The sequence below is a fragment of the Anopheles coluzzii genome, chromosome 3, assembly GCF_943734685.1.
Source record: "Anopheles coluzzii chromosome 3, AcolN3, whole genome shotgun sequence".
Taxonomy (NCBI): Eukaryota; Metazoa; Arthropoda; class Insecta; order Diptera; family Culicidae; genus Anopheles; species Anopheles coluzzii.
The window spans coordinates 60,412,627-60,484,405 of record NC_064671.1 but is presented as its reverse complement, the minus strand read 5'-3'; the positions used below and the strand labels follow the sequence as shown (position 1 = coordinate 60,484,405).

General features: G+C 38.3%; 2 protein-coding genes across 2 annotated transcripts; one reads left to right on the top strand and one right to left on the bottom strand.

Annotated features, from left to right (window-relative positions):
- Positions 1-20,631: 20,631 nt before the first annotated feature.
- On the bottom strand, positions 20,632-22,884 carry LOC120961360 (uncharacterized). The gene has a single exon (XM_049608489.1). It carries the CDS (start codon positions 22,293-22,295, stop codon positions 20,832-20,834), a length of 1,464 nt encoding a protein of 487 aa, XP_049464446.1. The 5' UTR covers positions 22,296-22,884; the 3' UTR covers positions 20,632-20,831.
- A 16,784-nt stretch (positions 22,885-39,668) lies between these two features.
- LOC120959110 (basement membrane-specific heparan sulfate proteoglycan core protein-like) lies at positions 39,669-41,163 on the top strand. The gene is made up of 3 exons (XM_040382278.2): positions 39,669-39,810; positions 39,876-40,324; positions 40,404-41,163. The coding sequence occupies exons 1-3, from the start codon at positions 39,735-39,737 to the stop codon at positions 41,034-41,036; spliced, it is 1,158 nt and encodes a 385-aa protein (XP_040238212.1). The 5' UTR covers positions 39,669-39,734; the 3' UTR covers positions 41,037-41,163.
- The last annotated feature ends 30,616 nt before the right edge of the window (positions 41,164-71,779 follow it).

The window sequence follows — 71,779 nt, the reverse complement described above, 5'->3', positions numbered from 1 at the left end:
GAAAAGGAAAAGGAAAAGGAAAAGGAAAAGGAAAAGTTTTATGCAATTGCTTTGAACAACTATAAACTACTATAAACTGACACACACAAGAGTTTTTCGTGTCACACGTTCAATATCAACCAAAAATATACAATATTGCTCTATCTAACTATCTTGTCAACTCATTTCCTGTGTCTTTGGACTGATTTGAGTGATGTACGAAAACTGCTGCCATTTAAACAAGGGCTTTTGCCACATAATGTTCCATAAGCCGAAAACTATGGCCACATGTTCCGTTGGAAGGGAAACAGAGTCTAATGCAGAACTAAACGATTTGCGATGTCAATGGACTTGAAGAAATTATATCAATTAAAAGGCTAACTAACAAGCTTCGTTAGCTTGTTATTATATTATTTACGTTAAAGGTACGTTTTAACAACGCATATGTTGTTGCAAACCAGGCATCGTTACAACCACACTGACTGCAACAGCTAGCAACTGTTATTGATTGCTAAATGGAAGGATTGTGTTTTAATTTGTCTCCATTGTGTGACCATGTCAATTTCACGGAAACATAAAGCAATTTTGACTTGTCGGTCGGTTGTTTGAGACATGTTCATTGTAATGTAATTCTTTGGTAATTAAATAAATTGCCATTTCGTTTACAACGGGGCAAAAAGTTTAGACAGCAGTATGGATTGTCAAAACCGACACAAAGCATTCATCTTGACAACGTACAGCATTGTGAGCAAACATCTACCCATAAACAAGGGTCGACTAGCTCGTCACATGTAACAAGCTGTCTTTACCGGTAACGTCGAATGCGGCTACATTCGTTGAATGGATGAGGGTCTAATTGGCGAACAAGCAAAGGGTTTGCCTTTTGATTTATGTTGTTAAAAGTAAAACGATGCCCTTATACAGACCAATTTAAAATGTCAAATGATGGGTTTGTCAATTTAAAATGTCCATACTGGCAGTGATTGGAACCAGATGATAAAGATCATTTATCACTGTTAATATTTCATAAATATGTTCAATGAGATATCTTCAATACAATCTGTATGATTGAACACTAGTGTACTAGTTGTATAATTTGTGGTGCGGTAGAAGTGCTTCAATCAACTCCACAAACACACTCATGCATTCATTCCCCCAAGTCATTGTAACTGATTTGATTACACCATCACCCATTTGGCACATCTAATGTGCTAATGTAGGCGTGAAATTGTACACTCCACCCTCACGTTTATCACACTCCCACAACATAAACGCAGCCTGAATTCCAGTGCTCCAGTGTGACCCAAATCAGCATTCGAGGCCAACAACGAGGGCCGATGTGTGAGCAATCAAATGCGTGAATTTTGCGTCAATCTTAAGAACGTACTGCAGCCGGGTCTCCAGTCTCTGTCCGATCCTGTGCTAGGGAAATCTCGAGAAAGAAGTGAGTGTAAAATTTCGTATTCCACACTCATGGAATGTTAGAATGCTAATGGCCGAATAGAGGCGGCCTTGAGCAAATCGACCATCGAATGCAAACGGAATGCAATCCTAACGCGCGAACCAAAGCCCTTTCTCTGTGCTTCCATTTGGGTGCCATTGCAAATTTGAATATTCTCATTCCTGGATTACTACAGCGATGGCCACCCATGAAAGCTATGGGCACAAGTTGAACAGGGCGAAAAGATGGCTCTATTTCACTAGTTCTAACAATGGGGGTTTGCCCATTTCCCAGTGGAGCTAGCAATCATGATTTCGGCTTGATTCTAGCTCACTAAGCTTCCTTATCGGTTTAGCTCGGAGAACTTATCCCATCCTCCTATGGCGCACCCCTCTTTTTAGGTTGATAATTCCAGAAACCTCCTACCAGGTTACGGAGTTGATTCATTTCGGTCCGTATCAATTGCAGAGCGCAAATACCAATGTGTGTGGTTGATGATCACTCTCAATCGTTCTAGTGCAAGTGAATGCATCGAATAAACAGTATACAAGCGTACGTGTGTGTATGAGTATGTGACATTGTAAGGATGGAAAACATTCAGATTAATCTTTACAATAGGAAAAAGATCCTATTGTATGGGAAAATAATCAAAGCATTGTAAGGGATTTATTGTTTATCGATTTAAAATTGGCTTTATTCATACTGGTGGGTAAATAGAGAAACGGAATACATATTTGCTGCTTTTAAATTGTAATGAGCCTTCTGAACAACATGATTTGATCTGCCAATTATTTGTTTGTACAAATGATTATTAACAAAGTTTTATCGTATGCATTGGTACGTTTTTTAGATAAAAAAAAGTTTTATTACAAGGTTTACCATGTGACGTTTTTTATTATTACACGTTTTTATTACACGTTTGTACACGTTTTTTTATTGAGGGCAGTTATTTTTGGTTATGAAAATTTCCGAGCATATTCTCATCAACTCTCTTACATGTATTTTACGCTCTAGATTGTACTCTCCCCTGTCTCTATTCGTTGCTAAGGTAAATTTTACTTTTTATTCTCGATTGCTGTTTATCTTTAACTTTCTACGTTGAATTGAAATGATTTACTTTCATGTACTTGAAATGATCGAAATAATCATGATTAGAAAACTATAAGTGTAAAGTTATAAACGATCCAATGTCTGATTAATGAAATATCTATCAAAGGAAACTAGATAAGAAAAACTGAAAAAAAAATTCAATGTACTGAAATAAAAAAACCTTTATAACGACAAGTTTGTTTCATTACTTACGTGTTTACCGTTAGCATTAAAATTTGAATGAAACGAGTAATAAAATAAACCTCATGTTTTAAGGTATTTTTTTTTGTTTTTGTGCATTAAAAACGTGTTTTTATTTTTTTCTTTTTTTTCTTTTGAAATTGGCTTTTCGTTATGTGATTTTTTATAGCAGGGTAACTATCAAACAAACCAAAAGCAAAATAACTAGAATGCGAAAAAATAAAATGCCTACTGAATTGAATTCGAACTTTTAATTGGCATGTTATTCGAAAAAAAAACACTTTTTCCTAAATGCTTTTGTAAACTTGTCGACTTCCCTAACTACCACATATGCTTCGTGTAAAATTTAAAACAAAAATGAATGAATAAAAAAAGTAAAAAAATCAATGTGTAAAATAAGCTTTTATAAATTGTGATGTCAATCAACTTTCTAAAGTTCAAATATAGGGCATGTTAGCGAGCAAGCTTGCTACCTACAATTTGTCGTGTGAATGTGTTGAAAGATATTGATTTTAGCTAAATATTTATTCTTCTTATAGTAAAATGCAAATTTTTATCAAATGTGTGTTACGTTTCATAACGTATCAAATAACCTGTCATCACTGTAGTCACAAAAAACCTTACTAGACGAGTTATTCAGCCATACCGGCGAACTCGTTCGTCGAGAAACATTCGTCGCTCATGAGTGGTCAGGGTTGTACCACTAAGTTGGGCAGTACAAATACCAGACGGTTTTCTAATTTTTAATCTAGAGGCCTATGGAATGAGTGAAAATGAGCGTCGCGGCGAACGTTCCCGGGAACGAACGTGTTCACCGGTACCGTTGATTAAGTTTTGTTGTAATCCGCACTGCATACATCTTGGCAAATCGAAACGATTTCTGAATATTAAGTCACAATTCGCTTTGTCTGTTGGAATAATTGAAACGATTTATTACAAAAATTTTTAAACCTATAAAAAAGGATGCAAAATAGAAAAAAAGAAGAAAAAATGCAAAATATCTTACGTAAATACCCTGTAAAATTTTGATGAAAATTAAATAAAGAAAAATAAAAATGAGTATAATGTAATATAATATATTAATAATTAATATACGTGATATACTAGTACAAATGGTTTTACTTGTTCGTTTTTAGTCTGATTAGGCCTTGCTAAAAAAACAAAATAAATGCAATTTTTTCGATGTTTATACCAAAAAGAAGTTCCTAGAAAACAGTTTTTCCGTTACGAATCGTTTGGCAGTGAACGTTTTCCTACCAGTTTGCACCGATTTTATCCCCACCTAAGAACGCTCAATGTCGCCTCGTCCGACTGTTTTAGGCTCATGAATGTCGGTCACGTCCAAGGAAGATTCGCGCGAAATCTGGTCGTTTGCAAAGGTCCCGAAAACGAGAGCTTTGGTAAGAAAACAACTCGGGATCATTGGTTGATGCGGGTTGGATAGCGTTCTTTTTTTTCCTTCTGCTTTTCGTATCAGAAGTCTACGCCGTGGCAATGCTTGGTGCAATGCTAGAAATGCAAACGAGCTGGAGGATGTGAAATTGGTTAAAGTTTTGGTGTCCTTTTTGTTGTTGATTTGGCACGAGAGAGCATCTTTTCCTTATGGGCCTTCCTTCGCAGAGCAGCTTTGATTGAGACTCAATGATGCTTCACTGTGAAGACCCATCGCGCAACCGTCAGCTTGCGTCACCGGTTGTCCTCTAACGAACCTAACGAAACGGATTTGTGCTTGTAAACTAGCGCTCAAAGAAATAGTCTACTGCCACCATAAACCAGCCACTATAAACGTTAACCCGGCAGTCCATCTTTCGCCTTCGTCGTCTTCGTCGTCTGTTCAACTGCAAATGGAATTCTGCCTCCAAATGGTCCAGTTGCGATCAGCAAATCTGTGACATTTTCCTCCAGAGCCATCCTTTCCGGTCGGTGGGGGTGAAGGGAAGGGAATGACGAAGACAAAACAATGGCACTCACATACACACAAAAACACGTGGCGTTCTCCGCTCGCGCTAAGACAGCCTTGCCGCTGCATCTCATTTCCATGCAAGATTCCATTTGCGTTTTCGCAATCATTCGGTACACCCGCTGGAAGAAATGTCCCTAGAGCCGTGGACTACACGGCATGGCGAAGATTGAATATCTGTTTATTATAGTTTATGGTGGCTGTGCTTAGGGACAGCGAACGATACAATCATGCTCACGGGATTTGGGCTAGCGAAAGAACTTGCGCGCCAGCACTTGCCCATTGGCGCGCGGGTTCGATTGCAACGGCTGGTTGGCCCTTTGGGCAATGAATAACAAACAGCTGCGAGTGATGCCGTGCTACTATTGTTGCATTCTGTGGAAGAATTTTGGAATGCATTATCATTGCCCCTGCCGGGGGATGCGGAAGTGGGCCGATAAAATACCAAACATGTATATTGAATCCATTTGCCATTGACATAGACAGTGTGTGTTTTACTTTGCTGCATGATTTACATTCTGTTGGAAATTTCACGTTTCGATACAATGAAGAAATGTTAACTTTGTTTTCCCATTATGTAAAAAACAACGCTGATATTTTTCGTTTTATTTATTAAATTTTGAATTGTACCAATGAAACTACATTAAATAACATTCATGATATGAGAAACACGATGGCGACGTATTGCATTCGAAATGAGTCAGTTGTAACACCTTAGTCAACTCTACAAGCATCGCTGAAACCTTCAAAATTGATCTCTGAAGTTTGCTGTACGTTCTGCTACATGTTTTCAAAACATCGTTGAAATTGAACGTTTGCATTCCTCCCGGTCCAGGGGGAGCGGTGGGGTTCGTTCAGCGATCAGGCACGCTGGCATGGAAGCGCGAACCGATTCGCGTACCGATGATGGCAATTGCTGTTTCGCGTTGATTTATTTGATTGCAATCTAGCTACTTTGGGAGTGCGAGTGTGCGGGCATAGGCGAGGTGTTAGAAGAAGCAGGCTAGAAGGTGTACACGAAGGAAGTGTCATACGTACAGGCTTTCGATTTCACGAACCGTCGCGTTCCATTTCTCGGCGACGGCGATGGGACGTGAACGAATGCAAATCGTTTCGGTGCATTTCTCATTCAATGCATTCTAGAGTGTTTGGTTTAGGGGTAACCGATGCGACACTAGGCGGGGAAGTGTGGTGTAAGATTCAACCCACAAAGGCATGTTGTGCATTATTACCAAAGATTGGTATTGCTCTAATGCTTTCAAATCTTTTGGACAAGTAGGTCAATTTCTATGTATAAAACAATGATTGCAACTGTTTTGTAAACAAACGAAACGCATTAGAAACTGTACACAAGCAAGAAAATAAACAGCTCAAATGATCGATAACGGGACAAAAATACAAAGTCGGTGAGGGTCTCTCTATCGTTGTACCATTCCCTTCAATCATATTCAAATGAGAATGCAAAGTGGTTGATAGCAAAAAGGGGCATCGGATCACTTAGTATCAAACAGATTGAATAAATTTTCATCTCACCCAGATCAACACCGTGCGTTCAGAAAGTAGAATTCATCATTTTTCGGGACTGGCTGGAAAGATCAATGTTATTTCAGGAGAGTCTGTTTCGTCTATTGTTGAATGCTTGATGAGTTATTCATCAAAAGATCAATCCACTAGACATTATTTTTAGAAGCGTTAGGAAAACATATCTTGTCTATAATGCATTTTGAAGGTATTCATTTTAGCAACACTGGGAAAATTATAAATCAAATGAAGTATGTTACAGAATTTATAACTGGAGGCAACATAACTTTCTTATCGAGAACCGAGTCGTTTTTCTTTGATCAAACAACTTCATTCAAGTGTGATTGATTGGCGTTTTATATTAGGATAAATGTCACCAGAGCAAGAGAGTTTGTGTACATTATAAGAATGTCACATCCTTCCGATGTCAATCGATACCTGCAGGGTATTCATTAAACACCATCCAGCCGAGCGTACCAAATTGAAACCTTGCATTCTTATTGAAGGGAACGCTAAAATAGACATGCAAATACCATGCTCGCTGTGCCATCGTCACAAGGCAATCAAATGAAACCCGATTAAAGTCATGCTAATTTGTTTCATCTTTCAGTTCGGCCTAAATAAATATGCTATTACTGGATCTATTGAAGCATATTTTAGCTACAAAAAACAAATTCACAAAGTAATTTAATAAATTTTGTGTTACTTGTACTGAAATGGTTTTATGTACAGGGTTTCCCACGATTTATTGGTCAGTTCCCATGACTTTTTGGTGCGTTCCCACGATTTTTTTATCCTATTCCATAGATTTTGGGAAAACTCTGTAATAACTTTTGCAAATAAGAAATATTCCTGCAGTTATTTGATTCGGTAGATAGGAAGTAATTAATGATTATCAATTAGAATTTCATATGATTGAATTGCTACAACCCAAAATAAAGAAAATAATATTTCACCCACGTGTGTTTAAAATATTAAAAAAAACGAATTATAATTATGGATTAGCTTCCAACAAAATTTATTTCTACCATTTCGAAAATAAGCTTTAAATAATGTTGCACGAAGACGTGGAAAATTACATGCAATATTTTAAAACATATCGTATTTATTTAAGACTTTTCTAAAGCAAGCCATTTGTCCATCTGTCCACATAATAAAGCTAACAGGCACAGTTTCACAAATATCCAAATTTGTTAACAATACAAAGTGGATTAATTTGTTTATTTGTTTATTCGTTTATTTGTATATGTGTATTAATATTGAAAGGATATTTTTGGAACAAAAATGCATAGCTAGTTTTACATTTCCTCTCGTCAAATTGAAGAAGAAGAAATTGTCTATTTTGGTAAAGAGTAAAAATTAAAAAATAAGTTTGAAATTACGAGTTATAAGTTCACTTTATCATCACAGGACTGAGTTCGAAACGCGTCTACACACAATAACATAAAATCTGGAATAAACACGAAAAAAGTTCTTCACAACAAACATATTCGCCAAACTCTACAAATGTGATGCCGTAGAACGCTACTTTTTTCTCCTGGTGGTTTTGATTTTTATTGTCTGATAAATACTTCCATTCGTGAACCTAATAGATGCCTTATAGACAAGCAGTCTTTGTATATTGGTCTGTCTAATAGACATCTATTAACAATTTTGGCTAATAGGGATGCCCATTTTGCCGCGCGTGGCACGTGAAACATCATCTTTTATGTTACAGTTTTTTTTAAATGTTATTGCGTTATTTTCAGGCCTTGTGGTAGTTTGAATCCATAGATAAATAGTAGAAGCATATAATGATCTTATGAATAATTATGTACCGTGGTAAATTCAAACAAATGTCCATCAAACTGCTTAATCTACCCATTTTGTTCCGGTTACCCCTCCCCCCCCATCACTACAGACGTCACGTAAATTTTACTTTTACTACTACTACTACTACTACTACTAATTTTATCACCTTTTATTGAAAATTTATTTAACAAAATATAAAAATAAAGTAATGTGAAAAAGAAGTAAATAAAATAGTTTCACTCTTAAATAATAAAATAATAATAAATAATTAATAAAAAAAATAGTTATTAAAATTATTAAAATTAAAAATTAAAATTAAAATTGCAACCGCTACATAAAACTAAAAACTGTTTTAATTGTGTTTTAAAGAAAGATGTACTTTCGTTAAAAAAGAAGAGGTGCAGAAAGGTTAGTATTATAGGAAAAAATCTAGGAATAAATCGGCCGAAGAATTTCTTCTTGGTTTGATGTGCGAAGAAATTCTATTTCAATTTTGTTTTACTTTGCTGTGGTCATCTACCAAACATGGCTTAGGAAAGCAAATGGAAAAGGGGGTGATACAACGAAAAGTGAGGGGAAGATTAAATCGAAGGGTTAAACACATTTTATGAATATAAACAATATCACATTTCTTCGTCGTTTGCATTTCCACTACTGAGCGGAATCCTTTCTTGCGGTTGCTTACGGTAGAAGCGAAAAGTTATGCTATTCAGTATGTATCGCTTTCATGGCTTAGCTCGCAGCTTTGCCTCGAGGGACAGAATTAGCTTTCCTCTTCACCGGAAGTTCGCTAGTGGTGTGCGTCGATAACTAGTATCTATTATTCATCAATTAGTTCCTAACCCCAATCCTAACGAAGCCATTGGTCGTTCGATAAGTTAGCAAAGGCCTTTGTCGTTAACTGTTTTTGTCGTGTGATCTTGGAGTGGAAGGAATTTCAGCTTCTTAACCATATTTTCTGCCTTTTTTCTTCAAGCTTGGCGTAGATTCTTTGAAGGTTTAGCGTCAGTAGAATATGTATCGTTACGTGCTTGCGTACGCAACGGTTTGTCAGCTCGGGCAAGCCCGTTGGTGGATTGTTATGCAAATTAAGAAGCTTTCCACTCCCTTCTTCACCTTTCTAGGGCAGTGGCCGAAGGTTACGGGTGTTCGGAAAGCCAAAAAACACACATGAAGGAAAATACTCTAAGGTCAACTCACCCGTAACCCAAATCGAAATCGCTCGGGCAGAAGCAAAAATCGGCGAGACGTAACGAAATGGAAACTCCGCACGAACAAACATGTTGACCTTCAGCGCGGGAGCACGACACACACTCACACACACCAAGCAAGGGGGTCAGAAAATAAATATCCCATCGTACCCGGCGTTCTGATCCGTGTCTGGGATGATCCATAGCGGAAATGCCTGACCACGAAACAAGCCCTTAGCAAAGGCGAAACATGACTCGGGGGAAGGTGAGTGAGGAGTGCTTAAAGCGTATCGAAGATGGAAGAAAAGCGAGTTTTCATTTCGTTTTTTACCCTTGCATTTCACCTTTTCCGGAGGGCGTGTGGCAGATGTGAACGAATGCCACATACCGAAGCCCGCACATGCCTCGATGCTTATGGGTAATGTAAATTGCATTCCAGCCGGAGCGAAAACAGTATGTTCGTGCAGCGTTTAGGTTGCTTTGGAGTGCTGGAATAAAACATTGTATGATTCATTTAATATTTTATTCAAAAATTTACATTCATAAGAGGTGTAGGGTATTAGTAACACCTTCTATGCATATGCTTCTTTTTTTGTCGACCTCGTTACGATGGAAAATTTATTATCTATGCAGGATGCAGAATCAGGTGTATTCCATTATAAATATAGATCTAATTTTGCTATTGTTATAAGTAAGAATAATTTTTATTGCACATTTACATAATTTTTGTGTAATTTGAATTTTGCTATTAAACTATTCCAAGTTTTGTACTAAGGTAAGGAATTTTTTTCATACTTTTTTATGAGGCTTTGAAACAGGTTTACTGGTTGAATAATCAACTGATGATCAAATTTTACAATGAACGATTTGTTATTCGATTAATACATTGAGTTAGAACTTACAGCAAGTGTTACAATAAAATACATATTTTAGTGCTAATTATTAGTAACAAAGAAAATAATAATGAAAAAAGTTAGGAATAACGGCTTGGGTCATCTGTTTATATGCGTACAATATAGCCAGCCCACCGGAGCCTGTATAGCTCGTTGTTGTAACGTTGTCCTACTGAGCATCTTCCTGTCAAACGTGGCCCAGAGGGTTTCGGCATAATTGGACAGTGTCCGTGTCTCAGAACTTATGCCGCGACAGATTCTTTGAACTACTTTCTCAGGCTATAGAATGACGGGTTGGCAGTCAGTATCCTTGCCAGCATCTCAGCTACCATGCCATTGTCGTTGCTGACCTTTGACCCGAGTTTACCAGTTTGGCCGGGATTCCAAAAGAGCTCTTAGCGTCATACTCTGGCTATGTTATCATATACGGCTTGGAAGTCAATGAAAGGATGGTACGTGTTTTGTTCGTAGCCCTGTAGCGCGACGAGTCGAGTATTCAACCATTTCGCAACAGTTTAAAATGTGAATAATGCGATACCTCTCGATATGGATCTCTCGATGTATCTGAAGGTCTAAAGTCATACATACTGAAAACACTATTTACCGTTGAAATGATATAAAAAATCTTACCAGCAAGAACAGACACCTTCGTTGAGCAAGTCCTTGAACGGATATGTAATGTGAAAAAAGGAAATGGAATAGTTTCGCTTTTGTTATAATGATATCTGTTTACACGAAATAGTTGTCGGGTTGAGGTTTTACTTTTGTACAACAGTACCCAGAACCGAGCACCGCTCACCGTATATAAATTTGAATATAAAAAAGGATAAATTAATTTATGATGTAACAGTCCGAAAACGACAACGGTGCGCTCTTAGGCAAGCAAGCAAGGAATAAAAGGTAACCAGCTATGTCCGTATTTTCTGATATTTTTACAAGGAAGAACAACATTTCAGATGGTTAAAATACACTTGGAACGGTTACGAATGGAAAAAGCGTACCTGTGGACCGGGAGTTTTTTCTTCTCATCACTGCATAATGGAATGTTTTGCGAGTAGAAGGAGTAGAAGCAACAAAGTCACGTCTATTGCATCTCGTTTTATGCTTAAATTCACTTACGGTGCGAACTTTAAACCCAGCAAGCAGCGAGTAATGCCTTGCACAACATCCGGCACAACCGGGCATGATTTATTCAATTTGAAGCAAAATTCATTCGTCCAATGAAACGTTCTTTAAGTGGTATTATTCCTCAACTGAAGTACCATCTTGTGTGTCATTGTGTGAATCTTTTTCTCACGCTTACTAGCCCGGACGGTGTAAGGCGCGGTGTACCGACCGTAGGGAAATAAACAAGCCCCAGTAGGTGATGAAACCGTGGTAAGCAAAATATATAAATATATGCTCGAGCTACTCTAGCAGGTGCAGCAGGCAGTAAAGCTTTCGGTAGCATTCGTTGAATCAATTATGCCAATGATTTGGAACCATGTGTTCTACTTTTCCTAGCGTGGAGCACAACGCACATACACACTAACACAAACACGTTCAAATACACATTCCTTCGGAAAACTCTTCTGGTGGCAGCAGGAGGTTAAAGAAATATGTAGCCACCCTGCCGAAGTGGTCTGAAACCACGAGCACGAGAAGCCAAAGAATGGTGTGTGTGTGCGTGTGTGGGTTCGAGTGCCGGTACTTCCCAGGTGTGCAGTTATTTTATGAAATCTCAAGCTTCATCCCTTTAAACCACACTGAAAGCACCCGAGGGTAGGCTCGTCTCGGTTACCTTTGTTGGTGTTTGGTTCTTAGTAAGCCTTACACTCACACACATACACACATTCATACACACGCACCCAGTGCCAACTCAAATGCAATATCATCCACCCTGACAAGCCTACGTTTTAGCATTTCGTGAATTTTCACCTTCTTTCCATAATCGCATAATAAAGTAATCCCGAGGAACTAATTATTTGCGCACCGTTGTGCGTACTACCGTGGTACGTACATTTCGTTGACATTTGGCTGTGGCCGGCTTTGGAGGGAGGTTAGCGGGCCTGTGTTTATTTTGCCTACATAGGCATCTACACACCTTGATCTCGGTGTGTACTTTGATCTTGGACCGGTTTCGTTTTTATGCAAAGTTTTATAGGAAAGTGTGGTTGATTGAAAAGTTGTTTGAGGGGTCATATTTTTTTCTGTTTTATAGATTGTGGTTATTTCACTTACATGGCCAAGAGATAGGGGACAGAAAAAAAAGGTTTTATAGAATAAATGTGTCGAATAATCATAAATTAAAAAGCTTAGCAGATATCGCAAGATAAAATTGTGATTTTGAACCGTCATTGGAATTGTGACACTCGAACCAGTTTCAAATATTACAATTACAGTCTTAACTCATCGGTTGAACTTCGATCACCGACAAACCGACTTGACACTTGCGTTACAAAGCTATCCCACACGAAAGTACTGTCATTTGCAATGAAGGCGATCACTTTTGTCAAAATAAGCTCTGTTCGCATCTACTTAGATGGAAACAACTTTTTCAATTACAAATGACGGAGGAAGTGTTAGGCAAGATTTTATGAAAATAATTGGACAAAATACCCAAACAAATCACAAATTTGTGATGGGTTTCCAAATCAATACAAATGATGTGAGAAGTGGAGAAAATATTCTTCGTTGGAAGTTGGAGAGAAAAACAAAAAAGGGTTTTAGCAGTTTCTCTTCTGTGTCAGTGTAGTAAACGAATCATTATAGAGATGGCGCTAGTGTTTAACGTATTTTCATTTGAAATAAAGAGACAACTTTTGAAGCTCATTTTGTTCGAAGTGTCACGACGGTTTGTCTTTGCATCGATTCCCTGGCAACTATTTGATATATGCTTTTTAGTTGGCACGTTTTTCCATACAAAAAAGCAAAGTCTATATAATACAGAGGTCGAGTCGTCCAGAACATTTGATCAAAAAGCGTGGGAAAGTTTGACAGCTGGATGAAAAAGCTTCAATAGTTTCATCGTAGCATACATTGAGGTTTTAGTTGTTGTGCATGCAGTGGTCTGAAAGCATTTTCGGCCATTTTTACATCGTTTGTTTGTAATATTGTACTTTAAAAAGTTGACCAATATCAAGAAAAGATAGAATTATAGTGAAATTATCAATAACAACAAGATCAGTGCCCGAAATTACGACGAAATCTTGTGCAGCTCAAGAGGGTCAAAGCTAAGAGGCCAGATTTCTGATTGTGGTAATTTTTAGGTGATGAATTACTGAAAAAACTACTCCATGCCACGTTCATGAGAAAGAAATGTATAGTTAAACTAAGTTTTGAGCACAAAATGCACAATTAGCCCTAAAAAGTGTATGGTTGTTTGGAATCGTTTGTGAAGCTTTTTCATCTAACTGTCAAAAATAAGCTTTCAAAATGGTGGACCAAAATCGAGCTATGCATCGACCTCTGTATTATATGGACTTTGCAAAAAAGTCTGAAATTTTTCTCGGTAAGCCATGAGATTTTTGTTGAATCTTCAAAAACAGTTTTCCATCCTAGCGCATGCTTTTTAATTGAGCTGTCAGCCAACTATCAAGTATTCAATTAAAAATCATGTCAACCAAAAAGCGTTCAACTATTGAATTCTAACTGTATATGAGTGTCTGGATGTATGTTAATTTTAAACCATCAACCGAATTCGAACGATATAACTAACTATCTTTTAGGGTGATAATGAATGAGGATCATCTTCAAAGGTGTCAGAAGTATCACTTAACTTGAATTAAAAGTGTGTTTGGATAGGGTTGAGGTTAAATTGATGAGAGGTTAAATTGATTTAAGTTGTTTGAATTTAATAAATATTAATTTATGAATTGTTTTAAATCAATAATTTATATTCCTGCTAAACTTATTAAAGTATAAATTTATTAACACTCATTTTCCAGTTTATAGTAAAAACGTTTTAACAATTTGTAGTAATAAATTAATTTATTCTAGATCCTTATCGACAAATAGCATTCAAAGGCACAAACGGTTTCAGCAGGAAGGCATATTTGTAACCCAAACAGTGCGAACACTAACCTCCCGCCAACCTTACCAATCTAAAGACCGTACCATTTGTGGGGACTGATCTTTTGCAGGGGATCGGAGAAACAATGGGACCAAGAACGACGGGTATCTTTCCTTTATGAGTTCCCGTGCTGCACCCGGTGCCGCTTCAGATACACACGTATATCAGGCGGTTTCCGCCCTTTGGTGAGGCGGTGCATTGTAAAATGAGCTGAGTGGTGTAAAGCACTGTTTCTACCGGGCAAATGTCTGCAACTGGCAGCACTGACATCTGACGCCGGCCCGGAGGAATGCCGTTTGCCGTTGCCGCAACCTTGGCCTCGAAATAAAAGCTTCATTTTCTTTCCGCCTTCAACCCTGTCCGCACAGGTTTGCTGGTAAGGTTTGAAGTGGGATTTTTTTTGTGTGTTATATTTGCCTTAAGAAGCGTTCCTATTTCCTTGTAGGATGAGCGGCATGTAAAGTCCTCGGTCGGTTTTGTAGCACAATAGTAACACAGTAAGTGGTCGTCCGTCTCGAAAAAAAGAGGCGGACGAACCGGTATTGTGGGTGCAAATGAATGGAAAATCAGGAGCAAAAAAAAAATGGTAAAAAGGTTGGAGAAATTTTAATTCGTTTTCTACGATTTGCTTATCGTGCTGGGCGTTGCTTGGGGAAGGTGCGTTGCGTCGCCGGTTGTTGTCACCGTTTTGGGGCTTTAAGGGAGATGCCTCAGTCGTGGTGCAAAGAGCCGGTGCCACATTTCCCGAGTGGTATGGTTCGGTGTTAGGTTGCCTGGCGCGTGGAAGAGGAATTTATATTTTCGAAAGCAATTTATTTCGGAATAGCATTATCTTGTTTTGTTCGTTTTGTTTTCTCGAGAGAGAGAGTTTTTTGCGATCTTGAGCGCGTTTGCTTTTGGTCATACTGTTCGTTACTTTAAATTCGATACATTGAGTTATTTTAGTGATAATCACAATCTACAAACGAACTGTAACGCTTGGTTTTTTGCATATTTACAGTAGTAATAATATGTTTATTTGTTTATTGGTACGTTTACTGACATGCATATGTTTTCTATTTCACTGCCAGGTAGAGATATGCGTCCACAAATAAACTTCCGGACAAAGGTAGCCTGTAAGGCGTCATCCATTAAATGCGTAACGCAAAAACTGCAGATTGTCGAACCCCCCCCCCCCTAGTGTAACAAACTGTAACGTGGGAAGAATTCTCCCCTAAAAAATACGTAACAGGTTGACCTCTCGCTCTAATGGCTTATTTTACTGAACGAAATCAGATTTTTTTAATGAATTTATCTACTTTTTTACTTTATTGTAGTTCATTCAGACAATTTTAAATGAAAAAAAGAAAAAAAAAAATAAGAAAAGTTGTCCCATACAGCAATCAAATCCAAAACGTACTATTTGTAAAGTTCTTGCATCACCATCATCAGAAGCGTATTTTATCCAGCCATCCCCCTGGTTCTCCATAAGTATGTCCATCTCTTTAGACATGTTTGTTTGGCTTTAGATATTGTACCATCATCAAATTTATTGTTTTATTTCACATAATATGTGATGTCTAATATGTTACGCATGTTTTACAAACGAAATCGGTAATGTTTGCAAGAGTTCCAGCTGCATTTTCGATGTATTTATAAAATTACGACCAATGATCAACTCCGGCGAAAAAGGGTCCAACTGCATTAATTCCATCTCCAGTTTGTTTGAACTATTCGGCTGCGTGGTACATAAAAAGTAGCGAAATCCGCCGGCATAACCACAAGGGTTGTTAGGTCACGAAGTAGAATCTTCGTTTATTACTCATTTGTTATTCGAAAAAACCATATTTTGCGTTTTTAAGTAACAAAAGTTTAACTCCCCCTCTTCCCCTTGTAACCTTACGATTGGGTCGTTCGACGACACCCTCTCCATCCCCCCCCCCTCTTTATCAGCGTTACATAATTGATGGATGACGCCTAATGCCTGACGTCTATGATCTTAGGTTTGTGGACCAAGAAGCATGCACCGAGACAAATAATCTAATTGTTCCGAAGATGGCCACTGAAGTCGGTATATTACTATTCTGAAGAATATTTTTTGAATGCTTTCTAGAAATCTGGACGTGAACGCATAATATAATATTTTCAGACCGATACGGTATTTTATCTCGATACTTTGACATATCTCAAGAGTTTGAGTAGTGAAATAGGTATTTAAAAAAAAAAAACAAACTGCTTTAATATTAATTTATTTTTATGTTTAACTCAAATCTATTTTTTCGGCGTATCGATGCGCTAGAATTAATTGTTTTCCACCGATTTCAATTGTGTACATCGAAAACGCTTGAAGCAACTCTGCTCGGTTTTTCATTTTGCAGTTTCTTTAATTAACCCAACCCCATGAGGCTTATTTCTTATCCGGAAAACCTTAATTAAACTATGTCATGCGTTTGTTGGATTTCATGAAAACATCCTTTGTTAGTTCATTGGAATTAGCATGGAAATGTGTGCAAGTACCATCATTTGACTTATTATTAGGTTATGAGCTCCCTATGTCGTTTGATGTACGCTCATTTGAGGGTATAACTCCCTCCTGCTAATTCAATGTAAAAAACACGTAATGTAAAGGAAATTTAATTTGTTCATGGTATGATGATAAGGAATTAGTGCTAAATCTTAAACAAAAGGACAAATGCATGCTTATTCGCCTAGTAGATCTGCAGTTTTTGTTTTACTAAATATGTAATAGAGTGTATAGATTTGGAACATAATTTCACTTCTTAAATATTTCGTTTTGAGTGTCCTTCGATTGATTAACTATAAGGTTATTGTTGGTTAGCAGCAAATGAACATTGCATAAGCACTTTCTAAGACTAATATCTTTTGAGGGTGAAGTCATTTTGTGAAAAAATGAGCATTGCTGCTGCTGTGTTCTCATGTTGTAGCATTATTGCCATGACTTTCCTTTCGTTCGTTAAACCTTCTTTCCATGGTGCGTATGTACTCATTTTCCCAACGACGTGTAATAACTTTCATCGTTATCGACTAGGTCCATCCGCCCCGCTGAGCGGATGTCATGGACATGATTCGGTGTCACATCATTTTCGGCTATACAATTCCCTGCTGCTGAAACTGTTTTTGATTGTAGCTAAACGATCATTTCACACGAAAACCCAGTTTAACCTTTTTCTCTCTGTACTGTTTCAGGGTGGGTAACAAAAACTTAACCAGCTAACTGGTGGGCCGCGCAAAACGAATGTCGCACATGTTCCTGAAACGATGGCAAACTCCATAAAGGCCAAGTATGGCAATAAATTTGGGATCAAAATGAAAAACACATAATGCTTAATTTATACCTTTGTTTTGATCAGATTCGTTTGGTGTTTTTCGCTCCCTCTTTTGGTTCATTTCTTTGGTTCCTGTCTCTGGTCTGCTGAAGTGCAGAAGTGGTGGCCAGGCCCGTTTATCGTGTATCTGGAACAAGATGGCACAAAGGACAAGAGTACCAAGAAGTGGAAAACATTTTCCACTTCGAAGGAAGACATATTCATCCTAATGATGGAATATAGCACACCCTCGATGAAGAGCTGCTGGCTACGCTGAGGTCGTTCTCAGTTTTTCGTTTGTTTGCTTGCGTTTCAGCAGGCGTTTTTGTTTTCGTCGTGCTGTTTTTTGTGCTCCCCCAAGAATAGTATGAGATTTTGTAGATTTTGAGAGAGGAGGTTAAGTAAATTATTGTTATGATCATGATGGAAAAGCATGAGAGACGAGTGAAAGATTGTACGCAGCACCTTCAGTTCAGTCAGCACAACCCAGATTCGTCCAGATGAAGTGCGATTGACGTGCGTGTATATCGCGCCTGTATGTTTTAGCTCCTGTTTGAACTTTCTGTAGGGTGGGAAATGTGTTAAGATGCTGGTAGTTATGGCTGTGTGTGTATGGATATTTTTTTACACACTTCACAGATTCGAGAAAGATGGGCGAAATGACGAAGAAAACATTTTGAGAAAGATAATAAAATAATCTTTAAGCAGCTCAACGAGTAAAAAATCGTTTCTCTCAGACTTAACGAGTTTGTTGAGTAAACTTTGTTTGTGACCATAGATGAGAAAACCCTGGTCTGCGTGACAACATAATAAACAAGAGTTATGTAAGAAAACGATAAATAAAAAATAATTCATGACATGTTTAGACTGCCTGACTGATGGTTGCATATTAATATTTTACTTTTTTATATTGGTGCTTTCATTGCACTTTCTTTTAGTAAGATTCATATTTCCCATCCTCTTATTTTGCTTTTTAGGGCTGCCTTTATCACTGATGGGTTTGGGTATCAGTGTCTCAGCGACTATTATATGTATGGGAACGAGATCCTCACGGGGCTTGAACCCATGGCAGGTATGTTAATAAACCTTCGGAGTTGACTTCATGGGACAATTAAATTCATATTTATAATGTTAAAAATTATGTTCAAGTATTAATCATTGCTCTTTATATTTTTTGTATTATTTATTTCAATTTTAAGCAAATCCTAAATTTCTTGTGGGTATTTTGATGCATTGTTGTTTTTTTTTTAAATTATGTTTGTATGAGTTTGGTTACATTCTTCTTCTTCTTCTTTGGCTCAACAACCGATGTCGGTCAAGGCCTGCCTGTACCCACTTGTGGGCTTGGCTTTCAGTGACTGATTGATTCCCCCCCATAGCAGGATAGTCAGTCCTACGTATGGCGGCACGGTCTATTTGGGGATTGAACCCATGACGGGCATGTTGTTAAGTCGTACGAGTTGACGACTGTACTACGAGACCGGCAAAGTTTACATAATTGGTTACATTATTTTGTCCAAATAGTCCTTACTGCTGAAATGATGCTGATAATGTTAAACAAAATAATATCATGTACATTACAGGGTTTTCGAGGATTATATAGACATGTTCAGCGAGTTGTAGATTCGTTAAGCGAGATATAGAATTGTTCGGAAGTAGGCGTAGACATGTTCAGCGATTCTGTAGAGCTGTAATTTGTTTTGTTTACACACTGTGCTGCAGGGTTCAATTTTTCATTTTTAAAAGTCCTAAAAGTAGCTCATAATCATTCCCCAAGCTGTTTAATACATAAATTAGTTGAAAAAAGCTTATTTTTTCGAAAACCGTTTGTTTACCACCTGATGAGAATGATCCAAGCTGCAGTCCAAGGGGTACGAAAGTGACAGCTCTACAGTATAACCGAACATGTCTACGCCTACTTCCGAACAATTCTATATCTCGCTAAAAGAGTTTATTATATGCCTGAACGAATCTACAACTCGCTGAACATGTCTATATAATCCTCGAAAACCCTGTATATTCTACTTTGACATACTGTACGTATAATTATATTTCTTTATTTCATTATCATTGCCATTAAACAACAACTTTTATATGAAAATAGTAATTTCACATTTTTTATTGAGTTATGACGACCAGACTGTATTTTTGGGTTATTCTATTAATCTATCCTGCCATAATCAAGTCTATTTGTTAAAAAATAATATTTATCATTTACAATGCACTTCGTATAACTTTTAGTAATAATATTTGTATCTACTTTTAGTACAGTTTGTTATGATTTTTAAAGAACATCCTTGGCAGTTTTAATCGGAAAGTAAATATTGCAAACAATAAACCACAAAGCAGGGCATATCTGCTGACCGTATCAATTAGTGTGGTAATGGCTGAAAATGTCATCGGAAAAGGCATAAAAATTAAAAGCAGTCCTAATATTATCGCCAAACGACATTGACACCGTTTGTTCAGCGGTCGTCTGGTCGGCAGATTTCAGTCAGGTCCTATACCACACAAAAAAGAAACAACCCAAAAAGGTCGAGGTATGATTCTCACCAGTATTCACATATCCAACGAGTGTGGTTTGGTCCTCTTTTTTTCTATTCAATCTTCTCCATATGAACAAGCGTGAACGAACGAAAAAGCAGCGATACTTCAGGTAAGGAAAGATAAAGAGGTAAGGAGCGAGCCTGAGGCAAGGTGGCAGGAGTCTGGCTACGGTTTGTCTCGTTCTGTTGCCACTGTCAATTATCGTAAAAATGGCTTGCTTGATCCTTGTTGCACTGAAACACTCAATCGTTAAGCAGTGCATGGTTTCTATGGAGAAACCGATAAGGATATCTGGAAAGGTTCCTGAAACGCAGACATCATGCGATACGGCCAGTGTGGCCAGATTATTTTTGCGGATTTCGGTAGGAACTCTATATTTTTATCGGTAGTTTTCGGTAGGACCTTGCAAAAATTCGGTATTTTTCGGTATGTTTTGACATTTGAAGACCAGCTAGAAAGTGTTGATGAGCGGGGGGGAGGGGGGGAGTTAATATTGCACATCATTGAACACATTTTTTGCTTACTCATTTCTCTTCATAAAATTCATTTATTTGAATTCATTTATTACATAGCTTGAATGTAAACCATAGTTCTCAGTTTCCCAGATTAATAGCAGAAACGTTTATGACCTGTTTGAGACCTGTGGAATAGATTAGAATTGTTTTTCTCAATTATCTAACTTTCTGATTTAGTTTTTCTCTTTGCTTTCGTCTATCAAAATCAGAACAGCAACAAAACTTACTTTTCAAACTCTAAGGATTAGCATTTTGGCTAATTTTGCTCGCGGATTTCTGCAATTTTTTTAAGAGAGCTCAGTTTAGTTAATGGAATGACAATCCATAATATATATTCTTTTAAACATCTTACCAATTTTTCATGTTATACATGTTACTGTTTAACTTCTTCTTCATGTCGCTGGTGATTTCGATGTCTCCATTTGATGTTTTATGTAACTTTACATACTCTTTGGAAGCCAATAATCCTTCCAATACCTCGGGTGACAAACGATTCCTTAGTTTGTTTTTGTTAAGATTATACTGGGAAAAAAGTCTTTCCACGCAAGCCGAAGAATGTGGAAGAGATAACAAAGCAGGTACGACTCTTCGCAGTACAGGAAATGCAAAATTTCCATCAGAGCGCCGTACGATTAAGCATTTATTCCAAAAAGCTACACTAGAAGTCAACTCCTCTGGTTGGAAATCCTTTAACCCTATGTTCCTTATTTCCCGATACTCCATATCGGCGACTTGTAGCTCTGCTTCTGATATCAAGTTAGGGAACATTTTTAGCAATGGGTAGATTGCCTCAAATTTCCTGTTTGCTACATGATTTGGATCCAATATCGCAAAATGAATAAGAATAGGATCACTTAAATCGATACGGCTTGTGATTTGGTTACATAATGTTACATAAAAATTTATCATATTTGTTGTGACCTCCCTTGCTGTTTGTTGACTTATGATGTGGTTGTGTAGGAGTTGTTCCATTAGCTGCATACTTTCTGTGCCGATGTACAACTTATCTATTGGTTTGTAATTTTGCTGGCAGAACACAACTTTGCTTACATCTTTAAGACCGTCCATATATTGAGCAGTTAAAAAGTTGTCCAGAATTGTTCGATATAATCTTGTAATGTCGCCGTGGAGCCGGCAGAGTTCAGGTGATTCTGATTGAAAGAGTCTATTTATCTGGTTGATTATTGGTAGAATATACTTCAAGAAGGTTAGATATAACTTGACTGTTGGATCTTCCAGACCTATGCGGATCGCGTTCATTTTTTCTTTTGTTGATTTGTCGGCGCGAACATCCACAAAATTGAAGTACATCAAAAGTACATCATACCTCTCCAACATGCGTATTACTACTGATTCCAACGATAACCATCGTGTGGCAGAGGGATGCAGCATTTTAAGAGGCTTCAGTGCGACGATTGTTTGTAGTTCCTTAAAATAACTCCCACGCTGTCCTCCAGAGCTTAGAAAATTATACACATCTCGACATAGCTGCTCAACCGTGCATGGGATATGTTTGCAAGCATATGAAGAGCAAAGAGCTAAGGAATGGCATATGCATTTTATAATGAAGACATTCGGGCAATCTTGCTTAATCATGCTAGCCACTGAGTGATATGCGCCCATCATTACATTTGCACCATCGGAACCGAATCCGATCAATTTAGATTTGTATGGAACACCATCCAACTCGAACTTATTTTTGATCATCTCATATAAGTTAACCGCGCTCGCATCCACTACCGTTTCGATATGATAGAAAAAGTCGTGTACAATAAGTTGATCGCTCTGCCACATGCTCGCTCTTAAGATCATGGCCAAGGATTTCACTCCCGAAAGGTCTGTTGACTCATCTACTAGTAAACTGAAACAGTTAGTTTTTACAATATGTAGAAGCTCCTCGAGTCCAGCTTTACCGATAACATTGGTTTGAATAGCTTGAATTTTTGTTCTACCTAATTTTAAACTTTGAGCAATATCGGAGTCTTTAAAAATGCGTTTAGAAAGATCAACAAAACTTTCTAAATCTCTAGCAGAGACATTGTGTTCCGCACCCCAAGCTGAAATCTGCAATTCTGCATTTATAGTATTATCCTTTTGAGTGGTCAATGCTTTCAACACAGACACACTACCTGGTAGTTTTAATTTTCCACTATTATTAATATGTTTTGTGGATTTTCCATGTTTTTTTAAGTCGGCTAATCCACCGGTGCTTCTCACATCCAGGTCACATATTTTGCAATATGCAAACGTCTTTCCTTTCTTACTTTTTGTTACCCATGGTAATTTTTGCTCCCAATGACTTGTGTATTTTTGGATCCATTTCTTTTTTGCGTTTGTCTTTTTATTTTTAGAATCTAACGAAGTAAAGATCAGAATGCAAAATAATAAATATGTTATTGATACTTAATGGTTATTATATAAGTAGATCTGCTAATATTTTGGCACTATTCTAATATAGTACTATGTATAGCAATACGGCCTTCTCGGACCGTTCCTCCTGAATAAAAAAAATAACCCTACAGGGCCGGTCTGGTGGTACAGTTGTCAACTCGAACGACTTAACAACATGCCCGTCATGGGTTCAAGTCCTGAATAGACCGTGTGTCCCCATACGTAGGACTGACTTTCCTGATATGGTAACAAAAAGTCACTGAAAGCCAAGCCCACTTCACTAGTGGGTACAGGCAGGCCTTGACCGGCAGCGGTAGTTGTGCCAAAAGAAGAAGAAGAATAGTACTACATTGTATGAGTAACTTTACCTAATTGACCACTTGCGAGAGATCGATTTTGACCGTCATTTACAGTCAGAATTTTATTCCTTCTGTATAACATATTGAAATAATGGAATTAAATACATTTCCTTGCGATTCCCCGCTTTGTTTGCGGTGGTCAGCGGAGAATCATAAGAAAATGTATTTGATTCATTATTTCAATATGTTTTACATACTGAATACTAGGGAAATTGAATATCCTTTCTTTTGGTGTACAATAAGCTATATTTTGATAAATATTCAATAAAACATAGCAAAAAAACAAAATTTCACGTTCACTTTCAGGATCTAAAGCAAACCTCAAATAAACTATGCTGCCAAATTGCACATGCTGCTTAGAGAATATTCGTTTTACACTGCTTCTAGACAACCAACTTCTATACCGCAACAAATTTTCTGCGACCGCATTGTTCTAAAAAACGTAAAAGTTTTACAACAAATTCAAAGGCAACCGTGATTGTCGTGGGTTGGTAAGTTTTTCACAGAAATGCAACGCCCGCGACATTACAATCGAAGTAGGCCATACATTGATGCTAAAACAAGGATGGTTTGACACATAGAAAGAATCACCAAAAATTGTTGGATTTTTTGGGTCGTCTAGAAGCAGTGTTACAGTTGACACCCAGTCATATCCGAACCAGCAATCCGGTTCCTAGAATAATAGAAACTTAAGACATGGAACGATAGGAATAATGGGATGGAATCAAATTGTTAAGACCCTATGTTTTTTTAGAAAACATACTTTGACAAATATCCTAAAAACCTAATAATAGTGTTAATAATACATTTAGATTCGAATGCTCTTTTTACTTATGAATTTCGGTTGCAAGACCTCTCTCTTAAGGCCGAAAATACACGGACCGGAATTTCGCGGACGCGTGCTGTCAAACCCATACACAAACTGTCAACAGAATCTTTTCAAAACTGACATATTCATACATTTTTCAGTATGCGAATTTCCGCAGCCGCGAAGTTGAGGTCCGTGTATTTTCGGCCTAATACTCTTAAAACAAAAATATCACAATTTGGTGAGAAATATGATCCAAAAGTTAAAATATATCTTAAAGCGTTTATAAATATGTAATGTATCCCTATTTAATATCTGAACTTCCAGAAGCATTCGGTTGCATCGAATCGTAATTTGAGCAAGCTAACTAATCAGTTGTCTTAATCTACTTAATAACACAATAAAAATTTTAAAAGTGTTTAACCATCCATTCTTTCAAATTTAGCGTGAACCATATATGATATGTTTTTCATAGTTTTAAACTCAACGTATTAAAGTAATTTTTATTGTTTCGATAATCATTTAATTTAAACGCACGTAGAACTGTTGAGCATTTTAAATGATAATAACAAGTTAAGACAAACCTGTGTCATCAGAACAATCCATCTCCTCATCTGAAACATTAACAACTGATTCGTTCGCATCGTCGTTCGAAGAAATATTGTCTTCATCTGAAAAGCAGAACAAAATTAGATGTGGGAGCAGAATAAATTAACTGGGATTAGGACGAGAACAAATGCTATGGGCATGGCGCATGATAAATCTCACTTACTTCCGTGATAATTACCACAATATACCACAATATACCACAATGTTACAATACATGTAGCCATACATTATATTCAAGTTACATTGCAGAGCAACAGAACATCAGATATTATTGTTGAGAGGGATCGAAAAATGTTGGTTAATGTAAAACATATAACTTAAATCAAAGAGTTTTGAGAAAGCATAGGGCGTATGATACAGACTTCCAAGCAGAGCCTCCCATCGATGAAGACACCTGATCTCCTACAGATCTTGCTTCACCTGATGTGCTGTGTGTCCTGCGCTTCCTGCCGAGCTGTTGAACTCCTTCTTGATAAGACATGAGTCCGATATCCTCATAACATGCCCCAGCCATTGTATCCTGACGGTCTTCGTTACCGTCAGGATGCTCGATTCGCCGTACAACCATGGTCATGTTGAAGCTGCGCCAGAAACCCACCGTGGTTAATAACCAACGGAGCCAGCCTACCCCAAGACTCAACGTGCACCGGTTGAAGTGTGCAGATGTGGCGGAGGGGTACGCGACAGCACTCGGGGAAACGCTCCCAGCCAACTAAAACATCGCCGCGATGCCCATTGCAGACCGCTGGCGTATGGTGAAATGTAGTAAAAAACGTAAACGTAGAGAGAAAAAGGAATGGTTCGACAAAGAGTGCAGACGAGCACTATCCGAGAAGAATGCAGCATGCAACTTGCGCCTGAAACGTGGAGATCTACAGACGACTAAGGAAACAGCAAACCCTGCTCCTGCAGGCCAAGCAGCGCAGTTTTGAAGAGTCTAACGAACAGGTGCCGGAGCAGTTATCCCAGTCCGGGGCACCTGCCTTTTTTACAGGATATTGGATGTGGTAGGTGATCGAAAGGTGGAAGTGCTATTTCGAAGGAATCCTGAATAGAGAAAAGGCAGGAGGGGCAACTACTAATGATACATGAACCCTGTCCAAAACTGACGAAACTTCCTTAGTTGCGAAACCTAATAGGACATGGTTAACCTTAATCCACGTTCAGCCGTGTGGAAAAATATAGGAAGAACATAGGAGGACTGTAAAATCGATAAATAAGAAGATCTCGGTTCCTAAATCATACAAATCAGAATCCGAAGTGCTGGTAGTATTTAGCTCATGCCATTGGCCACAAAATACCCCGTAAAGTTATTTCAGGTCTTGAGGACAAGCTAGGACGGTGAAGCGGATATAGCACCTGATTAGTTAGTAAACATTTCATACAAATTATTTACTAGGTTCGATATAAATGCACTTACGTTCTGATATTTCTACGGTCTTAGCTTTAGATATGGAAGGCAATGTTTTTGAACTCGTTGGTCCTTCACCATCGGATCCTGGAATGGATATAATATGAGGTTGAATTGAAATAAGGAGCGCGGTTTTTGTTTAATATTTGCTTATATCAATTATAATTGCAAGAAGCTACCTTTTTTCAAAAAATTCAACATAATCCGATTCATTTTCGCGGCTTCTTTGGACATCAAACACACGACGATATGGGCAGAATAAGGAAAATTATTAGTTTGCACTCAAATAAACTTATTCAGACTCACACAGGGAACTGAACAAGACGAATTCTAGAATAAAACGTGCAGAGTTACGCGTAACTGATAAACGAAAACATTCAGCTACCCTCATTCTATCTTACAGGTTCATTGCCGCGTAAAACTCCATGCATGCGATAAAGATGCATTCACACGACATTGAATATGGATTAAATATGTCTCTTGTATTAGATTGACACAAGGAAATTTGCTTTTCGATACGAAATTTGACATAACGTATGCATATGTGTTGCCGTGTTGGGGCAGCTGAACAATATAACATGGGCTGACAGACGGAGAACAAAGGTCTATGGTTGTCAGTTGGCGGACATGTAGAAAATGAAAAGGAAAAGGTCAAAGTTAAGGTCTCCCACATCAAATTTCGACAAAATCTGTGATTTTCGGTAGGAAAAATGAAAAATCGGTAGTTTTAGGGGATTTATCTGTGAATCGGTAGGCTAATCAAAAATCGGTAGGAATACAGATAAATCGGTATTTCTGGTCACTCTGGATACGGCTTCAGTAGTAGAATGCGGTTAATTTTATTGTTGTTTTTGTTTTTGGTTTTATTAGCACAGGCTTCTTGTGTCAACAGATCGGAATGTGTGCTAGTGCTGGTTGTATTATTTCCGTTGTTTGAATGAGTTTCTCCCCAGGCTTTAGGTAATGGAGGCGCCTGGTTCAAACATGAAATAGGCAGACAAACATGAAATATCATACGTAGAATTGGTGAAACATTATAGTTAATTGTTTGCACTTTGAGCTAAATTTAATTGACTCATCTTTTAGTATTTGCACAAAAACAGCTACCCATATTAGCTGTATTCAATCACCCAAATCAACTATAGTGCAGCTAAACATTTCTAAAATTTATAGATGATATTCGTCAACGAAAATGTTAAAATAAATTATGCCAGCTCAATTCATCAGACAGAAACAGGAAATAATGTTTATGCAAGCTTTTTCATTGGATAGTATCAACACACCCACTTCAAGACGGGCCGCATTTATTTGTCCTTTTTTTATAATATCCACAGTCACGATAGTGAATCTTTAGCGATGAAAGGAAACAGTTGTCATGAAATGGAATAAAGGAAAATTTGCATAAAATGCGAGCAAAACCTATTCGCTTTAGCGACCCAGTGCTTCCAAGTCCGGTGGCTGCCACCATGACGTGACTGCGGTTCACTATTGCTGTCTTTGGTAGACAGCAAGGGCTTTCTCTTCATGTCGTGCCGCTACACGTTTCAGGATGGGACGCAGTATCGGCTTGGACACGCAGTTAAAATCCTGCTTTTCCTCCGTTTCGTAGTCCGTTCGGCCTCTCGTTCGATAGATAGAAGGAAAAAGAATAAAGAAAACGCAGCGAGTGGACTGATAACTCGATGGCAATGGTATGAAATAAATAAAAGCGAGAAATTATATGCCTAACAGAAAGAGTGGAAAAGGAGGAATGGGGGGAAAATTGTTAACCAAGGGCGACAGAGATCCCTACAAGAACTAAACCACGGTCGGTGGTTGGAAAGATGAATCAAGATTTTTATCTTATATGCTCTCCGTCCGATTGCGTACGGAGGGATGGACTTCTTTTGCAAAGCATCTTTTTCTATTCTTGTGTACGGCGTCCTATGAGGGTTTGATTCGGTTTATACGTCAGATAGGCTTTTTCCAATCTGTTCCGCAGACCAGTGGCACACTTTTCTCAAGGAGAATCGTTCGCGACCGCCCGTTGATAGTGTCACGTTTTGCAAAATGATTATGTGCTGGAGGGGTTGGGGTAGAGGGTTGCGTAAGCTGGCGAGCAGTGATAAACGTTTCCGATGAAAACTTCAAGCTGCTTTCAAATCGTCACAGCAGGATACCATATTGATTACAAGTAGCTTGGAGGGTACGTAAATGTTGCCTGCAGTTGAAATGTGCTAAATGTTTACAATCGTTAGAAATCAGTATTAAATGAAGATTTATTAGTACACTGAACTAGATTAATTTAGCCCGATCTGGTGGTACAGCCGTCAACTCGTCAACGACTTGACAACATGCCCGTCATGGGGTCAAGCCCCGAATGGAACGTGTTCCCATACGTAGGACTGACTATCCTGCTATGGGTAAATCAATAAGTCACCTAAAGCCGAGCATATTTAGTTGTTCAGGCAGGCCTTGACCTTAAGAAGGTACGCACATACTCTTCTCTCGCAATGGGAGGAAGAGGAAGAAGGGGCAGAAAGCCCAAAGCACCACCAAGACAACTACACATAGACAAAACCGATACGCGCAGTCGTTCGGATCTATCCGAAAACAGTTTCGCTCTGCTTAGCGACAACGAAGAAGAGCCACCTAATCAGCAGAGTAAGAGATCTCAGCCAGTGACCAACACTAATACGTCAAATACACCAAGCAGTGATACCGGTAAACTACCACCAATAGTGGTTAAAAGTTCATCAGTGGGTTTTGTACACAAAGCCGTAATAGCAGCAGGAGTAGTACGTTACAACACGAAAGCAACGTATAACGGCACGATCGTTCAGGTCACCAATACAAGTGATTTTAGATCAGTAGTAAATCACTTCAAAAAACAAATATCCCTTTTCACACGTACCAACTGGAAGAGGACAAAACGACTAAAATCGTTCTTTATGGTTTACATGAACTACCAGATGAAGAAGTAGAAAACCTGTTAAAAGAGGAAAACCTAGTTCCTAAAAGTGTAAAAAAGCTTGCACTAAGACAAAAACGCTATGACGAACACGCAGTATACCTAATCCACTTTAGTGTGGGTAGCGTGTCTATGCAACTACTACGAACTATCACCGCTCTAGACCACTGTGTGGTAAAGTGGGGATATTATTCCAAAAAAGCCGGTCCCATGCAATGCAAAAGGTGTCAACTATACGGTCACGGAGCAATGAACTGCAACCGCGTAGAAAGATGTAATAAATGCGCCGATGAACACGCATCATCGGTATGTCCTCTTACCGCTGGGACATCGTCGAGTGACGGTAAAGTACCAGAACATAAACTGACATGTGCCAATTGCGAAGGAAACCACACAGCGGGTTATATGGACTGCCCAAAACGTCCCGTCGTAGCAAAACGCATTACAAACACTACGAAAGGCTATCGACCGAACTTAGGAGACTTTCCTACACTTCCTCAACCTAAACCGATACCGGGTTGGAAAGTAAATTCACGAGTAGACAAACCTACGCAACACACATCTAATTCGATACCAACGCGCATAGGTCAGGGTGAAAGATTTAAGGCTCATGAGGAGCTGTTTAGCGCAGAACAATTAATTCCCATTGTTCAGGAAGTATTCATAAAGCTGGAGCAATGCAGAAGCAAACAAGACCAGATAACAGCAATCTTCCAAGTGGTTGCCAAGTTTTGTTTTCCGTGATGGATTTCCAAGGTAATGTACGAGTTTCATACTGGAATGCCAACGGCATTGCCAATAAAAAAATAGAGTTGTCCCATTTTTTAAATGAAAACAACATCAGCATCATGATGTTAGTGGAAACGTTCCTAAAACCGGTGCACGTGTTTAACATGCCAGGAAACAATAGCTATAGACTAGATAGATTATCGGGCCCCAAAGGAGGAGTGATGGTTCTTGTTAGTAAAACAATTAAACACCAGTTGATAAAACACTTAAACCTTTCAATAATTGAAACAATAGTAGTTAAAATTTTCACGGAGCAAAATAGTTTAACATTTATCACTGCATATCATCCCGGCTCGAATATTAATATGCAGGCATTCAAAAATGACATTATAAAACTAACGTCAAGAAAAGATAATTTTTTCATCTGTGGTGATCTTAATGCTCGCCACAAAATGTGGAATTGTGCTTCTCGTAATCAAGCAGAAAAAATCCTTTTTGAGGAATCACAAAGAGGTCAATTTTCTATTTATTACCCAAATAAACCAACTTACGTCCCTAGAGATCCCTCTAGAAAGCCATCAATACTTGACCTAGCTTTAACTAATAACCTTAACCTTTTTTCTCAGTTAAAAACAATCACAGCGCTAACTTCTGATCATCTACCGATTTCCTTTACAATTTACAATTCTAGAGCAAATATAATCCCTGAGTATAAAATCCCTGACTATAGCAAGGCAGATTGGAACAATTTTAAATCCCTTGTTAATCAATCTATTGACTTAACCTCAACGCATTTATGTAATATTCATAATGTGTCTCAAATCGATGAAATGATTAAAAAATTTACTTCAAACATAAACAGAGCACATGACAGAGCCATACCAACAGTGATTCCAGGTAAATTTAACATTATACTACCTGATCGTATAAAAACCTTGATAAAACTTAGAAATAAATTTAGAAAAAAATGGCAAAGACACAGATTAGATCCTTCATACCAAAACAATTATTATTTTCTTAAACGGAAAATTGAATACTTAATAACCTTGGAACGGAATAAGGCATGGGCTAATACCCTAGAAAGTATAAATCCCCGTCATAATAACACGAATCGCTTCTGGAAGCTCGTAGGCACTATAAAAAACCAACAAAGAAATATTCCTATACTCAAAAACCACAACCACTATTTACTTACGACTAAAGAAAAATGTGAAGCTCTTAAAAATCATTTTCAAAATGCGCATAATATAACACATCATAATGTTAGTCCCATTGAAAGTAGGATAGTTAACAAAAATGAAAAATATTTGACTTCCAGTGTGAGAAAACAACCACATTCATCTGAACTTATTAAACCAAGCGAGCTTACGAGATTAATTAAAAACTTAATAAATAAAAAATCAACTGGTTGTGATAGAGTCAACAACAAAACCATTAAGCATCTCCCGAGAAAAGCCATAGTCTATCTAGTTCTTATTTTTAACGCATGTCTACAACTAGGATATTTTCCTTCTGAATGGAAAATTGCTAAAATAATTGCTATTCCTAAACCTGGTAAAGACCATACGAATCCTGAAAGCTAAAGACCAATCAGTCTTCTAAGTTGTTTGGGAAAACTTTTGGAAAAACTGATTGCTATCAGAATTCGCAAACATGTCGATAACAATAATATTATACCTGAATCTCAATTTGGGTTTCAGCCTGCTAGATGTACAACACATCAGATCCATCGATTAAAAAATAGCATTGTTGAAAATAGGGAATTAAAAAAATCTACTGGTTTAGTGCTTTTAGACAATGAAAAGGCTTTTGATTCGATATGGCACCAGGGACTACTTTTCAAACTTAATAAGTTTAATTTTCCTCCTTACATAATAAACATAGTAAGATCATTTTTGAATAACCGGAAAAACTCTGTACACATTGGAAAATCCAAATCAAAACCATACCATAATGTAGCTGGTGTACCACAAGGAAGCGTGCTGTCTCCTCTGTTATTCAATATTTACATAGCAGATATACCAAACACAAGATATTGTTCTAATTTCCTTTATGCTGATGATTTCGCTATCTCGTCCTCAGCGAAAAATCCTAAAACAATCATTAGACGCTTAAACATCGCACTAGAGGCGTATGCTAAATATTGTATAAACTGGAAGCTCAAAACCAATAGTACCAAGTCAGAAGCAATCTTTTTTACAAGGAATACGTGTATGAGAAGACTTCCCCAAAGAGATCTAGTGATGAGACAAGAATACATACCATGGAAAAGGAGTATAAAATACCTTGGTATGCACTTTGAACAACGTGTTACATTCAAGACACAAACTGAGAATACCCTTATAAAATTAGACAAAATGGTTAAAACTATGTATCCCTTCTTAAACCGGAAATCTAAATTGAATTTAAAAAACAAATTACTTATTTATAAGGCATTTTTTCGGCCAGTAATGACATATGCTGCACCAGCCTGGAAGGGAATTGCTCAGTCTCATTATAAAAAGTTACAAATTAAGCATAACAAAATCCTTAAAATGATTATTAATGTCCATCCATGGTTTAACACAAGAGAGCTTCATAGGATTACAAATATGGCTACAATTAAAGAATACATTGAAAGAATCTATAGAAAATATCACGATAGTTGTGAATCGAGCGAAATTCCCATATTAAATCAATTGGTAGCTTAGCATATAATTTAGCTAAATTTTAGGCTTAGTTATAGATTATGGTCTTGTTTGTAATATATAATGTAAAGTTAGTTAGTGTAGTTTGCTTAACTAGGTTAGTTAGTTTAGTTAGCATATTTAGATAGGATAGTTTCTAAAACAAAATTTGTGGGTTTTTTTTGTAAATTTTTCCCACGTTACTACTCAACATCAGAACAAAATCGAAAAATCCAGCAAATGCTACACAGAAAACATTAATGAGGAAAGCTTAAGAGTCGAACCCATTATCGCAAGGAAAACTTGTAAAACATAATTACATTTAATGCTTCGAATTCAAATAAACTACTACTACTACTACTACTCTGAGCAAGTTTAGTATTTTATGCTCAAGTGGTTCCTAGTTATGAATTTGAATTATCAAGTGAAATAACCAATGAGATATTTTTTTTAAACATAAACATAAACATATAAAAATTACTACCGATCCCTTGCACTTACTGTACCCCGAGATAACGATTCCCTTAATCTGAGTTTGGTCATTTTTGAAGTAAAAGGGGTTCGTATACACGCTAAAATACGGTACTCACTTACTTACTTATTTACTTAATTACTTACTTACTTACTTTTTACTTACTTTCTTACTTTACCATTATATATCATTACCTTACTACACTCAGCATTTTCTTACATTTTTTTCATAATGCTAAACCTTATCCCTTTTTGCACATTCTATTATCGTCCTATAAAACCTGAAACATTTCAATATAATCCGTTGTAGGTTTTCAACAGCGGTAAGATCCTTGCCACAGATTTCTGGATACCTGCTTACAACAACATTTATAAAACTACCTGTCAGGAAATGAGCAGGGTGTGTCGGGAAAACCCGGTTCCGTCTCGAGCTGATTTACGTCGTCCTTCTCTTGGATACCGTACACTAGGCTTTCTCTGTTTCTCCGTAAGTTGCGCTCAGTTTCGGTACGGGCACGTACGCGCATTATTGTTGCAAAATGCATGTATTCAATTTAGTCGAGCAATTGAATTCCTCCTCGAAAGCGGGCCCTCACATTGCAAAGGCTTCATCCGAAATAGGCTTAGCGTAAATTTTACCCTAAATTATCGTTATCCATTCTAGCCTTACCGGCGGGCAGGCGGGGTGCCGTATCGGGCGATTGTGCTGCACTGACGCCTTCGCATCTGCACGCCATGCAATTTGCAACCGAAGTTAAATGGAAGCAAATTTCCGAAAGAAGCTTCACGCGTACGATGCTGGTTTGGCTTCCTGTGTGTGTACGTCGATCAGCTTGTGGCCGAAGCTCGGCCGGGCAAGAGCGGATGGGTTTCTTCATCAGTGATAGGCACGCCCTTTTGTAAGCCTGCAGCATAAATCAAGCATAACTAGCATAATCTGCTGTCGGTTCCGTCGGCAAGTGAGAAGCTTTGGCAAATGCTTTATCGGGCACAGTTTGAGTCATGTTTGAATTTTTTAAGGTTTCCTCCATACCCGTCATTCCCTCGTTGGCCGATACAAATAGACCAAGTACGAAATGGACCAGTGCTTCAGGCATTCTAATGGGAGGCGAATACGAAACATGCACGTGCTTCCAGCAGACGATCAGGATAAGAAGGAAAAAGATGGTTCAAATTTGTTTGGTCCTGCTGGTTAGTACCGCCTGTGGATTATGTCAAACGTTTGACCACTGCTAGAAGGTGCTCAGTGGGGTTTCTGGTTGTAGGAAAAATGTGTAGTTTGATGTTGTTTTTTTTTGCTCAAAAGAAACATACATTTCGTTTGTATTCACAAGTTTCGATCGGTATCATTGCTGTATAATAATGATGAAATACGGTCCATTTTTATTGATGCAGCACAGGAAAGGTTCAATAATGTTGTTTAATTATTTTTCATTTTCCGTTATCTGTTTTAACTACAATATCCATACCTCCTAAATAGAAAAAAATCTTGTTAAATTATTGTTATTTCAAATATTTTAAAAATAATAATTTTATTGTTTCAAAAAAGTTTGTTGCGCACCAATAATACATCCTTAAACTTAAATGAATGCACTTTTAATATCATTCAACATAGAAGACATTGTTTCCCACTGTTCAGTCCTTCAGGTCAGAGTTGGAGCTCATAACAGGATGATGCAACATAGAAATTAGGCTGCAAACAAAACCTTTAACGGCGCTTGTTAACATGCTCCCCTTCTCACGAGGGGCGGCTAAGTCCTGCACCTGAAGCTCCAGGGAGCCCAGCAAACATTATCCCCGTCCCCGATCAATAATTTATGTCGTACATGCATCGATAATGGCAAAACAAATTTTCATACCATCCATCGATCCCAGCTCACGCTTGCTCCACTTCACAGGGGCTCGACTTCCGGTGCACAATAACTGCTGCCGGTTTTCACGTTCTTGTGAATAGTTATGTTTGTTTGGTCTATCTTGATGAAGCCACGCGCCAAATGAGTATGAAAAGAGGGTGTGGTGGACAGAACGCCCCCCTCCCTTAAAGCCCACCTCCCGGTGTGTTCTTTGTCCGCAATGGGAGTCCTTTTTTCTGAGTCTTCTTCTACGGTTGCTGTTATTGGAATGCAAGCCGGCGCATCTGATAACGACTTGCTTCGAAGTCACATTCTGTACGCACTCCTACTCGCACAGCAAGACGAACGACTTTTCCAATAAACGAGACTTTAGAATGCTACCTATTTCTACCAGCGTAGTAGCAGCAGTCTCTTGCAGACGTTTAGACGTTTTTTTATGAGCGGATAAGAGGGGATGTCGCAGGGACGCAACCAAGCGAAGAAAACGCTCTTCCTTAAGCTTACGCTTCCTGCACAGTGGGAGACGGTTCCCAATGGACATGTTACACTAAGCAATGCAAAGCAAGGTTTGATGTAATACGTACAACGTTGTGTTGGTTGCAAACGTTTGAGCTGAATGGTTTTGGGAATGTTTACGTAGGTAACAGTTCACAATGGTAATTTAAAATATAAAATATGAAACACATTAAAGTCCAAAATGTTCATTAATTTAAACTGCATCACGATTTTCTTACTGCCTTCGTTACTACCGCTTAACAAGATTGTCGGCTGGGTAGTGCATGAAAGGCGCAAAGCGGTTTGCATTCGTACTGGTACCGTTTTGCATGTCTGGTCAATGTGACTTGCCTTGACTGCATCCAGTACCGGTTGTCGAGCGGAACGGTTGATGCATCTGTATCGGTTTTAATAGACGATTGTTAGGGGTTATTTTGCATGTACAGTGCGGAGCACCCTTTAGGAAAAAATGGGTTGTTTGTCAGGCTATGGCGAACAAAGTATATCGCATGAGCAAAAGTAAGATTTCAGCTACACTTGCTGTAAGCATGTTTTTGAAACAAAACATCTTGGTATATTCGAAAACACTTTTTGTGTCTGTTCGTCTGTTGCATCGTCAACAGCATAGCTGGTATGTATTCCTTTTTCTCTTAACAGATCACTGTTTCCGGAAGAAGGAGTGGATTGAGAAAAAACAGGAAACGGATGCTTTTAGCAATGTACAGGATGGTATAGCTTTTTTTTAAGGTGTTTACCTCCGAGGAGATGGAGAGTGTATGGAAGAGTATTGATTTCTTCCATTAAATACAGACAGGCACAGCTGTATTGAGCTTTAAATGTTGTTAGAAACGTAAATTGAAAGAAGCAGTGAGTGTATATAATAATAACAGTAATGGGAAGTCTATATTTTTGAAATATTTTTACTTTACTATCCTTATCACATGAGCACGAGACTTATGGAAAAAAAACTGTTAAATTAAGTTTTTCGGACTGTAGACACGTGCAACACAAAATACACGCCCAAATATTAATAACTTCTATCAAGATAAACAAAAAAGTTTCTTTGCAATTGGAAGAGTTCAAAGTCAGCCTTCAGTATTTCCGCCCGCCACTTTCCAGCTCACAGTGGAAATGATTTCTCACCATACGCTGGATGGAAGTAAAAAAAAACAAACATCAACGATGAATCGAACACATTGCTGCATAAATTACATCGTTTGCTTAAAAATATGTTTGCTTTATGTTAATGAACGAAATGCCGCTACGGAATGGATGTTCTTCCAGGCGGGAAAGATGTTTCTTCTGTAGCACATTGGATGCTATTTGTTTTTCCCTGTATTTTTTTTATACAGTCCCAATAGCTCTCAGCTTTTTCCTGCTCTTGTATAATTTTGCTCCCATCCATGTCACCGCATTCGCTGCTAGGAAGAACGCAAGTTTATCGGCAGGCCCCGTAAACCACACAACTGGTAGCGTTTGCCCTTTAGCCGGGTGAAAGGCTGCGAAAGCCACGCGGATAAGAAGCATACATAATTTTCTGCCACGTTTCACCGTTTTGTTTGTGTGGCGTCCGATGAGGGTGTGAAAAAGTTCGGGAAACCTGCGTTCCGCTGTGTCAAACGACGGGACGAAGCGCACATTTTCTCGCTGTGTAACTTGTAGCTGTGTTGTATGCTGCTGATGCCACTGCTGCTGCTGCTGCTGCTGCTGAAGGGGTTGCGGGTTGAATGGATGCTTTTTTACACCTCGTCACTTGCCATCAAACAAGTGATGAAGCACCTCCGGCTTTCGTGGTTAGATCACAGGAAAATGAACCAGAGGTATCGATACAGTTGAATTGCAGGTGAAAAAAAACTGTAATGAATATGCCTGGATCGGATGACAAAATGATAATTCATTGGAAGGTAAATAAACATGGAGTCTTGCATTTATTTTACGTCTCGTCAGTAAGCTCAAAACGAATTTAATTCAAAGTTTGCTTTATGAAAAATAAAAATAGGAGACATTTTTATGCACTCTGTCACATGATCTTTTGCGAAAAATAGAGTTAGAGACTTTGTTATTTTTATTAATTAAATTATTAAATTGAGCGCATATTCTAAAATGTATTAATAATGTACTTGAACTAGCAACAATGCACAGAAATAACTAAAATGTAGCAACTCGTGCTTGAATTTGTACTTGATTGAGAGATAGCTGGATATATTTATTTATATATTTATTTAGATGTTTACTGTTACCTTATGTTTAAGCATGTTAGTCAACTCATGCCATTCATCTTCTTTTTCTTCTTTTTGACTCAACAACCGTTGTCGGTCAAGGCCTGCCTGTACCACTACGACGATTGTTCGAGTTGACGACTGTACCACGAGACCGGCTCCATGCCATTCATACTCATATAAAAAACGATTTAAAATAATTGTTAATCCCCAATATGATCCTGATGTGTCAATATTTATGACAATCTAAATTCTTATACAAACTTTTCACTCCAGCACACCCTATCCGTCATCCGAAACTTCTTTTTCATCCAATTGTTATAGCGGGAAGGAAACACCAACCAAACAGCTCGGCACACAGGTGACTCAAGCTCACCTAGCCGTGCGCCATACCCCATAAGAGGGATACCGTGGTTAATGTAAAAATAACACACATTCAATGCTACTTCTAGCGCACAGCAACATGGCCGTATCGGAAACCCGTGCAATGAGCACATCGTTCCCCCGGCTATCGATGCATCCGTTGCTTGTTACAACAATGTCGGCCTGTTGTCGGCTGTTGCTGCTGTACGGCTGATGGGAAGAGATAGAGCAATATGATAGGAAAAAAGTGTCAGCAACGTGCAACGTAGCTGCGGGAAAGGATCATCGGGTATCGGGTGTTGGGTATTTGGTTTGGGTTGGGTTACCAGGGCACGAGTTTTGTTTTTTTTTGTTGTATCTACTGTTTCTGTCTCCTATTTCCGTCCGACGGTTATATCGCTGACATTGTTTCACTGCTTACCAAGAAACCGTCCTCGAGGACAATCGCAAGGGTGGATGCACTCATCAAGCAACCGCACCGGAAATGCATATCCGTTCGAATAGCCTTGAAAGGTGTTACTAATGGTTCGATTCATCGTTGATCGATTTAAAACGTAATTGGCAATTAGGCTGAAATGATTATTCACGGAAGCTGTAAATGAACGTGAGCAGAATAAAATAAGCGGGTTTTAAGGAATCGTGGGACGAAGACGACAAAAACTACAGTTTTCACATTGTTGGAGTAAAGTATTTGTATATGCAACATAATGTTAGGTTAGTGTTGTGTTTAGTGTCACTGGGGTTCCTATTTTTGTTGAGTTGTACGTGTGTATATGGTTAGCTATATTAATCACCAATATAATAAGTAATAAATGCTTTAAACAGTGAAGGTGGAGAAAATATAATCATTCATTTTAAGTAATGATGAACAATTTGAATTGTTCAATTAAAATTTGTTTCTCATCTATCTGAAATATTTTACTCACAATAAATGTGGAGAAATCAAATAAAACTGACAATGGGGTCCTTTCCGTTTTAAGTTCGTAGGCTGAAATTTCAGCCTGTCAGCTGTTTTCATTGTATAGTAGTTTTCGAGCAGCTATCTAAGTGGGTATAATATACAGGTGGGCTTATCCCCAGGTGTATGAATTTAGAGGGCTGATTTGTATGACTTCTGCTTTTTAATGAAGATTTTAAGAGTGTTTTGTGTATTCGTCAAGCCTCCAGTCAAGCCTCCGTCCGTCAAGCCTCCTCTGTTCAACTTGTTTGAACAAAAAAATTCACCCACCCTGTCGAAAAGTGATATTCAAACTTGGTTTTAAAAAACATTCTATGAGACCACCTGGACTACATACACTTCGATTCCAGATTCCATCACCAGGTCTCTTTAATGCACCTTGGGATAAATGTAAACACCACCTTGTTTTGCCATTTTCGAATCTAATTCTAGCTTTGAGGCTAGAATAATCTAGACTGAAAATTGCAGGCTAGTTTTATGTGTGGTTTTGTATGGAGTGTTTGCATGATTTCAGCCTCCAACTGTCAAACTCGATACAAAAAACTGACTAGAATCGTGAAGGGCCCCATATTCAGCTATTTGAAAACAAGTGTTTCCTTAGAGGTAAAGATCATTACTCATGTAACACATTACCGTGGTCTATTTTAAAACAGGAAAACCGTCACTTGAAATACTGATATTTTACTCTATAATATGAATGAAATTAATGAAGCGATTAGCCAGTGAATCATATATTTACAAGTATCGCAACAAATTAACTCAACTCTCCCTTCACTATGGTACAAACCAAGTGCAATCAACCAGAAACGCAAAACACATCCTTATCAGCTTGTTGTTACTTTGTAAGGGTGGTTACATATGGCTACTGCATCTGCAATTGTAAATGCAGCTTGTAATCTGTTGCGTTGTGTCGATATGATCAGTAAGTCATTATACGCAGAATAGTGCAGTAGCAGATTCAGCTCTACTATGTGGAATGATTGTGTGAAACTTTTGGCTGTTGTGGGACTCCTTTTCCCATTGTGTATTTTAGTAAATTGCAACGGCAAGAGACTTAATTTTGCTTGATTCAAATATTACTGCGAAGTAATAGTGTTTTGTTCTCTTCAGATTCCGAAGATGTCTCGTTGGAATACGAAACAACTCCAACGTTTGATGTGGTGATAGCGGAGGGGAAAAAACTCAAACTCAAGGTGCATGACTACGGACATCGACCCTTGTGCAATCCAGTATGGTACTTCAATGGTCGGCCGGTTTCAAAGTCGCGTTGCATTCCCAGCTATGGTGAGCTGGTTTGTCCCTCGGTAAAACGTGAAGATGCTGGACGATATGATCTATGGGGAGGAGATGGTAGTCGGCATAGTCAGGCGCGTTTGATATTCTCCGCTAATGTGCAAGTCACGAGAGCTGTTGAACGGGATCTGCCGGAGGAACGCATAGCAAAGGTACAAGATGAGCCACCACCATTTTTTGAACGAAAAAATCGTGTAGAGAACGATTGTTTCTGTTCGGGAGTGACCGAACGTTGTCGGATGGCCCTTGATCTGTACCGAATGAGAGTAAGGCTACATCAAAAATGTCAAGCTATGTTAGGGTTATTTACAGAGCTCCTGATTTTATTCACTTTTTATCATGTAGAAAACATACGATCTGTCAAACTTGACTGCAGTAAGGCTGGGCGGTGAATCATCCGGTGCCAAATATATCCGTATTCCGTTATCAGTTTTGCTTGGTAACCTGATCACAGCTTACGGAGGCTATATGCGTTTTCCTGTTACTGAAGAATGCTATACTGATCGCAGCAAACCGTGTGTGGTCATGGTCGACAAGCGAAACATGCATCGAGCGGTTGGATATTTTCTGCCAACATCACACGACCAGCGACAAGTGCAGGTGCTTCTGAAGGAGTCGAACTGGAAACTCTTACCAGCGATTGATGAGCTAAGTGATCGAGATTCAGGTGATGAGCTGACCAAGTTCATCTTTATGTCTACACTAAGCAACATCCACTCGGTTTACATCCGTGGAAGGTACCGGACGCGCAGCGAGGAAAATATACTTTCCATTGATATGGCTTCATCGTATGATGAAGGGTTGGGTACAGTGACTACTGTCGAGGAGTGTGACTGTCATCCAGGCTACGGTGGATTGTCCTGTGAGCGGTGTGAGAAAGGATACCTTCGAACGTACGACTCAATCAGTCCGGAGGGGATTTGCCTAAGCATTCCCGAGCTTTGGGAACTGCACAAAAAAATCTATCGACAGAATTGATCGAGCACAACAGTAATTATGCTGTAAAATAAGAATGGTACCCATCAAACATTCGCGTGTTTAAAATTTAATAAAGGCTTTATAAAACAATTATTGCTAAGGCAGCCTCCTCGGGTCGATCGCTCAATTGAACTGTTCAGTTTATTAGTCTCTCTCTTATCTTTCATACTGTTTGAAGTAAATATAAATTATATTCTTCAATGTGATTTTTGTTGGCAAAATATTAAGATTGACTTTATTAAAATGGTGGGTTATGCATATGAAAAGCATACTGCATTCTTTGACTATTTATTCTTAAGTTACAAACAATATTGAAAATAATAAACATTTATTTCCCTCTCCTACCATTTTCTTAGCACAAATTAGGCCTTTATGAGGACGTTGATTTTGAATTTTTGTTTTTATTGTTGCGTTATAGTATGCATTCGTTGTATTCCGCTTTAGTTGGTCTACATATATTTGAAGATTATTTTGTGAGATGTCATCAGAAAACATTTTCACGTTTGCTGTTATCCGATCATTTAACGAGACTTTACTAAACTAAACTTGCTCATATAGAATCGATCCTACTTCAACGATAGAAACACCCTTGTGTTTAAAATCAGATTGGAGGTGTTAGAAATAGAGCACGTTGAAATGGTAATGACTCAGTTAACTATAATTTTCCAGCATGCTCGGTCCCTTGCAGTTTCCTATGCATGTAGACACCGAATCTCCAACAGGTCTTACTTCACTTGATCTAGTCATCTAGTGTAGAGGTCGCTGTAATCGCTTACGCTTGAACTGGCGGTCGCAGTCAAACAAACATCTCTTGTTGGATGCATGCGTGCATTCCCTAGTACCGAATCCTGATGCCTAGTTACATTCCTCAATTAATCTTGCAAAGGATAGTAGGACCTAACTATACAATTGGAAATGTCTGTTGAACAGAGATATGCATAGGAACTCGGAGCCAAACGGTCATACGGTTATTTAAATTGTTTGTAAAAATACATATCAAAAACAGCTTTTACTATTCGAAACGCATTAAATATAGGGCTACACCATATTCTATATTCCTATTTTTCCCCTGTTTTGAGAAATTAACAACAGCACTCTTTCTTTCGCTCGCAGTAAATTATTATTAATAAAAACAAGCGTTTTTTAAGCTATCTTTAAGTTAGAATTTTATTGAGAGACGCTAAAAAATCCGTCATTTGTCTCGGGCTAAAGCGAAAGAGTAAACTTTCTTCTCTCCCGTAGCCCCGATCGTGAGCCTTCGGGAGTACTCGGCCCGATCAGTGTTGGACGTTGTCCACACTAAGCATTTACCGCGTCGCCCTCTGTAGGCAATTACAGGGAACAACACCTTCTGCGCGAATCGGTTGTTAATAATTATTAACACTTTATAAATAAATAAATTACACAATTAAAAGATTGCTCAAACAATGCGTCATAAAAAAAGGAATCTTTAGTGACTGTTTTAAAAATAGTTGACAAAAATAAAGGATGTAATTGGGTATTGCCACATACATTAGGTTCTTCTGCATTAGAAAGTAGTGTCATGGAATCATGTTGGTACCAGTGAAACTGTGTTCTTTTATTCTGTAGGGACGGACATGAGACAGAAAAATGAATAGTTCTGTTCTGGGCTGGATTATGGGCAACCTATACGACCTAGCCGGTCTCGTAGTACAGTCGTTAACTCGTACGACTTAACAATATGCCCGTCATGGGTTCAATCCCCAAATAGACCGTGCCGCCATACGTAGGACTGACTATCCTGCTATGGGGGGAAATCATTTAGTCACTGAAAGCCAAGCCCACAAGAGGGTACAGGCAGGCCTTGACCGACAACGGTTGTTGAGCCAACGAAGAAAGAAAGAAGAAAACGACCTTTTGGACAATTTTTACTAAAACATATGTTTGTTCAGGCTTAGGCATGGAAGCCCTCCCAATTGACATTTTCGAGCACAAATAATCGGAAATTTGAGCAAATTCCGTTAAACTGGATCCTTAAACTTCCCTTAAACTGCACCAGTTTAAGGGAATTTAGAAAAAGGCCTTTAAAATCAACTGTGATGCGGCTTTTTCGTTGTTTTCTTCTAGATTCGCTCGAAAATGATGTTTCCTATCGTTTTAGTTGGTCAGGTAGCCATTTTATACTTGAATAATATTAATTTTTTATAAAATAACGTCAGACAAAATTAGCTTTTGTTTTTCATCAAAAATCTAAGCTATGTGTGTAAAATGAGCTCGACGGCATCGTCAATCGATAGAAGCAAGTCTAATTTACGAACTCACCAAATTTTAGCGCGTTCAACACACTTGATCACACACAAATCCACAATTTCAGGCGTATCGAGTACTAATCGAGCAGATATGGGAAAACAATTTCGAGCAAATGTCACTTGGGCTGTCAGTTGATTCGTGTTTAACGAAACGCGAAGATCATTCGTTGAGTTCGGAGGTTTCGGGCACGATCGATTAGTTTATAAGTATAAGTGGATTTCGTGAAATAAACTATCTTCTAATTGTGCAATAAGAGAAATAACACCCGGTAAATATAAAACTCTAGAAAAACTTACACCGAAACGCGAAAAAACATTATCCGAAATCGTAAGATTAAACAATGTTTTAATATGTTATTCAATTTCATTTGTCCGGTTTTAAACATTATGCCCGGGATTGGTATTGTTGAATAATAAATAAAATAATGAAACAGGTTTTAGAACCTTTAACAATTCATTTAATTTTATAATTTAAAAGTTGTATCTTATAAGAAGACACATGAATTACAAGAAGAAATATTTACATTAGCTCATTACACATTTGAACTGCTGCCTAACGAATTCTTCCAATCATTTATTTCAAATACATCAGTGATGCACAAAATTTGAAGTTATTTTTGGTTAGAAATAGAGAAAGTTAATTTAACAAAAAAAAAACTGAAACAATTGTATCACCGGCTCTTCCATCAGCTCTGCAATATCCATGTTACAATAACAAATAACAAATGTTAGAAATGCAGCGTAAGTAATCAGAAGTGCCTTAAATTAAGAACACATTGGTGGCCTAACGTTCTACCTACAAGTGGGCTAGTAATCAAGCTATGATTAACTTGGACGGGTTTAAAAAAAGCTCTTAAACTGTGCCTTCCCAATTTAGCCCCTGAAAGCCCCTGAAAGAGATTCAAGTGTCTGGCGTTGTACGCAGTCATGATTTGCTTTGTGCAGCAAGTAGTACAATTTGCAAACCATTCTCCATCAAATCAACATTACATTCAGTGAGTCGTGCTTCGTTTTTACTTCCCCGCTGGGATGGAAAATTGCTCCACTCAGAAGTACCGCAGTAATCTATATCCTTTCACGCGCGTCTGTATACTTAGAGCTTCGTGAGCCACTTCATCTCCCAACGCATACACCGCTGGGTGTCTTCTTATTTAAGAGTGTGAAGAGTGACACTGATAATGACGATCCTCGTTCCTTTTGTCGTGCAAAGGAAGTGTTTACTTTTCCATACCATTTGTGGATATAGCAGTGCATTGAAGCGGTACATTTATTGTGCATAATGTGTGAATGACGGAGTATCTTGCGTTCTTGTCATCGGAGAACTGCATCCAGATTGGATGTAAGTGGTGTACGTATTCGTGGAACTGGTTATAGCCCGCTTAAAGCAAAATGGCATGATGTGTTATCTGTTGGAAATCCCGCAACGATATGTATGTGTATGGGATGCTTAAATAGGAATGTGTCGCCACGGCATGTAAAACTAATAATCTAATATATTAATTCAAGGCGTTTTTACACGTTTTTAATGAGGTGTTGATGTATGTTCATGGTGGTAGGAAGCATGCATTAGAAAATAATTCTATATCACAGTTCAGAAATAGAAATTCAGGCATTATTATTTTAAAAGAGTTTTCTCAAATCAACAGTAAACTGATAATAAAATAATGTTAACTGGTGAAAAGTCTTAACTTCCTGATTTTATGGAAACCGTTTTACCAGTATTCCCGCCAAATATTTCAAACATCAAAAATCTAATGCTTCGTTCAATGCTTGCGATTTCTTATTTGATTTCTCATATAATAATCGTTTTTAATAATAATCTTAAAATTATTTGAATGTATTTTTAAAGTACAGATTAATATTTATTGTCCGTGGTTAATAGTTTAGTTTAATAGAAATTTGTGACATGACGATGACCAAAAATTTCAAGTATAACAAATAATCATTGTTTTAAATGAAGTTTACATTTGCTCAAATAAAATTTCATAATTTTGGAACTAATGGCACATGTTTAGTTGCATGTATTACGGTGTGGAGTCCACATTTCACCTTCTCCATACAGCTTCGCACCGTATGCATAGGAACTGTAGAACGTATGCAGAGCAATCCAAATCATACTAAATGATTGAGGCTAACGTTTTTACCGCTTTATCGCAAGGTTCAGACATTACACATTACCTGTTGTAAACGCGACCCACTTAAAATACTCAGTTGCTGTTTATGAACGTGCGTATTAGCATACTCAGTAAATAAAAGATTAAGGTTTTTATAATAGGTGTAGTATAATCAACGAGTAGCCATATTCAAATGTATTGAATTATAATGGATAGATCTGTAGATTGCATCTCGTTTAAAATAATCAATACAGTGAATTTGCTCCTCCATATTCATAGAGTACGTTCTTATAAATAGTCACCTTCAGCCCTTGGTAATTCTAACAATTCTAGTTCCACTAAAATACCAATAATTAAGATTGAAAGGTTTAAAAATAACTACAAACTCAGCGGTCCAGTAGCGTTTCCTGAGCCGGATGGTAGGAATTGAAACGGTACTCTTGACCCACCACCCACTTCCCCAAACAGACACACGCACACACCGTAATTGGCAAAGTAGAGCAACACATCTACTCAAGCATCATGGCTCGAGACTCGGAAGTAGTCACATTACTAATGAAGTGATTTGTAGCGAGCGTGCATACAGATCGCGATGCTTCCGTTTCATTTAACGTGGTTTTTCCCTTTCGATTACTTTGTCCCGGTACTTTTCTCTTTTCCTCACACTCTCTCTCTCTCTCTCTCTCTCTCTCTCTCTCTCTCTTCTTGTTGTAAAGATTTCCAATACTTGCCAGTCGATTTGCCAGCACTACTGCCGACTGTGGAAGTAATAAGGGGGGCTTAAAAGGGGGCGGTGAGAGCATGGAATGGAATTCCATCGCACAACAATACCGCGAATCGAATGCAAACAAAACATTAGCAGACGGCCGCTGAACATGGATTCGTTTTCGGTCAGCGTTCGATTGGAACGTAGGGGGATGGGCCAGATTCGTTTTCCCGGATTCCTTGTTTCGCGCGTGTTATTCCCTTCTGGGGGAGCAGAGTACATGTGAACCGCTCCGATGCATATTCATGTTGGCGAGGATTCATAAATAAACATTCGGCCTCAAACATTGTGTGTGTGCTGGTTGGTTACATAATTTCCGATATTTTCGTGTTCACCGGTTGCTGCACCCTTTAGACCATGCCCATCTTACACCTTCGACGGTGCACAGCAGCTAACGGACGCTTTGAGTACACTGTTTGCCGAAGTGGTGATGTTGGTTCGCAACCTGCACCCGATTGCAACAAGCGCGTGAATTGGTGAATATGCGGCGAACGTTGCCGGTTGGCGTTGTTTAAAGTTCGCGACTGAGGTGACCTAATTTGAATTTCCTTGCAAATTTTCCTCCAGCCAGCCGTTCCAAGTATCGGCCAAAATAACGAAGCTAAACGAATGCGAAATCGAAAAGGAGAAAGGAAGCAACTGTAAGCAATTTAGAATATTTCATTTCCGTCGAATAAGCACCGCCATTTCCGCCATTTGCATATGCTGCGTTTTGTTTCGTGAAATTTTAAGAAACTTTTCCCAGAATAATCCACATGCACGAGCCAGGCTCTGATGATTCTAAGAACGGTCAAACACCTGTGCATATAACGTTGAAAAATCATGTTCGTGGAAGACTTTTACCAAATCATTTCCGCTTACATGTGAGAGTAAAACCAACTAAGCATTTGGAATTTCCGTTCCGTGAATTAATTCTATAACAAAATATCAAATCATGCAATCTCTTATTATGCAATTGTATACTTAACTTATATACTAGTTTCATTCTAGGCTTTCATTTCAGGTTGAAAAAATATAGTTTGTCAAAACCTTTCTTCATTCTACTTTCCTAATCATGTATCTTTCCTTATCACTGCTTTCTTGTAATTCTTGTCTTATGTTCTTTAAGTGTTAATTAAAGATTTTTATTAATTTAGACAAATAATTTTGTTAGTCTTTAGTTAGACAATCAAGATAGGAAACTTTATCAAAATGAATTATTTAACATTTTTTTTGTTAACGATAATGAAAAAGATGTTTGAAGCAGAAAAATAAAATAAAATATTCAGGAATATTTTACATGAAATCTTGAAGACTTAAACTGAAATGACAAGCATACGTTTACCTATTTACAGGGCATGGAATAAGGATATTAATCTAAGAATATAGATAGCATATACTCGTCTGCAAGTAATAACAGTACATACTTGGGTGGCCCCGTGGTACAGTCGTCAACTCGAACGACCTAATAAAATGAATAAGAACTGACTATCTGGTTACATGAATAAGTTTCAAAAGCATATACAAACAAAGCTTTTAAGTTTCGAAAGCTATACCTTCTGCGTAAATAAAGCAGCATGTTGCATCTTCTAGTGACCAAAAGGGTTCACATTTAGATGGTTAGATATAAACAATACTTGGATACTCATTTAAAGAGTGAGAAACGTGAATGTGTTGAGGACTTTCAACATAAAATAATATAATCAAAATGGGTTAAAAAATAGACAATATTATCCAAAAACTTTTTATTTCTGCTAGATTGCGCATCCTTTAAAATACTTTCTAATCCTGAACTACAGGTAAACAACAGTATGGAACAGAAAATACTAACAATATTGGGTAAAATGAATCTGCCGCTTATACAAACTGCATTTTTGTGACGTGGAATTTACCAGCAATGGGATACAAAGTAATTCAAACAAAAATGACGTTCAGACAAGTGTTTAAAAGAAGAAAAAAGCATAATAAACAAAAATGAATCATTAACTTGTTACATTATTCCATAAGAAGTAGATACATGGTAAAATAGCAAAAAAGGATTTGTTTCATACAATTCTCTGGTATTTTATAGATTTACGTAAAAGAAACAAAAAACAAACAAATCGCATCTAACGAATAATGTAAGATGGCAAAAACGCATTTTCAAACTGTTATATTGTTGCTTCCTAATCAAAACAACAGTATAACATGGCTGGGCAACGGGATAAAGCAGAGAGCGTTACACTAAAGGAGATAGAACAAGCTGAGATGAAATTGGGAGAGAATAGGCACTAGATTTCAGTGATTCAGGACAAGCTGCATGTGTGTACGGAACGTCGATGAGATAGGGTGCGTGTACTTTCACAGGTGCAGTGATGCGTGAAAAAATTGTATCAAAATAAGTGTAATGTGGGTTTTGTTTGAAGATATTGTGCGCGTTGGACGGCTAATTCTATTAATACATTTGAAGCTACAATTATACAGTGCCTTAGGAGTCGTATCATGCGAAGTAAATCATTGTGTTTTAAAGATGTGTCAGGGATTGTTATTGGCAAATACAATCAAAGGTTATAGCAGAGCAGGTGGCCCCTTGGACCAGTGAGTGAAACCTAGTAACTTCTCTCTTTGCTCAATTCTCACAACCCATGAAAAGGGGAAACAGGACAGCTCTCTCATTGGAACCTTTTTTGACGTCAGGCAAAAACCCGGCGAAGTACTAGAATTTTCTCCCAGTAGCTTGCCACATTGGTTGTTGTCCATTTTTCCCCTATTAAGCTTTGCTCAACTGAATCGTCACTCGTGTTTCTGGTGATGCTGATACGACTCGAGCAAAAGCTTTCACGTTCGTACGTTCGGCTGTTAAAAAGCTCACACAATTCTGGGCTGCGGGAGAGATTTTTGGTTCGGTTTTTTTGGAGAGAACCTTCACCAGGGACACGGGGCCTCGGCTTTGTCTGGCGTGGGACAAACCGAAAGACAGAGAGCGAGCAGAAGCAAAAGGACACGACGGTTTTAATGGATCGGTTGCGGCTCCCGATGGGTAGTTAGAAGTTCGTACCCGTTCGTGGAGTGTGCGTGTCCGTTCAGCAGGAAGGCTCGACCCACGGTAGTGCCGTTCGTTTGCGTATCGCGTTGCGTGCATGTTTTAAGAGCGTAAAATAAATCGCCTTTTCCCAGTGAATCAGAGTGTTTCGAAGCTGTGAGTAAGCGATTACAATTGTGTGATTACGTCTAATAAATATGTTAAGTGTAGTACAATAATCTTCTAATCAATTGACGATTAGATATGAGTTTTCGATCAACTTAAGGATTTTCCCAAAGCAATCGGAGTATTGCAAAGTGTGCTCGTGAAGGTTGCCAAAAACCGCACCTAAAACGGGTGTCCACTCCGTGGGCGAGTCGGTTTTGTGGAGAGTTGCTCCACGTGCGCCCATGACGTAGGATTATTTTCTTTCGCAAAACGGCAAATTATTACCGAATAATATGGGGAGTAGAAGGATTTCGGCGGAACCTGCGGTCGTAAAGCCGGTGCTGAGATGAAAGTTTTTCGTGTTGTGTGTGCGTGCAATATTAATAGAAAATGACATGCGTTTTTTTTAGTTGTTTACTAGCAAAATGTGGAACTTTTGTTTGTTTGTGAAACGCCTTTTGTCAAAACGGTAAGCTGCTTGTGTTGGTAATGCAGTGTTTGTTGTTGTATATAAGAGAAGAAACGACTAAACAGAAGAAGAAAAAACTGTAAAAAGCTTAACAAACAACTGTGGCATTCTTGGAATTATCTAGCTCGGAGAAAACTTTTGTAAACAAAAAAGTTAAATTGTTTTCTTTAATGCGTCGATACTTTTTGCTCTAGCTGCTAAGTGAAGTAAGCAGAAACAAAACGAATTCAGCTCGGAATAGAACAAAGCAGAAGAAAGTAGAAGAAACAAAAATAAATACATGTATGTGTGCAAAGGTTAATCCGTCGCTCTAAAACAAAACAGCAGCACCGGAGGGTGCTCACGGAAGCGGAAATGAGGCTTTTCCGTCGCCGTTGTGTCCTGTGCGTTATCTGCGGTGGATCGTTTGTGAACGTGTTTCGGTTTCGTTTGGTGACCTTCGCAAAAAAAAAAGAAAAATGAAAAGAAAAGAAAAGAAAACCATCAATCCGAAGCAAATGTTACGTCGCACACAAGATATAACTGTGATGGCACAGGAGCAAAGAAAACGAGCCATGCTGTCTTACATTGCCCAACAGTTGCGGTCATCGTGTACGGTGTCTTTAACAGGATTTAGGTGACGACGCATTTCCGTTGTTCACACACGAAGGATAGAACAGCACCAACAAAAAGCGAAGAATATGACGATAATTTGCTGGCGGATGTGAATGGAACACACATATGTGAGACTGTTTCCGTTCGCCAGTTTATGTGAAATACTTTGATGAATACGTGCGTGTGTGTGTGAAAGAAAAAAAAAAGAAAACTTCACAAAAATGATAGAAAAAAGCCAAAATTATAACCGACCAGTAGAAGAAAATGTGCACGTGGCAACAACGATCTCTGTTTGTAGCAAACAGATGCGATAAAAATCATCATTCGTCTCACAGTTCAACTCGACAGGCAACCCGTTCGTCACAGTGTGGAAGCTTTAAAAGAGAAGTCCCAGTTCCAAAGGAATATAACACACACACATGCAACAACAACAAAACGTTAAAAAAGTTGCAAACCATCCCGGACTGGATGGTGGCGTCTGCGGGATATTAAACAATGTGAAGCAGGAAGAACTATTTCACGCAAAGGTTTAATGCCTTTTTGTGGATGTGTTATGGAGTTGGTTGGAGTTGGTGTGTGTTTTTTTCTTCTTCACCTTAGCCTTCCGTCACCAGCTGACGGTTACAGTTTTCTGTTAGCGACCGTGTTTCCTTTTTATGTCATAAGTTTGTTTGGCCCTTTAGCACAAGCCACACACACACTTCTGGCGACAAAACTGGGGACGGCTCAGGCAGGAAGTAGTGGAGCAGGGTTCGGTGTTTCTTATTCATTGTGTACAATCCGGCTTTGAGTTTCGGTCAGCTTAAGAGGAAAGAGGGAGAAAAAACTCCCCAGCTCATGCGAGGGCAAAAGCAGATACCAAAGTTAATCCCATTTTCATCATCATCACCTTTTGGAGAAAGCTTTCCTCGACGTGTTTGGTACAGAAGCGTCTTCGAGTTTTTTTTTGTACCGGAAACGGAAAATGCAAACTGAATTGTGAGGTTTGATTTTTTATACACACCACTCAACTTTCCGTTGCGTTGTGAAAGCGGAGAAAGTATGAAACATATTGAACCTTTCCGTGGAAGCAGCTGCGGGTGGTAGATAAAAAGTGTCCATATGAAGGAAAGGCCACAATTTTAGAAGCTCCTAAAAAGTAGACAGTCGAGAGATGTTTTCCATCGTAAAGTAAGTGTTTTTTTTCCTTGAAGACTAGTACGTAGAATGCCATTAGCATTGAGCTGACTTTGGTCGTTTGAAATATAGTTGAGGCTGTGCGTTATTTTATGCAAAAAATAAGCATATTTATCCCTTTTGCTCCACTTGGTCGAACTACCACGAATCTTTACATCAATCATCGTTCCATTCTCCAGAGCCACACCGTTCGCATCCGTGTGTATTACGTACATCTCGCAGAATCAACTACCAACCGCAAGACTAGCGTGACTAGGAGGCGTGTAAATGTGTGACGACTTTCACTCACCAGAACGTGCTTGGAAAATTTGTCAGCCAAGCTCAAGTGTGTGTCCCTTAATCCCGTGTCTTGCTCACCGCACCACCGTTTGCGTGAGACACAAGTGCCATCAAATCGGATGGGACGGATTGGGGCTGCAGGGAAAAGGCCTACCGACGATTGTGTTTCCCTAGCAGTATTTCTGAAGTAATCTCTTATCACTTGACTTCACGTCTCTGCGTTTCTCGATGGTGGCAGAGAATTAATTCCTAACATGCACTCCATTTGAGACTGCTACGGGTACCTTGGTTGTTCGCGTTGCTCTGTAGCTTCTTCGTTTGGTTCTCTTGTGTGGGGCGAGAGAATCAAATATTATTCCCTCGCTTCGATTTCCCACGGACAGCTCACAGCGTGGTGGTGTTGATGATGCTTGATGGTTACAGTACAACGCCACAAACCCTGCTGAAAGTGTTTTCCGGGGAAGGTTGTTTGATGTCGGATGTTGATTTGCGGATGTCCTGATTCAATTCTTGATGTATATAAATGTGTTCAAGCCGTCGGACCGGCAGAGTGGATATCCGCTTTTTAGAGACCATCAGTTGGACGTGCTACGGTGACGATGGTCCGATAATTAAAATCAAACAAAAAGGAAGCCCTTCGCTTGGTACAATTTTAGATTGCAAGATGGTGCCGCTGGAGGATTGACGTTGCCTATCCGTGGGGATTGTCAGTAAATGCAAAGTAAATTCGGCCATAAGATGTTTTGAAATCTATGATTGCAGCTCTCAGCTACTAAGCTTTGTGAGGGAACTTTTGCCAGACGACTCTCGAACATGGTATCTCATATGTACTGCTTGTTACACGTGAGGATTTACACCCGTACGGAATGCAGTTCTTTCCATCTGGTGCTACCGCAGAACGCGATGTGCGGTACTGTTTCGTGGAAGATAAAATAATTAAAGGTAGCCTAGGGTCGTTTGTGACGCGTTGGTCACCGGGGAAGAGACCTGGACACACATACTACCAACCGGATGTACCCGGTGTGGGATTATAAATCTCGTCGTATAACACGGAATTCCTGAAAGGACGAAACACGGTGGAGATGTTCAACGTTTTCGCAGCGTTGCGCCAGGCCAAAGCACCCCGAATGGCGAGTAAATGGTTTTGAATTATTTATAGTCCCCTGTTAGCTATCGTGAGGTCGTTGTGCAACGAAATTTTAACCCCCCCCCCCCCCCCCACTTCCTCCCCCATTACCCGGGATCAGTTTCGTGGCGTGTATTAATCATCGTTCCCACGGCAATCTGTCAGCGGAAGAGGCTACACGGAATTAGTTCCCCGGTGGGGTGTTGAAGTTTTTTTTATATTCCTTTGGACTTTGCTGGCATTGTTTCGAGACGTAAAACAAGCAAAAAGTCTATTTTTGCTGTTATGATTAATTATTTTCTTTTTTTTTTATTATGCCATTGACCACGTGACTGGCAAAAACTTATCCTGGAACATACATTAGTATCGATTAATGCACACAGCGGGAGGGTAGAGTGGAAAGTCGATCATTTCATCCCCTCTAATCGATCGATTGTGTCGAAAGCTATGAAACGCCTCGATGATTGAAATAATGTTGGAACATTTTAAAACTTCATTCCGTTTTTCCCGTCCTTGTGTTAGGTGGCAAGAAACAAACCAGTGTGAAAATAAAACCATCATCTATCGAGTAGGCATCGACAAATGGGTCGGAATGGAAAATAAAGTACCAACCAAGTACCCCAGTGTGTGGCTGTTGTTGTTGGCAGTGAAATGTGAAAAATATTGATTTCTGTATCCAGTTTTCTCGGCCAAACGGAGAACGGAGCAATTGGAAAATAAATAGAAATTGTGCAAAATTGTGCAACTTGGCATTCAATCGTTCGTGCCATATCGAATACCCAGCGTTGTGTAGTGTGTGTGTGTGTGTGAGGCAGCGTGTGTACGTGTGAGAGAGTTTGTTGATTGTTTTGTTGACCAGTTTATTGTTCTTGTGAGCGTTGTTTGGCGCTGTGAGTGGAGGTATTCCGCATTCTGTTTGCCAGATGGTGGTTTGAAGTGGTTGCAACAATGCCAAACGGGGAAAACTTGCCATGCCCTAGCCGCTGGCACAAAATGTACTAGTGAGAATACGCGAAGCGTTGTGAGTTGGTGTTCGGAGCGTACATAAATTGATCCGGAGTATATTGCATTGAGTGGGCACTGCATCCTCGACAAAGTACATCCGCAAGGTAAGAGAGTTTGCTTTCTTCTCTGCTATTTTTTTTTATTTATTTTAGTTTTACCCTACTGCTTTGAATTACGGACACTTTTTGACATTTAATATTTTCTTACTAATTCAATTTAAATCAGTCAATCATCTGTATTTACAACTCGAAATATTGCAAAATATCATAAAACTGCAATGATATTTTAATTCATATTTCGGACAGTTTCGAGCTCATGTTTTAAATTACCGACGATTTGATCAATATTGCATACAGCTTCAAAATTCCTTTTATAATCTTTAAATTTACACTCACATTACACCTTTTTTAGTTTTTTACTTGGATTCTGGATATCGGTGTCCTCCTAGGCCGAGAGAACGACGGTCTTTCATACAATTGGGTTTCAGTGCTCTTTGTCTCTTATACTGGTATATGAATAGAACCCTAGATTTGCTACGCGAATAAACGGTTTTCTCGTACGGCCATCAACGTATTTGTCACAGACATCTTCAAATTTCGTTGTTTTTTGTTATTATCACTGTTTAAAAAGAAATTTATGCAATGAACCACAATTTACTTCGGCTGTCCAGAATTAAAAACAAGAAAAAATGTATCTTAGTTTTCCGGACAGAATTAAATACGTGTTTTAATGAAATTCAGAGCAGAACATCATAAAACGCTGTTGTTTCCAAGTTGATAACTAATTCGCACGTGGACGCCAAAATAATTATTTACTGTGGCATCAAAGCCTGCTAGGGGTCTGTTTGATTCTAGTACATCATGGCAATTAAAAGTCAAAAGTTAAAGTCAAAATATAAAGAAATTAAACAAAAACAGCATGAATGTCCGGTATTTGAAGCTGTGCGTAATTTGATTCATAACAGTATTTGATATTTTTCTTTATATTAAAATAATGGCATTATTTTTGTATTGGCTTGCAATGCTAGGGACCCTTATATAATGCCTACGACAGTTTCAGTATATTCTTTGACCGTCGCCGGCCAAGACTTGCCTGTCGCATTAAATGTTTTGACAATCAGTGACTTATTGATAGCAGATTGACTAATTGACTGTAAACATTTAAGAATATGATTGCAAGTAGAAACTATAAGAAAATATTGCCGACAGAATTATAAGTCATCCATAAAGCATTATAAAATTTTAGCGAAATCAACTAAATTTTTGTTTGTTTGATAAATGATATACAATACAAAAAGGGCAAAGTGTTAGTTCATTTGTAATAAGCTCGGAGTATGGTATGTGTATATGTGTATAGTAAAAGTAACAAAAACATCACATTTCATACAATATATGAAACATATGTTTGCTTGCGGCTCTATACGAACTAATACACTTCATGATATGAATAATTGTTTCTGAGGCCATAGTTGAATGTAATACAGTAAAATATTCAAAAAAAAAAAAATTAAAATTTATTTTTATCACACATTCAAGATTACTAGAATATGGAAATAAGGTTAGTTAGAAATAACAATGTTACTTAACAATATATTTTGTATTAGTATTGTTTTGGTTCCAGTAATTCCCACAAAAACAAAGAATAGCAAATAGATTCTAGTAAATGTGTACACAACGAGAGTATCTTACTCATTCCAATATAAATCGTTGCCATCAAGAATGCATAGCAGGGTGCAAAAAGGAAATCAGCAACTTGCCCTCATTCATTCTGGTCACACGCACACCATTGATAGGGCTGTGCGGTGGTCGGCAGTGGTGAAACCATAACAGTAATGATTAAGTCTGCATCAGATCGCCCTGACCCGAATGATCCGAGTATGAAGGAACTAGATATAGCAGTGTATTATTGGGACTTATCAAAACACGTCCAGAACGATATTTGAAGGTAGCTAGCTGAAGTCATTTTTTCAAAGACGCTTGACCATAGTACACGAAACTCCGAAACGATGTCGTCCCAGTTGACTGGAAGCGATGTTTTATCATGTTCGAAATGTTAGGATAATACCGTGCCACTACCGATGGAGGAGGAGAACGGTCCAATCAATCACCTCGCAAGGGTGTACATGTGTTGTCCGCTTTAGGCACCTTTCAATATTTCATCTGTCTTGCGATACCATTCTCAGTGTTGGAGATTCCGCATACAGTCGCATTTTGGTAAAAAAACAAAACAAAACGATTGAAACATTTTTATTTAAGATTCATCCGCATTCGGTTTATCCTCATTTCTAAATCGGAAGAAGATGGTCCTTTAGGGTGTTTACCGTTCACTTTTCTTCGAGCAGTATCTTCATGCCAGATGAGAAGAACAAATCAACGGTCCAGTAGTCCTTCAGAACGCTCCATGCGGAAAGAAGCCACCGTACTTCAAACCAAAAAAGATCCCCTATGCGTGAGTGAGGGGATGTATGTGTGCGATTGGTGTGGATCATATAATAGAGGTTTCGATTTGGTCCATGCTGAATCTTAATATCCTGCATAGCTACGCTTCAGGGTGAACATACGCACGGAAAAGCTTGTATAGATTTTCTGTAAATAAGGAAAAAAACATTTTTGGGGAGGGAATAAATTTTCCCAAAAAATAGAAAAACACGATGTATACATTTTTTTTCTTAAGCCGTTTCTGGCAGCATCCTTGTAGAAATAAGTTTGTAGCTGTGCTTGAAGGAGGTCAGTGCCAGTGTGATATCTGATTTCGGTTGCTGTCCGTCAGGTAGATGTGGTCGATTTAACTCGCACGGTCGAAGTATTGAACAAGTATATTCGGAAGATTAACCTTTCCAGCATGATTATACGGTCCCTTCCTTGTTGTTGTTGATGCTAAATGAACATGTCAACAGGATGTGTTTTGAGGGAATTTGATCAACTGGCTGTCTGCAGGATTCAAACAGTATCAGTTCAGAGACGTCTGGACAGAGCAACAATAGTTATCAGATAATCTTTTTAATGTTTTTTTTTACTGTATGCCTTTTGAACTTAACAGTTTAAAAGATCACTTAAGAACGAAAAAAAAAAAATAGTTCTTTAGAGTGAATACATGGATAACATCCACTATTTAAATCAACAAATCAACGTGGTCGCATGCTGTGCTGGTAGAGTTTTGGAAAAATAGGAAACGGCTTACAAGTTAACATGTTTTGATTACGTCAATCACCACTTATGTTACTCATAGTACGTAGAACGTGTGTGGAATGACGATGATACTTAACATAATGTGAGCAAACCGAAAAAGTTCGACAAACACAAACAAGAGGCAGAAAACGCCTTGGGTTCCTACCAAGTAGGGTTACTTTAGTTACTAGATAATCCAAGGCGTATCGTAATCCCAGCATATGATAAAACGTCCATGTGAGCGAAATAGTGTAACAAGATGTGTATATTTCCGGTAGTGGTTGAATACTATTGATTAGAAGACCTACGTTATTGAGTAGAAGCAATGGATGGATAGATGAGACATCGAGCCTTTGGCAATTGGTATCAAAAACAAAACAGAAGCACCAAATTGTTGCGCTTGCTCAAACTACATCGAGATTCTCTCCCCAAAATAAAGGACTAGGTGAGATGTTGTGGACAAAATCTTGTTGATGCATACTTACCATTCTACCACGATATCAAACTAAAGGGTATGAGCACCACACGCTTAAAGGTAGGATGCTAGAAGTGGGCTAGAAGCAACTGCAGAATTCCGTACCCTCCAGACAGGGTCGAAAAGTTGTGGAAATGTTTCCTCTTCTTGGATGTGGTCGTTTCAGTATCTTCCAGCTCATTAGGTTTGTTTTCTTTGTGTACTGATTGCGATGGGTTGGATCCCCGTTGGGTTGAATCGATCCAATTGGAAATGAGTCTTGTTTAGATGAGGTGGTAACGATGCATTAGAGTGGCACGTAAGGATTGGCACCGAGTAGTCGGCGTACGTTTTCGATAATGTTCAAACGATGATGTTTCATGAATCAGTAAGTACGCATAACTAGACTGTGTCAGGGGAGAGCGCAATCTTGAGCGAAAGGTGCATTTGAGAGAGTTGGTGCGAATAATGTTCGCAATTTGACGAACATTACATTTAAATAGCCAAAAGTAAGCGACTTCAATAAAAAAGCGCAATAATACGAACTGAAGTATTATATAAGTATTGTGCATTGGTCTAGCTACAGCTAGACAACAATTCGAAAAACGACTAAAGAATAGAATTTTATGGTAAACGAATGTTCTCATTCGAAACCATAAAGACATCAAATCAAAAAAAAAAAAATGAACAAATCAGAATTATGAAACGAGCAAGCAGTTTCAGTTTGTTTATCTTGTGGTTGAGAAATGTTACTTACTGTGCGCGTTTTCAATGCCCAAGGGAAAACTGCACCCATTGTGAACGTTTGGTTTAAGTTTTCTTCCAACGACAAAAAAAAAAAAAAAAAAACTAAGCAGAACTTAGAGTTTAATTTTTTTTTACATTTCATTGTAACAAGTATGGGTCATTCTACCAGTTACGTTTCGTTACTGTCGCATAGATGCATAGCCTAAGGAGTGTAAGAAAACTTTTTAAAGGGTAAGGTAAGGTAAGGTAAGGTTGGTTGGTATTAACCAAGCGATATTAATCGCAAAAAAGAGTTCATATTTTTGTTACATACCACGTACACAATTTTACAGTTTTTTCACAACGTTACAATGTTGTTTCAAGTGCTTTGTTCAGTTCCTGACATTATATATAACAAATTTTGCCTAGGAATCCCATTTCTGTAGAATTTGATTTACAATGGTATTATTGGGAAATTATAATAAATCGTTTGAAAGTCTTTTGTTTATATTATGAAGTCATAGAACTAGGACTGATAGGACTGATTGTTGTGAATGGTTCTTATACTGCTTTGTATTACAATATGATGATCTGTGCAACTATCATTAAGGGTATCAACTGTGTTGTTTCATTGTATTTAATATGAATTGCTGTTTCATTAACCTCTTGTTAGTCTTCTTTTACGCCGATAATTTAGAATTGAATTCAAATGACCATATTTAGTAGAATAAATTTAATAGTTCAATTTAAACCTGTTTAATTTTTTCGCATGCAAAGTGTATGAATCTGAAAAATTTAAATCTCCTGCAGTACAGCGTACCAGAGGTAGCCTCTTGTTTAATTGTGTACCAAAAAACCTGACCCATTATGCCATACAGGGCGAAAAAAAAGCTTTTACGCCCGGTCTCTCTTCAATATTTGCACCATAAACGCTGTTCCTTCGCCCACTTTGCTGGTCATAAATTAGTGCCCTATTTTCAACCAAGCTGCACTGGTGCGTAGAGGGTCACTTCATAGTCATCGAAAAACATTAAAATCGCCATCCTCGGACGCCGTTTTGATACCGATCACCATAAGTTAGCGGTCGAGCAAACCGGCCATGACCGTAGATGGCTTTGGTGGCCTATTTCATCCTGCTCTCCCTCTCCATCCTCTTTTCTTTCGGTCCACAATGCACATTTGCACTGTTAAAATACACGCTATGCTAGCACCACTTCGCCCGGAAGTGAATGCAGCTAGCGTTGCGTTTTGCTGCGGACACCAGTGCGTTACGGTGCGAATGAGAACCGAGTTCAATAATTTTCCAACCCAGGCAAACCCGGTTTGCATCGCGCACCGGTCGCGATTTGCATCGAACTCATGGCTTCTTACTGTTTTGGATTTCGATTTGCATTTCGAGGCGACGCTATTCGGTAAACTTATGTGAACTATTATGGCGGTAGTGGAAGAGCCGTCTCGATGGGTAGGGAAAATTTATAAATGCACCTATTGTACGCCTGCTGAGCGGGTACTAGCGGTTAGTGTTGATGCTATTTCATGCTGGTAGCTTTGGTTTGTAGCTAGCTATACGCATTTAAGCGACTAAATTTACGAGCAACTGTGTGTGTGCGTGTAGAGCAACATAACGCTTGAAGCGACGAACACAATACCTGACGGCAGTCCTGGGGGCTAAGGATAGAACGTACCGCCAACTAATGACGCATACCAGCGATGAACCTGGACTGTCGTCAGGTGGGCTGTGTTTGTCGTGAAGGTGGTATATTAATTACCTCTTGAAGCGGTAATATGATTATGAAAACGACACACAAGTTCACGTGTTGGAACTTGGCGAGTGCGTTTGATGTTGTGATAGGTTTCGAACTAGGATCAACCGTAACCTATAATGACTGTTGGAATACTGAAGATTTTCTTAAGCACCCCTGGTTTAAAGACTAATTTTGTATCAAGCTTTAAGTAGCGTAGAAAGATGTTAAGATGTAGTACAATCACGTGGAAAAGAAACTAAGAGTATATTCAATAATCTTTGCTTTACTTTATCGAGAGCAAATCGATAAGTTCATTTATCTTTCTAATCAGTTTATGTTTCTTTGCAACAATGTGTGGTCTAGTTTGTACTGGTTATGGATTTGTATTTGATTCTTCATTTCTGTTCCCCTCAGCTCTAGTTGTGCTGTTAACTATCCATTTTGGCTTGGTTTTGCCGATTTGGTTTTCCTCTTCTTCTGAGTTGATGGATTATTGCGTAGGTTGGAATTCGTTGTGGTGATAAAAATCAGTTATGTACATAAAAAAGCCGCACCAAAGTGAAAAACAGAACATGTGTGATTGTTCGTTTTCCGATGAAAGACGACCAATCTGCGTTTAATGGCGATGATCAAATTGGATGAACAGAAAAATGAAAAAGGTCACACAGCTATTCTGTGGGACCATGTGCGCATTTTTTATCAACAATATTTTTTTATGTACAATATTTTTTCCCTCCTTTTAGGGCTGATGCTTTAGTAAGGATTACAAAACCTATCCGTTGGAGACTATCCGCTTCGATTAGCCATACGATACATGAACAGAACTGTTACAAAGTGAATCGTTTCATCCTCATGCCGTCGTGTGCAGCAATAAAATAATACTCCTTGCCTGTCTGGGACGAGAATTTATTGGTCGCACGGTTACTGTTTCTACATAAGGTACCAGTTTTGGCGACACTAATGCGTGTGTATGGGAATTGTTGCTAGTTGATTGATGTGGTAGAAAATAAATAAAAAGCCTAGGGTGTGTCTGAGATAGTGATTGTGATATTGTTTGTACATTTTAGATAAATATTTTTTGTTTAAGGATAAAAATTTAATAAATATAGTATTTCAAGATAGTGAAAAGAATGTAAGCCTTACTAATATGATTTGAATCATATCAAGTCGACATAGCAATTGGGTTCTTGTTTCGGTAAATAATTTAAAAAATTACATATATCTGTGCCCTAAGATTATCATCAGTGGAAAGCTGCTAGTGCATTTGAACCACGCTTAACGCACAAGTACCATTTTTCATGGGAATCTTTACTCTTTCTATGAAAACGCTAGATAACGAAATTTATGGGAGAGTTATTATAGACAATCTGAGCATTTTCCTCGAAATAATTCATATCGGTTGATTTTTATGATCTTTTCGTTGACAACTATTTCGCTGTACAGGTTTTTAACGATAGAAAATGTTGATTCGTATAACATTTTTATGCATGTAACGTATTTTACTTTGTGATCGTTGAATAAATTTGAATCGAGATGTTGTGTATGTTAAATAAAAAAATCTAGGAGTAATAGATAAATTTAAGAATAAATTAAATATATAACGATTACATTAAAAAATGAGTGGCGAATAATGTTGCGCTACTGAGACTTCCTTTTGAAAAAATAGTCAATTGATTATACTTTGTTTATATAACCGCACGATAATTAATAATTTAAGAATTTATAAATTTCCTCATAGTGACCAATAAACCTGACATAACTAGCAAGCGCTGCGATTAAATGATGCTAATAAAGGAATGATTGTTTTGTTCTCTGTAAAATGAACAAATCTTTTGAGAAAGTGACATGTGTTGAACATTTTAATTCATTACCCGTAGTCATCTGGTTGGTGCAGTTGTTGGGATGAAATATTTTGATGGTAACCTGGGGAAAAAATTTCTCTCTCCAATTTTTCATAATGTTATGCACCAGATCAGCCGAAGATGTAAATTCTGTCACTAAATTAAGGTACTTATTAAAATAGCTCTTTTTTAGTTTTAGGACACAAAATTCTAAATCAATATAAAATGTTTATCAAGCAGAAAAGCTGGAATTTATACTCTTTTAATTGGAAGAGAATAGCCATGTCTTATATAATTTACTATATATTTGATGATTTTGACATTGTAATTTGAAGAACAGTTTTTTTATTTCATTGTATGATAGCAGTAATCGATATTAATCGTTAGAGGCAACTGGCAAAATGGTCCGTCACATATTTCTCTGTACTTCATATATTTCTCTAAATTGGTATCCTACCGATCAAATACTAACTAAGTTCACGGTACGCATACGAGGCTCAACCACTCAGTATTTTACTTGAATAAATACAAACAGGAAATTAAAAATAAATAAGTAACTCAGTTTTGATTCGGTGAGCCTTATGTTAAAACTCTAAAACAAAAACAAACACAACAAAACTAAATGCGCGGAATGTTCCTCAAAAGAATTGTTCATATCTGTCACACAGCTCCATCAGATTTTTTTGTTAAAATATAGTTAGAATAAAATTGTTTCAAAATCTTACATGTATTAAAGATATGTTTAACAAAAAAAATATAGAAATTTGTTATTATAAGAAAAACTTCTTCTTCTTCTTTGGCTCAACAACCGATGTCGGTCAAGGCCTGCCTGTACCCACTTGTGGGCTTGGCTTTCAGTGACTAATAGATTTCCCCCCATAGCAGGATAGTCAGTCCTACGTATGGCGGCGCGGTCTATTTGGGGATTGAACCCATGACGGGCATGTTGTTAAGTCGTACGAGTTGACGACCGTACTACGAGACCGGCTCCTCCGGATAAGAAAAACATAAAATCATATTATAGACACTATAAAATCGATATTAAAAAGTAACTATAAAAAACTAAAAATTCACAAACAAAAAAAAAGTGATTGGCTCCTAGTTTTTATAAACAATTCCAAAAACATACGTATCTCAGTACTATTATTATAACTAGAAATACCACATCTCAAAATCTCACACCTCGCAAAAAAATAAATCATGAAAACTCCAAAAATATTGTTCGTAACAAATTAAAAGTTTACCACAGCGGTATTGTGTATGAACCGTTCAATGGTCATTAATCGATTCTGTTAGATAAAAAAGTCAATTTATTGCAAAAATGCTTTGCAAGTAATTCTTAGTAAGTATCAAATAAATTTAGGACTATGGAAGATAGTTCCTTGCGAAGTACCTAGAACACATATTTTAGGAATTATGAGTAAAGTTTCTAGAATCAGATGTTTTTATATTTTGTGAAATAATTTTCATTTCTCTTGTTTTACACTCGAAATTCAGTAGTAGTGACTTGAGTGAGTACTGAAAAAATGCACCATGAATTTTAGGAATACATCTTCTGATCTGTTATCCCAGAAGTGTTGATTTTTGCCAGGATTGAAGTTATTCTTTGGTTTTTCCATTGTCTTATAGCAAGTACCATATCACTAGTTTGCATCTTTATCCAAACTGATCGCTTAGGTCAATTTGATGTACCTTTCTGTGTAATTAGCTTAAAAGGCTTAATTATATCTCATCTGTTGTGTTTTAAATCATTCATTAATGCAGATAGTGGCACAATTTTGAAGACTTTTCAATTGTAAAACGTTGCAGACATTCATAATGTTTTTAAAATGCTAATACTACCTAATGATGGTATTTTAAACTTACATTTTATTGCACCCCATTTACCTACCTTACTCATATGCAGAGCGCAGGTTGTTGTACCTGTTAAACAACCATGTAATCCAAAAGGTCATATCTTGAATTCTAAATGTTCTTTCAAGGCTCTCGTGCGTTCATAACAGCAAAAACTATGTAAGAACGTTTTTAACCTTTTCCGCCACATAAACAGTACCATGGCACTGTATGATGCTAATGATGTTTAAGTTTCCTTCTAGATGTTGACGTGCGTGATGTGCATAAAATTATAAATCGCAACTGTCTTTGCCTCCTGCCGAACCCATTCCCGCTAGTTCGCACTGAGAACACTGAGTGTGTGGTTTTGGGGAGCAAAATTCAAATGGTGTCACCATTTCGTTAGTTGCCCCCTCCGGCAGGTCTTTCATTACGAGCTCGTGGTTGTGGTGCTCTCTTGGGAGCTAGGGTGTTGTAAATGAATCCTTAAATCTCTCCCTGGGTGGTCCACGGGTGCCAACAATAAAGCACATGTCCGTGGTGCTCCACTAACAAGCCTCTTTTCATGAGCCAGGAACGAACGTATAACAACAAAGAACACCCCTCAGAGGTATGCCTTTGGGCCAACCACCGTGATTCGAACGTCGTTTTAAGCGCGGTAAATACTCGCTCGACATCCGACCGTCAGTCCCGGCAACATGTCCCTAGCACAGTGCGTGTTGCGTGGTGCTTGCGGTTTAATTTAAACATTACTTTCAATTAATTTTATATTACAAGACATTTCAGCCATTTGTAAGGGCGGGCGGTGATTGCGACAGGAGATCGTATGGTTGGGAAGGGGGCAGCTTGATCTTTTGCGTGGTTTACGAACTTTTACGAGCCCTCGGGTCAACTTCTGGCCGCGTATGGATGAAGCGCGCAAACCTTGCAAAGTTTCCCGTTCTGGAGGGACTTTATTAGCTTGTAGTTCCACGGGGCACCCGGAAATGGCCCACCCGTGTTTGACGACGGTACTTCATAGGAGTGAAAAATTGTTTCGTGCACGCGTCTCTGCTGCCATCTTTGCGCTTGTCTGTGCGTATTTACCGTTCTACAGGATGAGAATTTGCGGTCAAAGCTTGTACGGGATGGTTTGTTTGCTTTGGTCATAACCGCAACAGGATCGATTTAATCACTTCCCGTAGGATTTTTCGTGCGGGTAGGGTGGGCCTTATTCCAATCGCAATTCCCGTTGGTGTGGTTTCTTTATTCGTTATTCCTTTTTGGCTCAATCTCGTAGATGAAGTAAAAAAAAAACGAAAGGAAATACAGAATATGATTAGACTTTCCCATGGTTGCTCAACAATGAAAGTGCCACAGGACTCTCAGCAGGACACTATAAAATCAGAGAAAATAAAGCCCGAGGAAGAGACGTGCGGCAAGAAGCCCGTTAGTAAGTTGGCAAATTTGATTAGCAAAGTTGTTCGCTGTGGATAATTGGAAAATTGCGAGTTCACAGCCTCTAACACGTATGGATGTGTGTGTGTGTGTGTGTGTGAAAATGTATGTGGTTGTGTATTTAAGGGAAGCACTGGTAAGCTAACTCATTTCCCCAATGCCTCCGTAATCCACCTTGCCGGTTCTACAAAACAGGCAATTTGATTATAGTAATTGTGTTTGAGGTTCTAGTATTGGGATTTTGCGGTAGTTCGTGGAGGGTGCATGCTAGATGGGGTGTATATTTTTCTTTCATAAATCCACCAGCACTCGATGGGCAACACATACCATTCCATCATAATTGGTTTCGAAGCTCAAATAAGCATCATGGCATGTTTACTAGGTACAAATCACTTCAAAAGAGTAGGTTGTGATGTTGTAAAAGATGATGAGGGTTTCCTTCAATGCTCTGGTATGTATTTCTTAGCGTGTGCAAATGATGCACTTCCGATTAGGGACCCTATTTTCCGTTGCACTTACTTGAAATAAAATAAAAAAAGAAAATACACTTGAACATAAGGGGATTTTTGGTCAACCTATTCATCAAAATATCAGCACCATTTCTCTTGATTTGAACCAATTTAAGTTAAACCTCATTCGAGATAAAATATCTGGTAAGATGATGAGTTCAAAAGTAAGAGCATATGATGGATTAGCAGCGCATGGGGGAAAAGGAATTAGGGTGCCAGTTGATGTTTGAATCAGATTTGTTATCAATGGAAAGAAATACACTGCTTTATCTCTTCACGTGCCATCTGAGGTGAAAGTTGTTTAAATATCCTCCACTATTTTCATATGCCGTTGTTTCGAGAGAGCGGAGAATTATAGAATCAGATTTGAACGAAACAGTTCTTCAAATCGCAGCAGTACATCTTGTATAAAAATAGAATGGTGTAGGTTGTAATCTCAAACAAGGAGTTTGTGTTCTTGGGGGATTATTCTGAGCTGATTGATAAACCCGACAGAAACGTGTATCGCTCCGTATTTGTACGATTTCGTTATATCATTCTTCCGGTTTTTGCTGACTTTGTATTGTTTAGTAATTGGTGAAATAACTATATTTCTCTTCGTAACTAATGATTTATTTTTAACACGAAGAGTTTAGAGGATTCGTACTTTAATAAGAGTATTTGAAGGATATGTTATTTGATAAAAATATATTTGGTAAATAGAATATGAGATAATTGGTATACATCTAAATGAATAAATCTCATCACATCTTGTGTGTGAAAAATGTATTGATATTATTTATACGATATAAGATCTACAGCGCTATAATTATATTTAAACATTGACCTTTTACCAGTCAAACAATGTATTAATGTGAGAGAAGCAAAATAATGATCACATTTTAGTAAATAGAACCTATAAAAAACAATCAGTTTTTGTCTCAAAACTTCTGTGATATTATTAGCAATATTGTTTAACTAATTATAGTGTGTTCATTAAATTTGAACTGAAATAATTTAAGATATTTTCTGATAACGTCACACAAACAGATTGGCCTTTATGGATATTTTATTTGTTATACAAGCTAATATTTCCATATCTTGATGCAACAAATCAAGAGAGGCTCAAACCTCTCTTTCTACAGTGCATCTCAAAACCAAAAGCTTTGCATAATGGACGAGAATGAAACATCATTTCACATTAGACAATGACTGTCTATTTGAATTGCCTGTGTTAAAGACAATCCTTAGGCAGTTATCTTTGCAATCGGGATAACGACATTCGGTTTCAGTTTTGGGCTTGCAAATATCGAATTTAGCTTTCTAACCGAAAAGAAAACATTTCTAAACTGAGGGCTACTTCAAAGCAACATGTGTTTGTTAAGAACCAAGTATACAAAAAAAAAAACAAATACACATCTACGCTAGATTTGACGACTATTTTTGCTAGACTGTGGTTTGCTGCTAGTGTGCTTCGTTCGTTCGTTCGTTATTTGCTAGGTTAACTGGAAAAAGAGCTTTGTATGCTATGTACGACTGGCTGAGGGAGTCAGCCTTAGTCAACCTCTGTCACTTCTGATATGGGATGCTGTTTCACCCAGACGTAAGCAAACATGGACTTTCGGTCTGCAATAAACCTAAACGCTAATTCTTTATCCCTCTGCAGTGTTCGAGTGTGGCCCTCTCGGGGTCATTTCGAGGCCTTCGATAAGATTCCCTCCCTGGAGGGTTTTGGTTCGGTTGTGTGAAGCGTTGCTGCTATTGGGACCGACAAACGGGAAGGTAAACAGCTCCAGGGTTTGTTTTCTTCTAAACTAACGATCAACAACAGGAGCTAGGCTACGATGGTGTTCGGGTTTTTCGACGGACGTTTGGTTCAACTGGTGGTATATCGCACAATCTACCAATGCTGTGCGAGTGGTAGGAAACAACATGATGGGCTGTTCCGAAACAACTGCACCACTACTCGAAATTCAAATCTGAAATCCAAGTCTCACGGGAACCATAAATTCGAACATCTCACTTTGCACTGCATCCCTTAGTTTCCGTGAGCACCTGGTTTTTATCTGCCTTACGGCGTGTTGCTTATGGCCTTTCCAAACAAATCGAATCACTTTGAGATCTGTTTCGATGTGAGAATGATGTCGTCGGTAACTGTAACGTTGGATCTCCGTAGCTGCCTTTTAGTGGGGCGAAAAAGTTCAAAGAATCATCATATCGAGCTAGAAACGCTTCGAATCGATTGTGTTAAATTGTCTGTCTTTGCAATAGCGTTGCTTCCATATTTTACGTTCTAGTGCCACTGCTGTCTGTCCGTGAACGAGCTGAGCGAAGCTACAAATAACCGTCGATAAGTGTCGTAAACATTGACCACTCACTAAGCGTGCATCGACCGGTTCAGGGAACAATGCCAAACCACTAACAGCGGTAGGTTGATGCTGTTTTTAACGAAGGATTTAGTGTTGGCAAGATTGTACACCCATTCGTTGGCAGATTCGAATGAATCGTCGTATGCATGGTTTTGAACGAATATTTGCTAGTACTCCTAGTCGTGTGGTGTTCCAGGTGTTTTAGGTTGTAAAAAGCAATCTTATGCCTGGTGTGTCATCTATTGAAAGTCCAATTGGCACAAATGGCTCAACTTTCTTTTCCCATGGTAGTGCTATTATTGAATTGAAATTACGAATAATATTGCATTGTAATGGTGTTTGATTATTGCTAGTTTAATGAAACTCACATCAAGTGGGTTTGGCAATGCATGCACGAGCTAGTTTTACTTTAATATTGGTATTAAATCAACTTTCATTGTCTTTGAAATTATGTAGTAATTTGATGATTTTGAAAAACTATTTTATGTTATGTTATCAACATTTGGTAACTCTTACAAATATATTGATTTTCAAGTGAAATTTATCAAAACTTCTAAGCACTCAATATACATATTACTGCAGAAAATAATAATCTTTTCGGTATGAACGAACCGTTTGATATTTTTGTACCGCATCAATTGAGTGCAATAGAATAATATTTCTATATGTTTCTTGCAGACTGCAGCTGCAACTGTGAATGATATTAAAATATTATAAATATATGTTCTTTAAACACATTTTCTTCAAAGTCATATTAAAAGTTGATAGGGTTAAATATGTTGAAGCATTACTCGTTTTCCCCGAAATTGAAGAATTGAAGAGGTGCAATTGTACTTCAAATGCTTACGCCAACCACTCTATAAAATTTTGAACCTTCTTTGCAGTAATCTATTTCACATAGCGAAGGACGGAAAGATGGTCATAAGTGTTTCACAAACTGCTTGCTTTTGGCTTTACTTTTCATCACACCCGTATCCTCAAATGCTACCAGTATACATGACTTGATTTCTTGGCGTCTTGTAGCTAAAACCCTTCTATTCGCCTGAAGGGTGTATAACATTTAGAACATAATTCAATTAGGGTTGGTATTTTTTGCAGCATGCTGGAACGTCTCGGTCACATCTTGTTTGTAGGTACCCTAGCACCATTACGAGACACTGCATCCTTGCCCTTAAGGTAAAAGATTGTTTGCTAGCAAAAATAACGAAATCTAGTTTGTTGCTCTTCACAAACAGCCTGGGCGGAAAGAAGCTAGTAACAAAAGTCTTGCAGGTTATGCGGGGACTGTACTTGAAAACGGCAACTTTGAGTGTAGTTGCAGGCTTTTCCGGAACGAAGACCTTGCTGCACCAAATGGATGGTAGTGAATTAGGGCATTATGAACGGGTTTCCTGGTAGTTTCCTGTTTTATTTTCACATATACGTACGCCAATTAAAAACCTCAAAGTATGAATACTTTCGTTCGTTCTGAAAATGGTGCAAAACGTAGAGAAAGCGAAATTGCCTCTCAAACATCTATCATGTGTGTGTATGTGTATGTGGTCTACAATGTATGTCTGTGATCAGTTTATGTTGAAAATAATAAAAAATCTTAAACTAAATCTGTTGGCTGTTGCTTTAACTTGGTCTTGGACACTCGCCAGTGTGACAAAGGGCAATATACTTGAAATGAAACATTTGACGCTAGCAACCAATTTACTGCAACGAAACCATTTTGAAATTACTAATGAGAAGCAGCACCCTCATAACCCATCCTACATCGTTTGTTGGTTGCTATGTGTATGAAATTGTGTATTTGTGCATGTGCACGTGCAATATAGCAGCTCTATCCCGTTCAGATAAAAAAATGTCAAAGAGCTTGCGGGAACACTTTTGTCTCGCGATATCTCATCAGGAAATGGAAGTTTGTGGAGCTATCACAATAAGTCTGCATTTTCTCAGTACCATTTTGGGTGTGTGGGGCAAGACGGGACCGTTTAGATTCCGGTTTTATCGTTGCATTTACACACTGGAGGAAAGTGTCGCGTAAGTGTTGGCATCATTTCTGGCTCTGTCAGCAGACGGTTGCGGAACTCTGGAGAGTTTCACGGTATGATATAAACGTACAGTACATACGTATCCCCTTGGATGAGTATATCCAAGGGATATAATGCTGACGTAAGCTGGCAAGCACGATTGTGGTGAGCTGTGTCTTTGTTTTGTTGCCCCAGTCGACACCGTCCCAGACAGTCCATTCATATCTGCCATGCACACCGTGGAGTTCTGAAAACTCCGCACGCAGAGTGTGTCTGTTGCGACACATTCACTGTAGGGTGGGCAACACAGGGTAGCGACTGTTGCTGTCAGCCTTGCTTTTATCAATCGAAGTGTCGAAGCATGTGGGCGTCTGTACGTAGTACTTCCCGGTTCGGGGAAGAGAATGTTAAGCATTTTATGGGACGCAAACGATTGGGGAGGTCCCTCTGGAACAGTTAAGGCAGTAGTTCTTTGCGACGAATATTAACCAAGTTCTGGCAGGTCTAGAAATTACGACACCACCAGTTGCCTTAGTTCAGTTTAGTATTGGTGTAACACTTGAGGTGATAACGGAATCTGAATAGTGATGATGCGGTGCGAGTGTAAGGGTAATTTTGTGGGCTTTGCTAGTGTGTGCAATGAACACTAGTAGCAAAAATAGACTATTTGTCAGCATAGTGTCTTTCAGGGATGAACTCTACATTGATTTTAAACAAAATTTAGTTGAATAAAAAAAGGTATAGTTGAAATTGCGAACAGAATTAAAATAAATTACTAACATATAACAATGTTTGAGAATACAAACATGAATGCAAAAAAAAAAACAGAGTAAGTATGGACTGATTTTGTGTGTGAACTAATAGCTGCAAAAATGTGTTACCTTTATCGAACATGACATTAATAATCAGCTCCTGCAGCAACGGAAAATATTATATGGAATGTATGTATGCATGTTCTTACATATTGTACAAGCCCAATCACTGGAACCGGCGTTAAAATGGCACGCAATTTGGATAGCAAATTGGACGTTCGAATAAATACTCCACCTCTTTTCAATAACCACAACGCGGTGCGTGGAACTAGAAGGCTGCTCAATACCGGCCAATTCTCGTGTCGAAATTAGAAATTTTGCAAAAACGAAATGTTGTTCCTCCCACGAGGAGTAGCAATACATAGTGTTGCTACTCTGTGTAATGAAAATATTCGGTGAAAAGCGTCAGCATGGATGTAAATGAAATGATATTTTGCCTTGCTATAGTATGCTCTCGAGGAGGATTTAGGGTAAAAATATGTTATCGAATAAACCCCAAAAACTGTACACCTCCACAACGACCCTTACTAAAATGGAATGGATTGGAAAAATATCGATTTTTTACCAACAAAACCGGTGCTGTGGAACTCTTGCTACGTGGGGAGCTCTCTTGTGGAATATTGTAAAAGGTCTTTTGGTAAAATCAAGCAACGAGAAACTACCTTCGCAAGCTTTCTTCAAATTGAAAATCGAGCATTTGTTGATAGTTTTGGGAGCTTTTCCACCTACAAATGGTTTACAATTGTTGGAGAGAATTATATTCCCTGTCGAGTTCCGCGTTTCGCTTTCCGGGGTTAAAAATTTATAGTTGGTAGAGTTGCACAATTCGCCGAATAGGAACAACTGTAAGAAGTCGGTTACAAAATCATGAAAAATAAGAAACAAAGAACAAGTGGGCAAGAATATGCC

Excerpts from the sequence above, each read along its gene's own strand:
- LOC120961360 (XM_049608489.1), bottom strand. The coding sequence starts at position 22,295 with ATGATCTTAAGAGCGAGCATGTGGCAGAGCGATCAACTTATTGTACAC.
- LOC120959110 (XM_040382278.2), top strand. The coding sequence starts at position 39,735 with ATGTGGAATGATTGTGTGAAACTTTTGGCTGTTGTGGGACTCCTTTTC. Across the intron at positions 39,811-39,875 it reads TATTTTAGTAAATTGCAACG|ATTCCGAAGATGTCTCGTTG; the intron begins GCAAGAGACTTA and ends TGTTCTCTTCAG. Across the intron at positions 40,325-40,403 it reads TTGATCTGTACCGAATGAGA|AAAACATACGATCTGTCAAA; the intron begins GTAAGGCTACAT and ends TTTATCATGTAG.